The sequence below is a fragment of the Nicotiana tabacum genome, chromosome 7, assembly GCF_000715075.1.
Source record: "Nicotiana tabacum cultivar K326 chromosome 7, ASM71507v2, whole genome shotgun sequence".
Lineage (NCBI taxonomy): Eukaryota > Viridiplantae > Streptophyta > Magnoliopsida > Solanales > Solanaceae > Nicotiana > Nicotiana tabacum.
This window is the reverse complement of record NC_134086.1, coordinates 42,308,681-42,380,769: the sequence shown is the minus strand read 5'-3', so window position 1 is coordinate 42,380,769 and position 72,089 is coordinate 42,308,681. Positions and strand designations below refer to the sequence as shown.

The 72,089-nt window shown below is 37.4% G+C and overlaps 3 protein-coding genes across 5 annotated transcripts in view; 2 read left to right on the top strand and 1 right to left on the bottom strand.

The window, feature by feature from the left end:
- Positions 1-42,323: 42,323 nt before the first annotated feature.
- On the top strand, positions 42,324-44,427 carry LOC107778712 (uncharacterized). The gene is made up of 3 exons (XM_016599000.2): positions 42,324-42,958; positions 43,605-43,714; positions 44,177-44,427. The coding sequence occupies exons 1-3, from the start codon at positions 42,529-42,531 to the stop codon at positions 44,222-44,224; spliced, it is 588 nt and encodes a 195-aa protein (XP_016454486.1). The 5' UTR covers positions 42,324-42,528; the 3' UTR covers positions 44,225-44,427.
- A 2,547-nt stretch (positions 44,428-46,974) lies between these two features.
- Positions 46,975-60,232, bottom strand: LOC107778729 (lipase). Of its 3 annotated transcripts, none has more exons than XM_016599026.2 (11): positions 59,864-60,232; positions 59,671-59,740; positions 52,367-52,452; positions 51,920-51,985; positions 51,714-51,761; positions 51,563-51,630; positions 49,773-49,851; positions 49,531-49,692; positions 49,102-49,296; positions 48,396-48,484; positions 46,975-47,445 (listed from the first exon to the last, which is right to left on the bottom strand). In XM_016599026.2, the coding sequence occupies exons 2-11, from the start codon at positions 59,735-59,737 to the stop codon at positions 47,232-47,234; spliced, it is 1,074 nt and encodes a 357-aa protein (XP_016454512.1). In that variant the 5' UTR covers positions 59,738-59,740; positions 59,864-60,232; the 3' UTR covers positions 46,975-47,231. The 3 variants fall into 3 exon arrangements, with proteins under 3 accessions (XP_016454512.1, XP_016454520.1, XP_075113265.1); XM_016599034.2 differs by having other exon boundaries at positions 49,779-49,851; positions 59,864-60,226; XM_075257164.1 differs by lacking the exon at positions 52,367-52,452 and having other exon boundaries at positions 59,714-59,740; positions 59,864-60,231.
- An 8,346-nt stretch (positions 60,233-68,578) lies between these two features.
- The window catches only part of LOC107762995 (putative chromatin-remodeling complex ATPase chain), a 10,835-nt gene continuing 7,324 nt past the window's right edge, over positions 68,579-72,089 (top strand). The window contains exons 1-4 of the mRNA XM_075257165.1: positions 68,579-68,957; positions 69,611-69,736; positions 69,835-69,941; positions 71,616-71,719. Of these exons, the coding sequence (XP_075113266.1) occupies positions 68,766-68,957; positions 69,611-69,736; positions 69,835-69,941; positions 71,616-71,719 (529 nt within the window). The 5' untranslated portion in view covers positions 68,579-68,765. The remainder of the gene's footprint in view (positions 68,958-69,610; positions 69,737-69,834; positions 69,942-71,615; positions 71,720-72,089) is intronic.

Here is a 72,089-nt window from a genome sequence, read left to right as displayed (position 1 = left end):
CCATCACCTTGCGTTCACGTAGAACAAAAACTCCACTGCTCAATTTTCCTCTTTCGCGAACGCGAGTTCCTTTTCACGAATGCATAGCTTCAGCTGCCAGAGCCTTCGCAAACGCGACTCCTTATCCGCAAACGCGATGAGTAAACTCCTGAGGTCCTAGCTGCACCATCTTCTCTACGCGAACCGGATGCTATTCACGCGTTCGTGATACACTGAAGTCCAAACCTTCGCAAATGCGTCCCTAGACTCGCGAACGTGAAGAGCATTTTCTTATTCTGCCCAAACTCTTTTTCGCGAATGTGGGCTTATCTTCGCAAACGCAAAGAACAAATCTTCTGCAACAAAACACTAGCAAAATCTGCCATCTTCTTAAGCTATCAAAAAGGACCCACCAGCAGCTCCAGCCGGAGTCCAGTCCCTGATATGCCTACTGCTACTACTCCAGCTCTCTAGGAGACCTTTGCGCAGTTCATGAGCATATACACTACTCTAGCACAGGCAGGGTTGATTCCCCTTATTGCAGCTACATCTTAGTCCAGGGGAAGAGTACAGACTCCACCACCTGCACTCCAGAGTAGAGGGTTCAGGTTGATCGGATCCTTAAGGTTATACCGATACTGCCTGTAGCCCTAGTTCAGCCCGAGGATAGGGCAGCAGCTTCAGAGGATGAGCAGTGGAGGCTTGAGAGGTTCAAGAAGTACAAGCCTCCTACATTCAGTGGTCTAGCATCAGATGATGATCTGGTATTTCTAGAGGAGTGCTAATGTATCCTCCACACTATGGGTATATCAGGATCGAGTGGGGTTTCTTTCACTGCCTTCAATCTTCGAAGAGCAGCCTAGCAGAGGTGGCGTACTTTTGAGTTGGACAGTCTGGCTGAGGCAGCTTCCCTTATATGGACCCAGTTTTCAGATATGTTCTTGAGGGAGTTTGATCCTTAGAGCCTCAGGGACGCATGGCGCACAGAGTTTGAGCATTTGCGCCAGGGTACTATGACTGTTTCGGAGTACGCTGTCTACTTCATTGACTTGGCTAGACATGCACCGAACTTGGTTTCTACAGTTCGTGAGAGAGTTCGCTTGTTTATTGAGGGACTCATTCCCAGCATCAGGTCTAGCATGGCCTGGGAGTTGGAGATAGATGTTACTTATCAGCATGTGGTGAGCATTGCTAGGAGAGTAGAGGGTATGTTTGCTCGGGATAGAGAGGAGAGAGAGGACAAGAGGTCTCGAGAGTCGAGCCATTATTCTAGTGCTCGTGCTCCAACTGCAGTTCATCATGGTAGGGGTTATATGAGTCGCCCTGTTCATTCAGCTCTTCCAGCAGCCAGTGGTATTCCAGCTCCTTCTAAACCTCAGGAGCCTTATTATGAACCTCCGGTTTCTAGCGCGCCTCCAGCGCGGGGTGTTTTTAGAGGTCAGTCCAGCAGACCAAGTGATCGATGCCAACCCTACACCACTACAAAGTGGCGAGAGCGGTCGAAGTAGTTTTTACCCGAGATGGTCGGAATTAAATCCACAGGGAGCTAGAATTGGGAATTGGATTCCTATCTAAATTTGAAATATGTAGTGCTCTTAATCACACTTCCAATCATAATTGTTGTTTGTTACTTCTACTTTTATACTAAAGAGCTACTAAATTAAACTAAGAATGATTGCTTGTAAGGTTTCCTAAATAGTTAAAGAGGCACTAGGGAAGTGACTTTCTTCTAGGTGAATACTTGATGGGATCTAAAACCTAAGGCAAAAATGTTATGTTGGGGATTGTGATATAGCCAATGCACGGAATTACTCACTCTATACCTCTCGGTAGCTTGAGTGACTTTGCCCTAATTGACTTTCTCAAGACCAATTGGGTGTCCAAATTGTGCAAGCAATATAGGCTCAAGTCAGGTATTACTATCTCTAGGTTTAACCCTTTAATTGGGGCTATCAATCTCTTAATTACACCCCAATTCCTTGTTGGGCTGATTTTCCTAGACTCAAGCTCTCTTTTTCAAAACGATCCCAAGTAAAATAGGCACAAATTAGTGTTTGCAACCACTAATTCAACATGGAAAACATACATCAGCCCAAATATCAACTACCCATAAACATCTAAGCCTTAAATCAAAAGACTCATCAAATACCCATACTAGGGTTGAGCCACAACCCTAGCTAATGGGTCTAGCTACTCATAATAATGGAAGAAAACAAAGAAATAGATGAAGAATAACCCATATGATTTGATTACAAACTAAGATAAAGAAAATTCAGTGTTAATCTAGCTACAAATTACTCAAAATGGAACTAAAATGCCGTTCACGTGCTCTGGTCTCTAACAAATTACAAAAGATACCCTAAAAATGTGAAAAGAAAGTAGTTATACTAGGCCAAATTTTCTGGACAAAAACACCCCTGACGAGGTACTGCAATCCGCATAAAATACATCGCGGACCGTGATGAGTCTTCTTGGCTTGATTATTCATTCTCTGAATCTACCCACCATGGGCCACATAAAATGCACCGGCCGCGGTGGCTTCAACTGCGGTCCTTACAAAAAGGACCACGGACCGCATTGGCTTCTATCTTCAAACTCCCAACTCTCTGAACCCCCCTCTTCGCGGACCGCACAAAATGGATTGCGGTCGTGAAGAGTCTACTACGACCGCAAGAAATCCTCCGCCGACCGCACTAGTTGAAGGCCCCAAAAGTGCAACTCTCTGAACTTTTCCACCGCGGACCATACTAAATATCTGCGGCCACGGTGGGTCCTTTGCGGCTGCAGTGGATTTTATGTTGCAGCAGTGCCTTGACTTGTTCTTGGTACTTGTGCATGTTTTACTCCTTTTTGAGCTAATTTTGACTACTTGTCACTTTTTTTACCAAACCCTGCAAACAAGTACAACATGTAAGCCTTTGAGACTATTTTGTATACATTTTTACTCAAAACTCAAGTAAAAAGGAGTGTAAAATGAACTAGAACCCCTAGTTATCAACTCTCCCAAACTTAAGCTTTTGTTTGTCCTCAAGCAAACAAAATAAGACCTACCTCCTTAAGGATAAAACCAAGAAAATTCAGCTGACCTAAAGTGACATCATCTAGCATCAATTGGGACTAACAATTGCCCTCAAATTAAATGAATCATTAACAACATTCAACTTTTTAAACATCATGATTTTAGTACGACACAAGAGCATCAAGAATTGACTCAACCCATCAAGGAAACTCTTTCTACTACTCTGGTCATTGTGGAACCCAAACTCATACATCCTCAAATCTCCCTAAGCAAACCTCAATTTTAGACTGTAACACTCAAAACAAGCATAGTGGAAACACACTCATCTCTCTCAAAGAAAAGTTACAAGTCCGCCTGCAAGTACCATAAGCTTGCCCCTTATGTAAGTCACCACTAATGTAAGCTTCATTCAACTCAAGATCATATAGGACTTTTGTGGAGATATAGTGAAGGCTTTTGGTTCAGGGTAGGAAATATTTGGTCTAAGTAGGTTCCATCTTCCCTTAAGCACTTCATTTCTTCATTTTGGCATGCATTCTCTTAACTATTTGAGTCATTTACTCCTTTCTTAGGGGTTAGAGAGACACATTGTCACTCTTTCTTATTTTTTTCAAACCTTTTTCTCCTTTCAAAACTTTTCACACCTTTCATCTCTTTTCTTTTATTGAAACCCTCCATTTCTTTTACATTGTTCATTCTTTTTGACTTTTTGATTTTCTTTCTTTTTTCATTGCCTTTCCTTTTCTTCATTTTGTACCTTTTACCACTTTGTTGCATTCCTCGTCTCTCCCCCCAAACTTATGCTTTTGCCTTGTGCTAAGAAAAGATCGGGTGCCAAGAGAGGTATTTTTAGAACGGGTAAAGGCTTGTATCATGGTTTTTGCATGAAAAAGGAGTGTCAAACCTAGTAAAAATACTCTTCTTGAGAAATGCAACAACACTCCGGGCCTCATTGTTGGGAAAAGTCATGGCTTCAACCCACTTTGAAACATAGTCAACTGCCACTAGAATGCATGTGTTCCCACACGAGCTAACAAATGGGCCCATGAAATCAATTCCCCACGCATCAAAAATATCAACTTCAAAATCTCATCTTTCTTCGAAATTCCACCCGCTCTTTGACATTCGTTGCATCTCTTCACAAGTTCACTTGCATCTTTGTACAAAGTTGGCCAGAAAAAACCCACAACTAAGAACTTTTGAAGCCGTCCTCGCCCCGCCATGGTGGCCACCATAGGGAGAGGAATGACAAGCCTCTAAGATACTCAATTGCTCCTCCTCCGGGACACACCTTCGGATCACACCATTTGTGCAGATGTTGAACAAGTACGGCTCATCCCAATAGAAGTCCAAACTATCCTGTTTGAGCTTCTTCCTTTGGTTATAAGAGAGCTCACCCGAGATTATACCAGTCACAAGGTAATTAGCAACGTCCGTAAACCATGGCATACCATTCACCAACACAGAAAGGAGTTGCGCATCGGGAAATGAACCATTGATCTCTAGGCCATCATGAGGCCTCCCCTTCTCCTCCAAGCGGGACAAGTGGTCCGCCACTTGATTTTCACTACCCTTCCGGTCCACAATCTCCAAAAAACTCTTGAAGTAACAAGACCCATCGCATCAGCCTAGCCTTGGAATCCTTCTTCGTCATCAAGTACTGGAGTGTGGAATGATCGATATGAACTATGACTTTGGAACCCATGATACGGCCAAAATTTCTCCATTGCGAACACAATAGCCAAAAGCTCTTTCTCGGTCACCGTGTAGTTCACTTGAGAATCATTCATTGTCTTGCTCGCATAATACACCGGATGAAACATTTTGTTCACTCTTTGACCCAAGACCACCCCAACTACAACATCACTCGCTTTACACATAAGCTCGAAAGGCAAGCTCCAATTGGGTGCGGTAATAATAGGAGTGGTGGTCAATTTGTGCTTGAGAAGTTCAAAAGCTTGCATACATCCCTCATTGAACACGAACTTGGCATATTTTTCCAATAACTTGCACAAGGATTCACTACCTTTGAAAAGTCTTTGATAAATCTCCGGTAGAACCCCGCATGCCCAAGAAAACTTCTAACTCCCTTGACAGAAGTAGGGGGAGGGATCCTTGAAATCACTTCAATTTTTGCTTTGTCCACCTCTATACCACGCTTTGAAATTTTATGGCCAAGGACTATGCCCTCCTCAACCATGAAATGGCATTTCTCCCAATTAAGAACAAGATTGGTTTCTTCACAACGGGCCAACACTCTATCAAGATTTTTCAAACATTCATCAAACGAGTCACCCACAATACTGAAGTCGTCCACGAACACCTCCAAAATATCTTCCACCATATCGGTGAAAATGGCCATCATACACCGTTGGAATGTAGCCGGTGCATTACACAACCCAAACGGCATCCTAGAAAAGGCAAAGGTACCATATAGACAAGTGAATGTGGTCTTCTCCTGATCTTCCGGAGTAATCAAAATTTGTTTGTACCCAGAATACCCATCCAAGAAATAGTAGAAGGCACGCCCAACAAATCGATCTAGCATCTGATCAAGAAAAAGCAATGGAAAGTGATCTTTGCGGGCCACTTTATTCAACTTACGGTAGTCCATGCACACCCTCCACCCGGTGACAGTCCTGGTAGGAATCAACTCATTCTGCGCATTGGTAACCATGGTCATACCACCCTTCTTCGGCACACATTGCACCAACCAAGTCCAAGAGCTATCATAGATAGGGTACACAACCCTGACATCCAACCACTTGATCACCTCCTTGTTCACAACTTCTTGCATTGCCTCGTTCAACCTCCTTTGATGTTCCAAGGAGGGCTTTGCATCATATTCCAGAATAATCTTGTGCATACAGAATGCGGGGCTTATCCCTCGAATATTAGGTAAGGTCCATCCAATTGCCTTCTTACGCTTTTGGAGCACCGTCTATGTGTCATCAACCTACATGTTAGTAAGACAAGAGGAAAGAATAACTAGCAAAGTTGAACTAGGTCCTAAAAATTCATACTTGAGGTGTGGAGGTAGCAGCTTCAACTCCAACACCAGAGGTTCCTCGATTCAGGGCTTTATTGGTGGAGTCTTCCTACTCTCAATATCCAAAGAGAGTTTCCTAGGCTCATAAGAGTAAGAGCCTATTCCATGTAAAGCATTGACACACTCCACTCGTCCTTCATCCTCATTTACATCAAGATTCAACAATACCGCTTCAAGAGGGTCCTCCACATTGATCACTGCACTAGTATCATCAACTATCACTGTCGTAACAAGATCCACAAAAGAGCACACTTCAGAACTGTTGGTCTGCTTCATGGATTTGCACACATAAAAGGCCACTTTCTCATCACCCACCATGAAGGTGAGTTCCCCTGCTTCCACATCAACTAAGGCCTTCCCAGTAACAAGGAAAGGTCTACCCAATATGATCGGAACCTCATAATCTACCTCACAATCCAAGTCACAAAATTAGCTGGCAAGATAAATTTGTCCACCCGGACAAGTACATCATCAATTATTCTATTCATCATTCTATCTGCCATTTGCAATCTCATGGAAGTCGGCCTCGGTTGCCCAATACGCAAAGTCTTAAAAATTGAGTAGGCCATCAAGTTGATACTTGCCCCCAAATCACATAGAGCTTTAGCAAAGTCTGCACTCCCAATGGTGCAAGGAATGGTGAAAGTACCGGGATCTTCTAGCTTCAGAGCCATTGAGTGCACTATTGCACTAACTTGGTGGGTCACCTTGATAGTCTCACAATCCATGGATCTTTTCTTTGTCACCAAGTCTTTCATGAATTTAGCATAACCCGGCATTTGCTCTAGAGCCTCCATCAAAGGTACATTAATGGATAAGCTCTTCATCATATCAATGAACTTCTTAAACAGATTCTCATTTTTCTGCTTCGCAAGCCTTTGAGGATAAGGTGGAGGAGGCTTTGGCAAGGGAGCCTTGGCTTTAGGCACAACTGTTTCGGGCATGTCTATTACATGTTCCCTAGATGAGTTCACGTCATTCTGAGTTTCCACCTAGGCCTCTTGGATATCAATCCTCACTTACTCATTCACATTCTCATCAATCACATTTTCAACCACCAAAGGGATCTCATCTTCTTGCAACTCAACTTCATCACTCAACATTTCTTTTTGTTTGGAGGCATTCACATCACTGCCTTGTCCACTTCTTGTAGTTACCGCCATTACATGCCCAGAATTGTTCCTACCCTTCGGGTTGACTATCGTATCACTAGGTAGAGCTCTCTTAGGGCGAGTATTCAAGGATTTTGAGATTAGGCCTAATTGGACCTCCAAGTTTCTGCTTGAAATATTATGTGAAGCCAACTGAGCATCAGAGTCCGCATTCTTTTTCATCATCTATTCAAACATCATTTCAATTCTCCCCATTTCATTGTTGGAAGAACTAGGACCTTGGGATGGAAATGAGGGTGGATTGTTCGGTTGCTGATACATTGGGGGCCTTTGAAGCCTTTCCAACAACCCTGATTGTTGTTTCCACCCCAGTTGTTGTTGTTGCCATTCCAATTACCCTAATTGTTTTGATTATTGTTCTGGTTGCCCCAATTAGAATTTTGGTTGTTGTTCCCCCAATTACTATTCACTTGTTGTTGTTGTTGATTGCCCCAATTGCCTTGGGGTCTCCATTGTTGTTGGTTGGAAGAATTGCCCCTTTGGCCCTGATAATTGTTCACATATTGCACTTCTTCATTCTGCTCATCATAACCATCATCTTGGAATCCACCATTATCATTGTCATATTGATTCGAACTCTCTTGGTTTTGTTGATCTCTTTGTCTTCTTTTGTTCACTATCATGTTGATACCCTTCATAGAATTTACTTGTCGTGGATTTTGAACCTGGTGTAACTGTGACTTTGCTAGTTCGTTCATTGTTGTTGTAGCTCTGCTATTGCCTGCCCATGATCATGGAGCTTTTTATGCAAGTGAATGGTCGTGGGGACCCTGTGGCACATTGTCTCTACTTTGCCAAGCGGAGGACATGTCAGCCATCTTATCAAGAATGTCACAAGCCTCATCATAAGACAACTTCATGAAATTACCCCCAGCAAGTTGGTTCACTATGTACTGATTTGTTGTGTTAATGCCCCAGTAGAATGTCTGTTGTATCATTGCCTCAATCATATCATTGTTGGGACATTCCTTTACCATGGTTTGGTATCTCTCCCATATCTCATGTAATGGTTCGTTGGGCTCCTGCTTGAAAGCTAAGATCTCATCCCTCAATGCTGTCATATGTCCCGACGAGAAAAACTTCGCAATGAATTTATCCGCCAACTCATCCCAAGTAGTGATGGAATGGTTGGGAAGCTGTTCAAGCCAATCCAATGCCTTCCCTCTAAGTGAGAAAGGGAATAATCCCAATCGAAGTGCATCCTCTGACACATTAGTTTGCTTGCTCCCCCAACAGGTATCCACGAAACCCTTGAGATGTTTGTAAGCGTTCTGATGGGGAGCACTCGTGAAATACCCTCACTGCTCCAACAATGTCAGTATCATATTTGTAATTTGAAAATTGCCTGCCCGGATCTGGGATGGGACAATTGCACTAGCATATCCTTGGTTGGGAAGCACTCGAGGAGTCACTTTTGGAGGTGGCGGGGGAGGGTTTGGAACATTATCATTGGCCTGGTCTCCTTTGTCCTTGAGGTACAGTAGGAACCTCATCATCAATATTGTCATCTACCTTCTCCCCCGGCGGAAGATCTCCAAGAGGTGCATTGTTTGCTGCCATTTTGTACCTGAATTTGCGACACACACAAATTAGTAACACAGAAGGAAAGAAGAAAAATACACAAAACTATTTAGATAGATAGCCAAAACCATTAGCTCCCCGGCAACGGCACCAAAAAGTGATCGATACTAACCCTACACCACTACAAAGTGTCGAGAGCGGTCGAAGCAGCTTTTACTCGAGATGGTCGGGATCAAATCCATAGGGAGCAAGAAATGATCTAAACTAGAAATGTGTAGTTCTCTTAATTATACTTCCAATCATAATTGTTGTTTGTTACTTCTACTTTTATACTAAAGAGCTACTAAATTAAACTAAGAATGATTGCTTGTAAGGTTTTCTAAATAGTTAAAGAGGCACTAGGGAAGTAACTTTCTCCTAGGTGAATACTTGACGGGATCTAAAGCCTAAGGAAAAGATGTTATGTTAGGGATTGTGATATAGCCAATGCACGGAATTACTCACTCTATACCTCTCAGTAGCTTGAGTGACTTTGCCCTAATTGACTTTCTCAAGACCAATTGGGTGTCCAAATTGTGCAAGCAATATAGGCTCAAATCAGGTATTACTATCTCTAGGTTTAACCCTTTAATTGGGGCTATCAATCTCTTGATTACACCCAAATTCCTTGTTGGGCTGATTTTCCTAGACTCAAGCTCTCTTTTTCAAGAAGAACCCAAGTCAAATAGGCACAAATTAGTGTTTGCAACCACTAATTCAACATGGAAAACACACATCAGCCTAAATATCAACTACCCATAAACATCTAAGCCTTAAATCAAAAGACCCATCAAATACCCACACTAGAGTTGAGCCACAACCCTAGCTAATGGGTCTAGCTACTCATAATAATGGACGAAAACAAAGAAATAGATGAAAAATAACCCATATGATTTGATTACAAACTAAGATAAAGAAGATTCAGTGTTAATCTAGCTACAAATTACTCAAAATGGAACTAAAATGCCATTCACGTGCTCTGGTCTCCAACAGATTACAAAAGATACCCTAAAAATGTGAAAAGAAAGTATTTATACTAGGCCAAATTTTCTGGACAAAAATACCCCTGACAAGGTACTGCGGTCCGCATAAAATGCATCGCGGACCGCGATGAGGCTTCTCGGCTTGATTATTCATTCTCTTAATCTAGCCACCATGGGCCGCATAAAATGCATCGCGGCTGCGGTGGCTTCAACTGCGATCCGCACAAAAAGGACCACAGACCGCATTGGCTTCTATCTTCAAACTCCCAACTTTCTGAACACCCCTCTCTACGGACCGAACAAAATGGATTGCGGCCGCGAAGAGGCTACTGCGACCGCAAGAAATCCTCCGCAGACTGCACTAGTTGAAGGCCCCAAAAGTGCAACTCTCTGAACTTTTCCACCACGGACCGCACTAAATGGTCTGCGGCTGCGGTGGGTCCTTTGCGACTGCAGTGGATTTTATGCTGCAGTAGTGCCTTGACTTGTTCTTGGTACTTGTACATGTTTCACTCTTTTTTGATATAGTTTTGACTACTTGTTACTTTTTTTACCAAACCCTGCAAACAAGTACAACATGTAAGCCTTTGGGACTATTTTGTATATATTTTTACTCAAAACTCAAGTAAAAAAGAGTGTAAAATGAACTAGAACCCCTAGTTATCAACTGGCCTGAGCCAGTCACAGTCGCCACATTCTCCCAGAGCTTGTTTTGAGTGTGGCAACACATGCCATATGGTGAGGGATTGCCCTAGACTTAGTAGGGGTGTACCTCCACAGCCTTCTCAGCCACAGCGTGCTCCACCAGGTCCTTGGCTATGATTACAGCACCAGCTGCCACCCTACCCGCTCTATAAGCCCGAGGTGGAGGTCGGGGTAGTAGGGGTCATCCTAGATGGAGAGGTCAGTCCAGATACTATGCCCTTCCTACCTGTATTAAGGTTGTTGCCTCCGATTCTATCATCACAGGTATTGTTTCGGTCTGTCATAGGGATGCATCGGTTCTATTCGATCCAGGCTCCACTTATTCTTATGTGTCCTCTTATTTTGCCCCACATTTGGGCGTATCTCGGGATTCCTTGAGTTCTCCTATTTATGTTTCTACTCCCATGGGAGATTCTCTTGTTGTGGACCACGTTTATCGGTCATGTTTGATTGCTCTTAATGGTTTTGAGACCAGAGCCAATTTATTACTGCTCAGCATGGTAGATTTTGATGTTATCTTGGGCATGGACTGGTTGTCGCCCCATTATGCTATTCTTGATTGTTATGTCAAAACTGTGGTGCTAGCTATGTTAGGTGTACCCCGAGTAAAGTGGAGGGGTACTTCATATCACACTACCAGTAGAGTTATTTCGTTTCTTAAGGCTTAGCGAATGGTTAAGAACGGGCGCGTATCTAGCCTATGTGAGAGATGTTAGTATTGATACCCCTACAGTTGATTCAGTCCCAGTAGTGAGGGATTTTCCTGATGTGTTTCCAGCTGATCTTCCGGGTATGCCACCCGATAGAGATATTGATTTCGGCATTGATTTGTTGTCGGGCACTCAGCCCATTTCTATTCCTCCTTAATGTATGGCCCCTCCTGAGTTGAAGGATCAGTTATAGGAATTGATTTATAAGGGCTTTATTCGGCCCGACATATCACCTTGGGGTGCTCCTGTCTTGTTTATGAAGAAAAAGGATGGTTCTATGTGTATGTGCATTGATTATCGCTAGTTTAACAAAGTTATAGTGAAGAATCGGTATCCTTTGCCTCATATTGATGACCTGTTTGACCAGTTACAGAGTGCATGAGTGTTTTCTAAGATTGACTTGCGTTCAGGTTATCATCAGTTGAAGATTCGGGAGCCAGATATCCCGAAGACTGCTTTCAGGACTCGGTATGGTCATTACGAGTTCCTTGTTATGTCATTTGGGCTGACCAATGCCCCAGCAGAATTATGCATTTGATGCACAGCGTGTTCCAGCCATATCTTGACTCGTTCATCATTGTCTTTATTGATGATATTCTGGTATACTCCCGGAGTCGGGAAGATCATGAGCAGCACCTGAGGATAGTGCTTCAGACTTTGAGAGAAAAGAAATTATATGCAAAGTTCTCGAAATGTGAGTTCTAGTTGGATTCCGTGGCATTCTTAGGTCATGTGGTATCGAGTGAAGGGATCAAGGTGGGTTCGAAGGAAGTGGAAGCAGTGTAGAGTTGGCCCAGACCAACCTCGGCTACAGAGATCCGTAGTTTTCTTGGCTTGGAGGGTTACTACCGTCGATTTGTTGAAGGATTTTCATCTATTGCAGCACCTATGACCAGGCTGACCCAGAAGGGTGCTCCGTTTGGGTGGACGGAACAGTGTAAGGCGAGCTTTCAGAAGCTCAAGACAGCTTTGACTACAGCCCCAGTATTGATATTACCTACAGGTTCGGAGTCTTATACAGTCTATTGTGATGCCTCAAGGATTGGCCTTGGGGCGGTATTGATGCAGGACGGTAGAGTGATTGCCTACGCGTCCCGACAGCTGAAAGTGCATGAGAAGAATTATCCTGTCCAAGATCTCGAGTTAGCTGCTATTGTTCACGCCTTAAAGATTTGGCGCCATTATTTATACAGTGTTCCTTGTGAGATCTACACTTATCACCAGAGTTTGCAGCATCTGTTCAAGTAGAAGGACCTTAATTTGTGTCAGAGGAGGTGGTTAGAGCTGCTTAAGGATTATGATATCACTATATTGTACCATCCGAGAAAGGCCAATATAGTGGCTGATGCCTTGAGTCGTCGGGCAAAGAGTTTGGGAGTTTGGCTTATCTACCAGCAGTAAAGGGGCCCATGGCGATGGATGTTCAGGCCCTTGCCAGCCAGTTTGTGAGGTTGGATAGTTCGATGCCCAGTCGGGTCCTAGCTTGTGTGGTTTCGTGGTCTTCCTTATTTGATCGTATCAGAGAGCATTCGTATGATGACCCATATTTGCTTGTCCTCAAAGACAAGGTTTTGCATGGCGATGCCAGAGATGTGACCATTGGCGATGAGGGGGTATTGAGGATGCAGGGCCGGATATGTGTACCCAATATTGATAGGCTTCGAGAGTTGATTCTAGAGGAGGCCCACCATTCGTGGTATCCATCCATCCGGGTACCGCGAAGATGTACCAGGATTTGAGGCAGCACTATTGGTGGAGGAGGATGAAGAAAGATATAGTTAGGTTTGTAGCTCGGTGCCTCAATTGCCAGCAGATGAAGTATGAGCATCAGAGACCAGGTGGTTTGCTTCAGCAGATAGAGATTCCGGAGTGGAAGTGGGAGCGGATCACCATGGACTTCGTAGTTGGACTCCCACGGACTTCGAGGAAGTTCGATGCTATTTGGGTGATTGTGGATCGACTGACCAAGTCCGCGCACTTCATTCCTATGTGTAATACCTACTCTTAAGAGCGGTTGGCTGAGATTTATATCCGGGAGATTGTTCGACTGCATGGTATTCCAGTTTCCATTATTTTATATAGAGGTACTCAGTTCACATCACGGTTCTGGAGGTCCGTACAGCATGAGTTGGGTACTCAGGTGGAGTTGAGCACAGCATTTCACCCCCAGACAGACGGACAGTCCGAGCGCACTATTCAGATTCTTGAGGATATGCTCTGTGCGTGTGTGATGGAGTTTGGAGGTTCTTGGGATCAGTTCTTGCCACTGGCAGAGTTTGCCTACAACAACAGTTATCAGTCCAGCATTCAGATGGTACCGTATGAGGCTTTGTATGGTAGGTGGTGTAGATCTCCGTTAGGTTGGTTCGAACCTAGCGAGGCTAGATTGGGGACAGACTTGGTTCAGGATGCCTTGGAGAAGGTTCAGGTGATTCAAGATAGGCTCCGCACAGCCCAGTCCAGACAGAAGAGTTATGCAGATCGGAAGGTTCGTGATGTTTCCTATATGGTTGGAGAGCGGGTCTTGCTTCAGGTTTCGCCTATGAAAGGCGTTATGAGATTTGGGAAGAAGGGGAAATTGAGTCCGAGGTTTATTGGTCCTTTTGAGGTATTGTGACGTGTTGGGGAGGTCGCTTATGAGCTTGCCTTACCTCCCGGCTTGGCAGGAGTTCATCCAATATTTCATGTTTCGATGCTCCGAAGGTATCACGGTGATTCGTCGCACGTGTTGGATTTCAGTTCAATCCAGTTGGATAATCTATCTTATGTTGAGGAGCCAATGGCAATATTGGATGGATAGGTTCGAAAGTTGAGGTCAAAGAACATTGCATCAGTAAAGGTTCAGTGGCGGGGTCAGGCGATCGAGGAGGCAACTTGGGAGACCGAGCAGGATATGTGCAGTCGTTATCCTCATCTTTTCACCACTTCAGGTATGTCTCTATGCTTGTTCAAGGACGAACGAATGTTTTAAGAGGGGAAGGATGTAACGACTCGGCCGGTCGTTTTGAGAATTAACGCCCTGATCCACTATTAACTGCTTTCTCCGTGTTTATTTCTGCTATTATGATTTGCCGGGAATATTTGTTTTGAGTTTCGGAGTGTTTGGGACACTTAGTCCCCAAATGAGAGTTTAAGATTTAAAATTTAGACCGTAGTTGGAATGGTGTGAAGACAGCCTTGGAATAGAATTCCGTCGATTCTGTTAGCTCCGTTGGGTGATTTCAAGCTTAGGGCCGTGTTTGTATTGTGTTTTGGAGGTCCGTAGATTATTTAGGCTTGAAATGCCGAAAGTTGAATTTTTGAAGTTTCCGAATCGATAGTGAGATTTTGATATCGGGGTCTTAATTCGATTCCGAAAGTTGGAATAGTTTCGTAGTGTTGAATGTGACTTGTGTGCAAAACTTGGGGTCAATCGGACATGGTTTAGTTGGTTTCGGCGTCGGTTGTAGAAGTCTTGAGATTTCAAGTTCATTAGGCTTGGATTGGAGAGTGAATCTTGGTTTTAACGTTGTTTGATGTGATTCGAGGGTTGGATTAAGTTTGTATGATGTTTTAGGGTTGGTTGGCATGTTTGGTTGAGGTCCCAGGGGCCTCGGGTGAGTTTTGGATGCTTAACGGAAGTGAATTTGGATTTAGGCAAATTCTGAAGTTGTTGAACCTGTTGTTTTCGAACCTGCGGGTCTTAGACCGCAGGTGTGGTGCTGCAGAAGCGGCTGAGGGTACCGCAGAAGAGAGATTTGGTCTTTTTCTTCAGGGACCGCAGACGCAGAACCGCAAATGTGGCCTGGTGATCACAAATGCGGCCCCAACCCAGATAAGTTATTTTCGCACCTGCGAAGCTTTTTACGCAGGTGCGGGACCGCAGGTGCATCCCCTTGACCGCAGATGCGGTAATCGCTGGGCAGAAATATGAAATTTCAAGGGTTTGACTTCATGACTTCTAAAATCGAATTGGATCTTGGTGGAGGGCGATTTCTGAAGAGATTTTGAAGGAGAAAGATTGGGTAACAAATGCTATCTCTAATTTGATTTTAATACACTAATCCATTGTTATTTTCCTCATTTAATCTAAGAATTTGAGTGTAAGGATGGGGATTTGGGGGAAGGCTCCCCAACCAAGTTTTGGGGTTTTGATTGGGTTTTAGATGTCGGAATTGAGTGATTTTTGGACGAGTGGTCTCGTGTGTGAATGGGTGTTCTAAATTGGTAACTTTTACCTGATTCTGAGATGTGGGCCCGGGGAGGATTTTTTGGCGTTCTTCCTAATTTCTTGTTGTAGCTTTGAATTCATTAGTAAATTAGTTGCTTGTAGTTTTATTTACGTTATGTAATTGATTTGATTAGTTTTGGGCCACTCAGAGTTGGATACTCGTGGCAAGAGCACGATATCGGATTGATTTTGAGCTGGTTTGAGGTAAGTGGCTTGCCTAACCTTGTGGGGGGAACTCCCCTTAGGATTTTGGTATTGTTGTTATATGAATGTTGTGTACTTGAGGTGACGAGTGCGTACATGTGCTAATTGTTGAAAACCCTCGTTTTCATTAAGTAAATGTCTATGTTTTCTTTTAACTGAGCATCACTAGTATATGAAGCCTCATATTTAGCTTAGGAAAGCATGCTTATGTGACTTAACTGCCTTACCTGCTTTAACTGCTTACTTGGATTTGTGCAGCATGTTTAGATTATAAATTCCCTGTTTTTTTTTTTCTGATACAAACTTGAATAGAAATGGTAGAATTCTTTCTTGAGACTGTTGTGTATTTACTTTGGAACTATGGATCGGTATTCCGGGAGATCCCCCTACATGTTTATTTTGGGACTACGGATTGGTATTCTGGGAGATCCCCCTGCATATTTACGATTTGGACTACGGGACGATATCCCGGGAGATCCTCCGCACCTTTACTTTTGGGACTACGGGACGCTATCCTGGGAGATCCCCTGTTGCTATCTCTGTGTATTGAGTTTGTTTCTTTCTGTGATTTCTTCCTTATTGACTGTTAGCGCTTAATTATATTGTCTTATTTCATATTATTTACCTTGTTATATATATAACCAGTAGGGCCCTGACCTGATCTCGTCACTACTCGACCGAGGTTAGGCTCGACACTTACTGGGCACCGTTGTGGTGTACTCATGCCCTTTCCTGTACATATTTTTCATGTGCAGATCCAGGTTCTTTTGCTCAGCCATTCTATCCGTGAGGCGAGGCGATTCAGAGACCTCAAGGTATATCTGCCGCGTCCACAGACCTAGAAGCCCCTCTTTATTCTCCCTTCAATGATAGGCTTTTCCCTGTATTTCCTTTGTTATTAGACTTCTGAAGTTTGAAACCTTATGCAATTTGCGGAAAAGGGAATTTAAAAGTACAAACTAGTCATCTAACAAACTTAAAACGAATCATCCTGGCAAATCACAATAGCAAAAATAAACACGGGAGAAGCAGTTAATAGGGGATCGGGCTTTAACTCTCAAAACGACCGGTCGGATCATTGCATCCTCCCCCTCTTAAAACATTCGTTCATTCTCAAACGAGCATAGAGACATACCTGACGTGGTGAAAAGATGAGGGTAACGGCTATGCATATCCTTCTCGGTCTCTCAAGTTGCCTCCTTGACCGGCTGAACCCGCCACTGAACCTTTACTGATGCACTGTTCTTTGACCTCAGTTTTCGAACCTGCCTGTCCAATATAGCCACTGGCTCCTCAACATACGATAGATCCTTGTCCAACTGGACTAAACTGAAATCTAACATGTGATACGGGTCGTCGTGATATCTCCGGAGCATTAAAATATAAAATATCGGATGAACTCCTACTAGGTTCGGAGGTAAGGCAAGCTTATAAGTAACCTCCCCAACACATCGAAACACCTCAAAGGGACCAATAAACCTTGGGCTCAACTTGCCCCTCTTTTCGAATCTCATAACGCCCTTCATAGGCTAAACCCGAAGCAAGACCCGCTCTCCAACCATAAATGAAACATCGCGAACCTTCCGATCCGCATAACTCTTCTGTCTGGACTGGGCTGTGCGAAGTCTATCCTGAATCACCTTAACCTTCTCTAAGGCGTCCTGAACCAAGTTTGTGCCCAATAATCTAGCCCCGCTCGGCTCGAACCATCCTACTAGGGACCTACACCACCTACCATACAGAGCCTCATACAGTGCCATCTGAATGCTGGACTGGTAATTGTTATTGTAGGAAAACTCCACAAGTGGAAAAATTGATCCCAAGAACCTCTAAACTCCATCATACACACACGGAGCATATCCTCAAGAATCTGAATAGTACGCTCAGACTGCCCGTCTGTCTGAGGGTAAAATGTTATGCTCAACTCCACCCGAGTCCCAGCTCCTACTGTATGGCTCTCCAGAACTGTGATGTATACTGCGTGCCCCGGTCAGAGATGATAGATACCGGCACGCCATGAAGTCTGACAATCTCCCGGATATAAACTCGAGCCAGCTGCTCAAAAGAATGGGTAGTCATCACAGGAATGAAGTGGGCTGACTTGGTTAGTCTATCTACAATCACCCAAACTGCATCAAACTTCCGCAGAGCCCATGGGAGCCTAACAACGAGATCCATAGTGATCCACTCCCACTTCCACTCCGGAATCTCTAACTTCTGAAGCAATCCACCCGGCCGCTGGTGCTCATACTTCACCTGCTGGCAATTTAGGCATCGAGCAACATATTCCATTATATCCTTCATCATTCTATGCCACCAATAGTGCTACCTAAAGTCTTGATACATCTTCGAGGCACCTGAATAAATAGAGTACTGCGAGCTATGAGCCTCCTAAAGGATCAACTCACGCAAGTCATCCACATTAGGCGCACATAGTTTGCCATGCATCCTCAATGCACCATCATACCCAATAGTAACCTCCTTAGTATCACTATGATGAACCGTGTCCTTAAGAATAAGCAGATGGGGGTCATCATACTAACGCTCCCTGATACGATCATAAAGAAAAGATCGAGAGACCACACAATCCAATACTCGACTAGGCTTAGAAATATCCAATCTCATAAACTGGCTGGCTAAGGCCTAAACATCCATTGCCATGGGCCTCTCTGCTGCTGGTAGATAAGCCAAACTCTCCAACCAGTGACTCAAAGCATCGGCCACCACATTGGCCTTTCGCGGGTGGTACAAAATGGTGATATCATAATCCTTAAGTAGCTCTAACCACCTTCTCTGACGCAAATTAAGATCCTTCTGCTTGAACAGATACTGCAAACTCCAGTGATCAGTATAGATCTCACAAGGGACACCGTACAAGTACTGCCTCCAAATCTTCAAGGCATAAACAATGGCAACTAACTCAAGATCGTGGACAAAATAGTTCTTTTCATACACCTTCAACTGCCTGGACACGTAGGCAATCACCCTACGGTCCTGCATCAACACCGTGCCGAGGACAACTCGCGACGCATCACAATAAACTATATAAGACCCCGAACCTGAAGGCAATACCAATACTGGGGCCGTAGTCAAAGTTGTCTTAAGCTTCTGAAAGCTCTCCTTACACTCTTACGTCCACCTGAACGGAGCACCCTTATGGGTCAGTCTGGTCATAGGCGCTGCTAGGAAACTCCTAATCTCGATAGATGAGGATGGCCTAGGCCAACTCTGCACTGCTTCCACTTTCTTTGGATCTACCTTGATCCCTTCACTCGATACTACATGTCCCAAGAATGCCACGGAATCTAACCAGAACTCACATTTTGAGAACTTTGCATATAATTTCTTCTCTCTCAAAGTCTGAAGCACAGTCCTCAGGTGTCGCTCATGATCTTCCCGACTCCAGGAGTACACTAGAATGTCATCAATAAAAACAATGATGAATGAGTCAAGATAAGGCCGAAATACATTGTGCATCAAATGCATAAATGTTGTTGAGGCACTGGTCAGCCCAAATGACATAACAAGGAACTTGTAATGACCTTACCGAGTCCTCAAATAAGTCTTCGGGATATCTGGCTCCCGAATCTTCAACTGATGATAACCTGAACACAAGTCAATCTTGGAAAACACTCGAGCACCCTGTAACTGATCAAATAGGTCATCAATACGAGGCAAAGGATACCGGTTCTTCACTGTAACTTTGTTCAACTGACAATAATCAATGCACATACGCATAGAACCATCCTTTTTCTTCACAAATAAGACAGGAGCACCCCAAGGTGACACACTAGGCCGAATGAAACACTTATCAAGCAATTCCTATAACTGTTCCTTCAACTCCTTCAACTTAGGAGGGGCCATACGGTAAAGAGGAATAGAGATTGGCTGAGTGACCGGCAACAAATAAATGCCAAAATTGATATCTCTATCAGGTGGCATGCCCGGAAGATCAGCTGGAAACACATCAGGGAAATCCCTCACTACTGGGACTGAATAAACTGTAGGGCTATCAATACTGACATCCCTCATATAGGCTAGATACGCGTCACACCCCTTCTCAACCATTCGCTGAGCTTTAAGAAATGAAATAACCCTGCTAGGAGTGTAATCTAAGTGATGTTCTAAACGCCAATACCACACAAGAGGGGGGATGATTTGTGTGGTACCCAATTTTCGCTCTAGAAGAACCTGGTTCTTCTAGATGTTCTAACTACTACAGTTTGCGGAATAAAAAGTACATAAAATAAAGAACACAGAGATTTTTACGTGGAAAATACCTGGCTCAAAAGGTGAAAAAACCACGACCTACTACTCAGTAGGATTTTCCCAAACTTCCACTAAAAACACTGAGCCAAAACGGCATTTACAAAAACTCTTTGTAAACCTAAGGATTAACTCTAATCCCTTGTAGCACACAGCCTCAACTGTTGTGACAACTTCAAGTTAGCTTATAACTTGAACACTCAAAGTACCTAATACAATTGCTTCTATGAAAGCTGAAAGGTACAACTTTAAACCATCTACTACAATTGAACTAGAATAAAAAAAACATAGTGGAACTGGTTCTTCTATCTCGTTCAAGTAGCTTCAGGAGTGCACACTCAAATCTCACATAAATTTCTTGCAAAATTGTCTTGCTCTTTTGGTTTCAATTTAGTTTAACTTCTGCGTTTGTGAAATACCTATAAAAGAGAACAATCGTTGTCATTTAATAGGTTAGAAATCAGAGTTTGATTGGGACTCAATTTCTGATCTTCAATCGTAGTTGAGTCCTTGAAGTATCAACACTCTCTTTATCCAGATTGTGTTATTTTCATATAAGGGGACTTTCTCCCCTTATCCAATATGCAACTTTTTCGATCAGATCAGGAGATATTGCTGCTTGATTAGTAGGACTTATCTCCTTCACGTGCATCTCACATGTGTAGGTTGATCATGACAGTGCTTCACAAGATGGACCTAGTCCATGACTGAGTTCATTTGTAATTCTTCAAAACTTCACCTGTTCTTGGGCAAACACTAAGGTACCCCTCCACTCTAATCATAGTAAACCTAGCATAGTCGGTGTCATGGTTTTGGCGTGACAATCAAGAATAGCATAATGGGGCGACAACTACATGCCCAAGATAATATCAAAATCTACCCTGCTAAGCAATAATAAATCGGCTCTGGTCTCAAACCCATTAAGGATGATCAAACACAACCAATACACGTGGTTCACAACAAGAGAATCTCCCACGGGAGTAGACACATAAACAGGGAACTCAAAGAATCCCGAGATATGCCCAAATACGGGGCAAAATAAGAAGGCACATAAAAATAAGTGGAGCCTGGATCGAATAGAACTGATGCATCTCTATGACAGACCGGAACAATACCTGTAATGATAGAATCAGAAGTAACAGCCTCAGTGCGAGCAGGAAGGGCATAGTATCTGGCCTGACCTCCACCTTTAGGGTGACCTCTACCACCCCGACCTCCACCTTGGGCTGGCTGAGCAGGTGGGGTGGCAGCTGGTGCTGTAATCATAGCCTGAGAACCTGGTGGAGCACGTTGTGGCTGAGAAGTCTGTAGAGGTGCACCCCTCCTAAATCTGGGGAGATCCCTCACCATATGGCGAGTGTCGCCATACTCAAAACAAGCTCTGGGAGGATGTGGCAGTTATGACTGGCTCGGGCCAGGTCTGCTGGACTGACCACTAATGGCACCTCGTGTAGGAGGCACACTAGATACTGGAGGTGCATAATAAGGCTCCTGAGGTCTAGGCGGAGTTGGAATACCACTGTCTGCTGGAAGAGCTGAATGAACGGGGCGACTCACATAACCCCTACCATGATGAACTACAGCTAGGGCACGGGCACCAGAATAATAGCCCGACTCTCGAGACCTCTTGGCCTCTCTCTCCTCCCTATCCCGAGCAAGCATGCCCTCTACTCTCCTAGCAATACTCACCACTTGCTGATACAAGATGTCCATCTCAAGCTCCCGGACCATGCTAGTCCTGATACTGGGAATGAGACCCTCAATAAACCGGTGAACCCTTTCTCAAACTGTAGAAATCAAAGTCGGTGCATGTCTAGCCAAGTCACTAAAGTGGACTGCATACTCTAAAACAATTATAGTACCCTGGCGCAACTGCTCAAACTCTGCGGGCCAAACGTCCCTAAGGCTCTGAGGGACATACTCTCTCAAAAACCTATCAGAGAACTAAGTCCATAAAAGAGAAGCTGCCTCAACTGGACTGTCTAACTCATAGGTACGCCACCACAAATAGGCCGCCCCTCGAAGCTGAAAGGCAGTGAAAGAAACCCCACTCGACTCTTCTATGCCCATAGTGCGGAGGATAGGTGGCACTCCTCCAGAAATCCCTGAGTATCCTCTGAGGCTAGACCACTAAATGTAGGAGGCTTGTACTTCTTGTACCTCTCAAGCCTCCGTTGCTCCTCCTCTGAAGTTGTTGCCCTACCCTCGGGTTGAATTGGGGCTACAGGCGGTACCGGTATAACCTCTAGGATCTGATCAACCTGAACCCATTGCTCTTGAGTGCGGGCGGCAAGAGTCTGTGCTCCTCCCCCGTCCTGAGATGTGGCTGCAGTAAGGGGAATCAACCCTGCCTGAGCTAAAGTGATGTACATGCTCATAAACTGTGCAAGGGTCTCTTGAAGAGCTGGAGTTGTAGTAGTAGGCGTATCAGGTGCTTATGCTCCGATTGGAGCTACTGGTGGCTCCTCTGCCATATCTCGTGCGGGTGCTCTGGCTACACTGCATTCACGTCCTCGGCCTCTACCCCGGCCCTGGCCTCGGGCAGCTCTAGCAGGGGCGCGGGTGCCTAGTCATCTCCTGTAGCACGTGTGCTCAACATCTGTGAGAGAATAGAAGATAGAAGTTTAGAATTTCGAAGTCAATAATCTCACACGACAAGGAATCAAATGAAGTAGAATTTTTCTAACAGTTCCATAGCCTCCCGAAGATAAGTACGGACATCTCTGTACCGATCCACAAGACTCTAATAAACCGACTTGTGACTCACGACTCCTATGAACCTAGAGCTCTGATACCAACTTGTCACGACCTAGTTCTTCCACTATAAACTATCGTGACGGTACCTAGTCTCTACGACTAGGTAAGCCTAACATTTTGCGGAAATAAAGACGAGCTATCAAATAATAAGTAGATTTAAACAAGGAAGTGAGATGTCGCTCGTCATGTACATTAACACTTTAAAGATAAGTACAATAACTCTCCCAAAATCCGGAATGTCATAAGTCACAAGCTACAGAAGTAAATAGTGCTCCTAAACTCCGGAAACTATCAACGAAGAAAATACAAGAAAGTCTTTAAATTAAGGAAGAGCGGAGAGGGAATCCTTGGTTTGTGGACGCGGCAGATATACCTTAAAGTCTCTCGATGCAGAAACCACACAGCTAGACTCGAGGCTGTTAGCTAGTACCTAGATCTGCACACGGAAAACATGTGTAGGAAAGGGCATGAGTACACCACAGCGGTACCCAGCAAGTGTCAAGCCTAACCTCGGTCGAGTAGTGACGAGATCAGGTCAAGGCCCTACTGGTTTAAATATAATAAAATTTAACAGAAAGAAATATCGTAGTGAAGAAGTAAATACTGAAATTTTAACCAGAAAATAAGCACAGAAGAAGAACAGCTCAGAACACAGTAATAGTAATAGGGGATCTCCCGGGATACCGTCCCGTAATCCCAAACGTAAATATGCAAGGGGATCTCCCAGAATACTGTTCCGTAGTCCCAAAGTAAATATGCAATGCTGGGGGATCTCCCAGAATATTGTTCCGTAGTCCCAAAGTAAATATGCAGTACAAGGGGATGTCCCGAAATACCGTTCCGTAGTCCCAAAGTAAATATGCAGCTCAATCATTACAAACAATAGTTATATCAAGGAAATTCTACAGTTTAGACTAAGTTTACATCAAGGAAATAGGAAATTTTCACTAGAACATACTGCACAGAGTTCAAATAGACAGTTTAAACACATAGGCATGCTTTTCTAATCTAACAAGGTAATTACATATGCTAGGGTAGTTCAAATAAGGAAAAATAGGTTAAGACTTAGTGAAAGCAAAGTTTTGCAATAAATAGCCCGTGTACGTACTTGTCACTTCACGTACACGGAGCTCATATATCAAACAGTACCAAAATCCTAAGGGGAGTTCCCCCACACAAGGTTAGGCAAGCCACTTACCTCGAACTAAGCTCAAACCAATCCAAAATCACGCTCTTGCCACGAGTATCCAACTCCGAGTGGCCCAAATCTAATCAAATCAATTACATAACGTAAATATAACTACAAACAACTAATTTAGCTAATGAAATCGAAGCTAAGGCAAGAAAATAGAAAAACGCCCAAAAATCCTCCCCGGGCCCACATCTCGGAATTGGGTAAAAGTTACAAATTATGAACACCCATTCACTCACAAATCTAACCATACCAAATTCACTCAAATCTGATACCAAAATCTCAAAAAAAATCCCAAAATTCGGCCTAAGAACTTTTCTCAAATTTTCCCAATTTTTCAACCCAAATCCGAAATTAAATGATGAATTCATGTTTAGATTAATTGGATATAACCAAAAAAGGAGTTAGGAATCATTACCAACAAACTTCCTCCGAAAATCTCTCCAAATTTCGCCTTCTACCGAGCTCTCAATCAAATTTTGAAGTTATGTACCCAAACCCTCGTTTTGAACTTTAAAATCTGCCCAGTTACATCCTTCATTGCGAACGCGACCACCACCTCGCGTTCGCGTAGAACAAAAACTCCACTACTCAATTTTCCTCTTTCGCGAACGCGAGTTCCATTTCGCAAACGCGTTGCTTTAGCTGCCAGAGCCTTCGCAAACGTGACTCCTCATCCGCGGATGCGATGAGTAAACTCCTGAGGTCCCAGCTGCTCCATATTCTCTACGCAAACGCGATGCCATTCACGCGTTCGCGATACACTGAAGTCCAAACCTTCGCGAACGCGTCCCCAGACTCGCGAACGCAAAGAGAATTTTCTTCTCCTGCCTAAACTCTTCTTCTAGAACGCGGGCTTATCTTCGTGAATGCGAAGAACAAATACCAGCAAAATCTGCCATCTTCTTAAGTCAAAAAATGATCCGCTGAGCATCCGAAACTCACCCGAGGGCCCCGGGACCTCAACAAAACATACCAACCAATCCTATAACATCATATGAACTTAGTCAATCCTCAAATCACACCAAACAACACTAAAATCACGAATCACCCTCCAATCCAAACTTAATGAACTTGAAACTTCAAAATTCTACAACTGATGTCGAAACCAACCAAATCATGTCCGATTGACCCCAAATTTTGCACACAAGTCATATTCAATACTATGGACCTATTCCAACTTTCGGAATTGGATTACGACTTCGATATCAAAAATTCCACTATCGGCCCGAAACTCCAAAAATTCAACTTTTGCCATTTCAAGCCTAAATGAGCTACATACCTCAAAAACACAATCCGGACATGCCTCTAAGCCCAAAATCACTTAATGGAGCTAACGTAATTGACGGAATTTCATTCTAGATCCATATTCATACTGTTCCAACTACGGTCCAAGTTCTAAGGCTTAAGCTCTCATTTAGGGACTAAGTATCTCAAAACAATCAAAAACTCAAAACGAATCATCCCGGCAAATCACAATAGCATAAATAAACATGAGGAAAGCAGTTAATAGGGGATTGGGGCTCTATCTCTCAAAATGACCGGCAGGGTGATTACAGGCATGAGATGTCGTTGCCCGGTATTATGGAGGTTGAATTTTTTGATATGTGGGGAATTGATTTTATGGGTACGTTTCCCTCCTCCAGTAGGTGTAAGTACATTTTGGTGGTCGTTGACTATGTGTCGAAGTGGGGGGAGGCCATTGCTCTTCTTACCAATGATGCCAAGGTTATGGCCAACTCTGTGAAAAACCATATCTTTACAAGGTTTGGCACCCTGAGAGTGATGATAAGTGATGGGGGCACCCATTTCTGTAACAAGCTATTGGACAATATCTTAGAGAAATATGGGGTCAGACATAAGGTTGCAATTGCTTACCATCCTCAGACTAGTGAACAAGTTAAAGTCTCAAATAGAGAGATAAAGCAGATTCTGGAGAAGATGGTTAGTACAAGTAGGAAAGATTGGGCTGCAAAGCTTGATGATTCTCAATGGGCATACCGGACCGCCTACAAAACTCCAATCGGAACCTCCCCTTACAAGCTAGTTTATGGGAAGGCATGCCATTTACCGGTGGAACTTAAGCACAAGGCCTAGTGGGCGATAAAGAAGCTGAACTTTGATGCAGAATTAGCGGGTAGAAAATGGTTGATGCAATTGAACAAGCTTGATGAGTTTCGCTTGCATGCATATGAGAATTCCAAGTTATATAAAGAAAAAACCAAGAACCGGCATGATAAGTATATCCATCATCGCGAGTTCGAATCGGGCCAATTGGTTCTCTTGTTCAATTCGAGGTTGAGACTCTTTCGGGGGAAGCTCAAATCGAGATGGTTGGGCCCGTTTGAGGTAGTGAGAGTCACTTCACATGGTGCAATTGAGCTGCGCATCTTAGATGGCGAGAGAACATTCTTAGTGAACGGACAAAGAGTAAAGCACTATTATGGAAGTGGCTTTGATCGTCAAAAGTCGAAGGTGTTACTTGCCAATGATTAGACGAGATTCTGTGTCGTGTTGCGACGTTAAATTAGGCGCTTGTTGGGAGACAACCCAGCTTTAATTCTTTCTTTTATTTTTATTTTTATGATATTATTTTTGTAGTGTTTGTTTTAATTTGCAGGATTATAAGCATAGGAAGCAAGGCCAGTGGAAGAGTGTAAAAGCGAGCTAGATGGTGAGAACTAAGTGTCGGGTGCCCACACAAAGGACCATATCTGGGTGAAGTCTGAGTACCTCGTGAGCTGCTATTGCTTCGACCTTTGGCCTCTCAGGGAGTTTCTTGTCCACCCTTGTTATTGTTTTGCTTTATTGGTGCACTGGGGACACTGCACTCTTTTAAGTGTGGGGTGGGAGAATTTCTCTAGATGATTAGTTATGTGTTAGATAAACGTTAGCTTCTTATTTTTGTTTTCGTAGTTGTGTGGTATAGCTCCTAAAAAAATAGAAAAACTGGACTTTTCTCAATGATGGATCTCATTCGCCAGGTTTCTTAAGGGATTTAAATCGAAAGAAAAAAGACAAAAAGATTTTCTTTTGTTAGGTAGTGTAATAATTTTCCCTTGGTTTTTCTTTGTGCCACGGTTCTTTACCAAGGGTTTTGTTTGAACCAGGTGTAGCTAGTTTTATTTTTTTAGGAGTAGGAGCCATTGTGCTATGTTTTGAATTGAACCAATATCTCTTGACTTTGTTATGCCTTGAGAATAGTGAGTATTTTGGATGTGACGCTTTGACTCTTGTAGAAGTATCTTAAATTGTATGATCTTAACTTTGCTTAATTACTTTCACTAGAGTGTCTTGATGAGTTACGGAGTGTGTTATGTGCCATGTGTGTGTGAGGTTTGTGTGTTGTTCTGTGCTTTGCATTTGATGTCTAGAACTTGCCCTGTGTGTTTGCAAAGCGAAATAATAGTTTTGTTCAGTCTTGGAAGTGATATAGGCGTGTCTTTGTTGAGCCATATATATATTTTACCTGCCTAATTGTTATGTATCGTAGTTAACCCCTTTGAGCTTGTAATCCTATTTCTTTGGCAACCACATTACAAGTCTTACTCATTTATTTGAATTAACCATCTATTTGAACCTTTTCACCTCTCATGAGCACTTGAATTGTTATGAACTTTGTAAACATTAAAGTGTGGGGTGATTGATTTGGCTTTTGAGTGGAATTAATGAGACAAGGAGAAAGGCGCACTGTTTTGAAAAAAAATAAGGCTCACTTGAATAAAAAGAAAAAAAAATAGTTGTATTGTTGTATGAAAAATATTTCTTGATAGTGTTGGCTCTTGATGTAATTGTGCTTAAAGAAGTGTTAGTAACTTGTATTTGTAAACTAATTCTGGAAAAACAAAACAGAATAATATATAAACAGAAAATGTAAAGAAACAAAAATCAATTCGAGCCCACTGAATTCACAGTGTTTCCTTAAGGAATTTAATTCCCTCCTAGTACCTAAGTTTATGGATTATTTTCTCCTAGGATAGAATGAATTACACACTGGTGTAGTGGTATTTCAAACCCCAGTGTTTCAGCGAACACAAAGTTCGGTAGCAAATCACACTTTATGCAGAAGAAGGAGTAGAAACTCAAAAAATCGTATGGAAATTCTGAGAGAATAAACATGTATTTATAGCCAAAGTTGGGCTGAAATCTGAAGAGGTGCAACTCTTCAAAATGGCTGTTTCTGCAAAATGGCCACAGCATAAATGTCATAACATAAATGGCTATTTACTCAACAATAAAGAGGAAAAATAAAGAGGGAAAATTGAAGAAGGGTAGTTTAATTTTCAGTTACACAACTGAAAAACGGATTGGATTTAATATTAATATTTATTTTAATATTAATATTCTGTTATTAAAACAAATATTTAATAACATTTCTATTAATATTTTACTATTAACAAATAAATTTGGTCCAAAAAAATTAATCGATCATTTGACTGAATCCGAATACGAATCCAAATCCAAAGCCGAAGCCGAGCGAGCGACAATGATAACGGCGCGAGGATTGCCTTCTTCTCAACTCTTTAAGAGCTAGAAGAAGAGCAATTGTTTATATACCCATAAAAAATCTCTTCCTCTTCCAATATGGGACAATGTCCCTTTGCCAAGGGGGGAAACTTAAAATTTTCATTTTCTTCCATTTCCCATTCACCCTATTTTAAGCCTCATTATTCTTAAAATCCCCAACAATCCCCCACATGAATGGGGAATGGCTATATCACAGAAATATGCATGGAAATCTGTGTGATTCGCAAGCAAGGATTAATTGCATCTGGATAAGTAGGTTTCCCTTTGAACTTCCGTATTGAACTTATGTCGGATATACTCAGTCAATTAGTAGATTTGATAAACTGTCGAACTTTGGTGTATACCTAGACAACCATAAGTCACACAACCAACCCTTAACCGTCTTTGGTTCTCATTGTTGTGTTCGTTTCAGCCATGAACACTGCCTGGTTTCATAAGTGCGTAGAGAACTGGCCTTACAAAGTTCTCCTTGAAGTGGCTAACACTTCACACTTACATAGGTGATTGCTAAACGTGTCATCCCGTAGATACACTATTTGATATACCCCGTATAAATTTAGAAATCATTAAAAAGCCTTAATTCTTTATCATTGGTACTGAACATTGTCTCATCACGAGAATGGACCAAAAATTTAGTTGATAATGTTGAACCGTCATTAATGACTTTGTTTGATCTCCTTGAACCTAGATCTTGGGATCTCCAGTCTTCTAGGTAGAGTTACCGCCACTATGACTTACTCTCGGCCATAGTCCCATTCCCCTTGATGATTTCTCAACTACCTCTCTAGTTAATGTAAGTGGATCCGACACATTATCACTTGACTTTACATAGTCAATCGTGATAATTCCTCTAGAGAGTAATTGCCTAACGGTTTTATGTCTTCGTCGTATATGATGAGATTTACCGTTATACATAACGCTCTCAGCCCTTCCAATTGCTGCTTGACTATCGCAATGTATGCATATTGGTGCCAACGGTTTGGGCCAAAATGGAATATCTTCCAAGAAATTCTGGAGCCATTCAGCTTCTTCACCGGCTTTATCTAAGGCGATGAACTCAGCCGCTATTGTAGAGCGGTCAATACAAGTTTGTTTGGACGACTTCCAAGATATCGCTCCTCCACCAATAGTGAATACATATCCACTTGTAGACTTCGAATCAGCTGAACCGGTGATTCAATTTGCATCACAGTATCCCTCAATCACCGCAGGATATTTACTGTAGTGCAAAGCAAAGCCCTGGATATGTTCTAAATATCCCAAAACTCGTTTCATTTCCATCCAATGAGATTGACCTGGATTGCTCGTGTATCGACTCAATTTACTTATAGCACAAGCTATATTTGGTCGTGTACAATTCATGATGTACATTAAGTATCCCAACACACGAACATAATCCAATTGTGATATGCTTTGTTCTTTGCTAATGCAAGATTCACGTCAATTGGAGTCTTTGCAACTTTAAAGCCCAAGTGCTTGAATTTTTCAAGTACTGTCTTAATATAATGATATTGTGACAATTCCAGACCTTGAGAAGTCTTATGGATCTTAATTCCCAGAATTAAATCAGCAACTCCCAAGACTTTCATATCAAACTTGCCAGTTAGCATACGCTTAGTCGCATTTATGTTGGCAATGGCATTGCTCATTATCAGCATATCATCCACATATAAGCAAACAATGACTATGTGATTTGGAACATTTTTAATGTACACACATTTATCACATTAATTTATCTTAAAACCATTTGATAACTTTATTTGTTCAAATTTCGCATACCATTGTTTGGGTGCTTGTTTTAGTCCGTAAAAGGACTTAACAAGTCTACATACCTTCTTTTCTTTACCTGAAACCACAAACCCTTCAGGTTATTCCATGTAGATTTCTTCCTCCAACTCTCCATTTAAGAAGGCCGTCTTAGCATCCATTTGATGAATTTCAAGACCATAAACTGCAGCTAATGCTACTAACATCCGTATGGACGTAATTCTTGTAACTGGAGAGTATGTATCAAAATAGTCAAGACATTCTCGTTGTCTATACCCTTTGACCATAAGTCTTGCCTTATATTTGTCAATAGTACCATCATCTTTCATTTTTCTCTTAAAGATCCATTTAGAACTCAACGGTTTATTTCTAGGAGGAAGATCAACCAATTCACATGTATGGTTGTTCAATATAGATTCTATTTCACTATTGACTGCCTCTTTCCAAAATAATGATTCCGAAGAAGACATAGCTTCTTTAAATGTTTGAGGCTCATTCTCCAATAAGAAAGTCACAAAATCTGGTCCAAATGAAGTAGACGTTCTTTGACGTTTACTACGTCTTGGATCCTACTGATTAAATGTACTTTCTTTTGTTTCTTCTCGAGGTCGTTTAGATCCTTCACCAATCGACTCACATTCCTTTTTATACGGATATATATTTTCAAAGAACTTAGCATTATCTGATTCTATAACCGTATTATTATGAATGTCGGGATTTTCTGATTTCTGAACCAGAAATCGATGTGCTTTACTATCGGTCGCATATCCTATGAAAACACAATCAACGGTCTTCGGTCCTATTTTTACCCTTTTGGGTTTAGGAACTTGCACTTTTGCCAAACACCCCCCACACTTTAAAATAATTCAAGTTGAGCTTCCTTTATTTCCATTTTTCATATGGAATGGATTGTGTTTTGCTATAGGGTACTCGATTTAATATTCGGTTAGCCGTAAGAATGGCTTCCCTCCACAAGTTCTGTGGAAAACCAGAACTTATCAACAACGCGTTCATCATCTTCTTTAATGAACGATTCTTTCTTTCCACAATCCCATTGGATTAGGGTGTTTAAGGGGTTGTTGTTTGATGAATAATTCTATATTCTAAACGTATTTGTTCAAAATGATATTCATATTCACCACTCCTATCACTTCTTATCATTTTGATTTTCTTGTTAAGTTGTATTTCAACTTCATTTTTGTATTGCTTGAATGCGTCTATTGCTTCATCTTTACTATTAAGTAAATAAACATAGCAATATCGAGTACTATCATCAATAAAAGTTATGAAATACTTCTTTCCACCATGAGATGGTATTGACTTCATGTCGCAAATATCTGTATGAATTAAGTCTAAAGGATTTGAATTCCTTTCAACTGACTTATAAGGATGTTTAACATACTTAGATTCCACACATATTTGTCATTTTGATTTATCGCATTCAAATTTAGGCAATACTTCCAAGTTAATCATTTTCCACAATGTTTTATAATTAACATGACCCAAACGTATATGTCATAATTCATTTGACTCAAGTAAGTAAGACGAAGCTGAAATTTTATTATTATTCTCAACAACCATTACATTTAGCTTGAAAAGGCCCTCGGTGAGGTAACCTTTTCCTACAAACATCTCGTTCTTACTTATTACAACCTTATCGGATACAAATACACATTTAAAACCATTCTTAACAAGAAGTCCAGCAGAGACTAAATTCTTCCTAATCTCGGGAACATGAAGGACGTTGTTCAAAGCCACCACTTTGCCGGAAGTCATTTTGAATCTTCCCACATCCTTCAATCTTGGCCTTTGCAGCATTCCCATAGAAAGTGTCTCATCGGGTCCAATAAGTGCATAAATAGCAAAAGCTTCTCTAACAGCACAAACATGGTGAGTGGCTCCAAAATCAATCCACCACTCTTTAGGATTGCCCACCAAGTTGCATTCGGAAAGCATGGCACACAAGTCATCAACATCATCATGCTTTTCAACCATGTTTGCTTGACCCTTCTTCTTGTCTTTCTTCGGAGCATGGCACTCTGTAGATTTGTGCCCAGCTTTCCCACAGTTGTAGCAATTTCCGTTGAACCGCTTCTTGCTTGGGTTGCTTTTTGGTCCAGAAACATGCTTCCTCTTTCTCTTATTTTGAGATGTATCCTCAACAATGTTTGCTCCCATTATTGTTGAGTTTCCATGGCCTCTCTTTTCAGCAGCTTTGTTGTCCTCTTCGATTCTCAACCGAACAATGAGATCTTCAAGGGACATCTCCTTGTGTTTGTGTTTCAAGTAGTTTTTGAAGTCCTTCCACAAATGAGGCAACTTCTCAATCATTATTGCTACTTGGAACGCTTCATTGATGACAAGACCTTCAATGAAAATTCTGTTAGTAAAAATAATAAAATTAATACTACCAGCACTAGTATTAATTCTACTTATACCTTCAGCAAGGAGATCGTGAATAATCACTTGCAATTCCTGGACTTGGGTAATAACAGACTTGCTATCTACCATTTTGTAGTCCAAAAACTTTGCAGCAACGAACTTCTTCAACCCGGCATCTTCAATTTTGTATTTCTTTTCAAACGCAATCCACAATTTTTTTGACGTTTCCACGCCACTGTAGACATTATACAAAGCATCCTCCAGCCCGCTTAGAATATAATTCTTACACAAAAAATCTGAATGTTTCCACGCCTCAATCACGAGAAAGCGTTCAGTCTCTGGAGTTTCATCGGACACCACAGGAACATCTTCCTTGATGAACTTCTGGAGACTTAGAGTAGTCAAGTAGAAGAACATCTTTTGCTGCCAGCGCTTGAAATCAATCCCGAAAATTTTTTTGGGTTTCTCTGTCGGTGCCAATCTTGCCGGTGTTGTTCGACTCATTGAGGCATTGGCAATTACCATCGGAACAACTTGGTTTCCGTTGTCATTCGTCATTTCTATAAAAGAATGACACAAACATTAAAATCACGTAGATTTTAATCTCCAATAGAGTACAAAACCACAAAGGTTTTGTTCTCCAAAAATAGTGAGTATAAAACAAATACAGAAAATATATAAAATTACTTAAGCTTGTTAGTAACCTGTATTTGTAAATTAATTCTGGAAAAACAAAACAGAATAATATATAAACAGAAAATGTAAAGAAACAAAATCAATTCGAGCCCACTGAATTTACAGCGTTTCCTTAATGAATTTAATCCCCTCCTAGTACCCAAGGTTATGGACTATTTCCTCCCAGGATAGAACGAATTACACACTAGTGTAGTGGTACTTCAAACCCTAGTGTTTCAGCGAACACAAAGTTCGGTAGCAAATCACACTTATTATTGCTTTGTTTGATGTTAAAAGTATGCAGAAGAAGGAGGAGAAACTCAAAAAGTCATATGGAAATTCTGAGAGAATAGACTTGTATTTATAGCCAAAGTTGGGCTGAAATCTGAAAAGGTGCAACTCTTCAGAATGGATGTTTCTGCAAAACAGCCACAGCATAAATGGCTATTTACTCAACAATAAAGAGGAAAAATAAAGAGGAAAAATTGAAGAGGGTAGTTTAATTTTCAGTTACACAACTGAAAAATGGATTGGATTTAACATTTCAGTGAATATTTTACTATTAACAAATAAATTTGGTCCAAAAAATTAATCAATCAATTGATCATTTGACCAAATCCGAAGCCGAAGCCGAGCCGAGCGAGTGACGACGACGGCGCGAGGCTTGCCTTGTTCTCAACTCTTTAAGAGCTAGAGAAGAGCAATTGCTTATATACCCATAAAAATCTCTTCCTTTTCCAATATGGGGACAACGTCCCTTTGCCAGGGGGAAAACTTAAATTTTCACTTAAAATTTTCATTTTCCTTCATTTCTCATTCACCTTATTTTAAGCCTCATTATTCCTAAAATCCCCAACAAGAAGTAGGGAGTTAATGTTCATTGATGTGAAGGTGGAGTTATGGTTTGATATAAGTATGAGGTTTTAAATGTTAAAGTGTATGTATTAAAGTGCTTGGAGCTTATATCTAAATTTATCCTACTTGTCCTGCAACCTACATTACAACCAATTAAAGTCCTACTTGATCTTAGACTGAATGAGCTCGATTAGTAGAGTAGTACACTACGGACAAGCCTATGGTGTATCTTTTGAGGCATATGAATGTTATTTCTGAGAGTGAGTGAATTCTTTCTATCTTGAGTTCCTAATTGTTCTTAAATTTAATTGTGTGTGGAATTACTCTCTTTTGTTGTGTGAGGATACTCAATTCATGAAGGAAAGATAATGTCATTGACCTTTATGTTAGAGTAAGTGAGTGAGTTGTGAATAATGTGTGGTACTTGTGAGTCAAATCTTGAGGTGAAGATTTACACTCTTGTGCTTAGTCTATTTTAAATAAACTTGATGTGATGAGTTAGGAGAATTGTTTCAAAAGGTCATGTCTGTATAAAGTGTAGTTTGATTGCTCGAGGACGAGCAATGGTTTAAGTGTGGGGTGTTGATGATAGGCTATAATTACATATTTTTGTCACTTATCGCACTCTAATTTACTGGACTTTAATTAAGTTTGAGCTTTAATCGCTAGTGTTTAGCACTAAATGTGTGTTTTATGCCATGTAGGAGTGATTTCGATCTATGTAGATATTATGGAATTCAAGCTATTCTGGAGCTTTGAAGTCTGAGTAAAATCCCCAGGATTAAGTTGGGATCGTGTTCGGGGATCAACGGATGAAAATGCACTTTAAGAACGAATGAAGAATCGAGCAGGTATACTGCGCATTGTCCAGTAAAAGGAACATTTTCGCTCAGAAATCAGTTTGGGCTCCACAATATATCGTTGGAAAGCTATTTAAAAGGTCTATAACTTTCATGTTTTACATTTTGCCAAATTTTCACAGTCGCGCCGCGTGGGGCGGCGCGGCTGCCTATTTTGCTCCTGCCTCGAAATTGCAAGGTTCCTGATAAACCCCACCACCACAGCGCGTGGAGCGTCGCCCCATGAGGTGCGCCTGTGTAATTTTTACAGAGACGGAATCCTATTTCGCGTCGAAAAAGGTGTTTTCGTCTGGGCCCGACCCAACTTGGTATAAATACATGTAAAAACGTTATTTTTGAGACTTTTGACACATCTTAGACCTAGAGAGACTATTTTGGAAGGGAGAAGACGTTTGGAGCATTCTTTGGAGGAGAAATTCATCGAGTTCTTCATTCCTTCATCTTTTCTTTGTAATTTGTTTGTGCGAAATACTTGGAAAATTATTGCTATGAGCATGAGTGGCTAAGCACTCTACTTTCTAGGGTTGTGGTTGACATGATTATTAACGTTTATTAATTACATCTCTGTTAATTCGGATTATCATCTTGTGGTTGTTTCTTTAATTCTAGTTTTAACTTGTGAATTGTTGTAGCTAGCAATTCGCCCTACTATCTATGATATGCTCGGGAAAGCCGTATTTAGATTAGAGTAGAATTAAGGAGAGCTTGTTCTGAACTCGTGGCTCGGGGAAAGATTTCGCGGTTAGGATAGGAATATACCTAACAGTCTTGCTTAGTTGAATGACGTATTATATTCGTTCATGATAGATGCAATGCCATAGGAATATAGGGTTGATATATTATGGATAGACGGATAGTATTATGGGAATATACTATTCATATAAACGATCTCGTCAACTAGCAACCATAGATAATTCTTATTAACGAGTGTGATTGTTGAACTTAATAGGATTGTTAAACCAACCACAACCCTGGAATCTTCATATCCTCTGAATTAAAGTCTCATCATACCCATTTGCATTCTTGTTAAATTAGTTGTTACTTGTTTAATTTCCGCAATATTAGACTAATAGAAGAACATCGCTCTTGATTATCTTGGACAATTAATTGATTTTAGTTTGCTTAGTCAACGATCAATCTAAGTCTCTATGGGAATGATATCCGATTTTTTAGTCACTTTATTACTTGACGATCACGTATAACCTGAACGATGAACAATAAATAACCTATAAATCCTAAATTTAAGAGTGGACTCGTAAACTCATATTGCTAATTACACTTCAAGCCTTCAGCATAACAATACTTTTCACTTTCTTAACTCTAAACTTGCAACTGAAATAACAACAACCAATAGCTAATTTTTCAAATTATGAGCAATAAATATGTTCATATATATATATATATATACGTGAATTATTTAAAAGCATATTCTTATATATATATATATATATTTAAAAGCATATTCTTAGATATTGTAAATCGTATGCACTCTGAAACCAGTGACAACGAATACTATATTTGTCTCAAGTTAAAAGTAAAGACTATCATGCCATTACTAGTATGATATTAGCAAATAGTCACTTCTAACCCCTGCTATTAGAATTTGATCAGTATTTAAAAAGTTATTAGCATTTAGCCACTTCTTTCAGTAGAAAGAAATTTTGGACAATAATATCTTCAACTAAAACACCAAAAAACTCTAGTAATCGTTGTTGGATTTCAAAGCTTTGACAAATAAAATGCCTGTATACAGTGCTGGAGTTTTTACTTATAGGAAAATCTTCGAATTTTAACACAGTATACTGGAGTTTTACCTTTAGAAGGTTTGAATTCCAGTAATTGCTGTATCTTAAGTAAGGATATTTTGTCTAAATTTTATTTCGCATTAAAAAGTGGCTATTTTTATATTACGTTTTAAAATATAGCTAAACTCTAATAGTCGGCTCAAAAAATGGCGACGCCTACCAATTTTCTCCCATTGTTATCATACCTACCTGCAATAAGCAATTGTACTTTTTGCTTTTGAAGCCCCATAAACGAACTACTGCAGCCCAGTCCATTAAAAGAAAGAACTTGTTCTTCCGACATATATATATATATATATATATATATATATATATATATATATATATATATATATATATTAAAGCAAAAAAGTTTGTCTTCTCATTTAGCCAAGTGGCAAGCTAATATAAAGCCACTTGGCAATTTAGAAAAATATTTGTTATAGTATTTAATTTAAATTGAAAGATAGAATATTTCTTTAATTTAAATAGAAAGATAGTAAATAAGATTCTTTTGAATCTAAATGGAAAGAAAGTTAAACTTGAATTGATTGTTTAGCTAATTAGGAAAGCTAATCAACACATAAATGTTCCAATTCAAATGAGAGGTTGAATGAGTGAGGCGAATTGTTCTAAATAATAAGAAAGAGCTTTTTGTAAACTTTTCACAACAAAAACAACAGAAAAAATAAAAAAGTGTGTGTTACTAGAAATAAAACTAAAAAATCTAGGTTTGAACCCATAATCATAATTACCGAATTGTTGGATTAAAACTTAACTTTCGTAACTAGCTTGGTTGATCAATAACGTTCACTTCTCCTTGTGCCCTAAGACATTAATTCAATAAATTTAAGTATAACAAATATGAAATTAAAATTTATATTATATTAGTAGTGATAAAAGAAGAGTGAAAATATAAATTGAAGCATCAACTTGTATGGTGATTAATAAAAGAAAATTTGCTTTAATGATAGCGTACTTTCTTCACCAATCAGTACTTTCTTCACCAATCAGTAAACTCAATGTTCAAATCAATCTAAAGGAATAATGTGCATTTGTGGCTAAGCTAAATATTATTTTAAATATGACCAACTACCCTATCTTAACAAATAAAGTTTTGACCACATAAAAGTTGAATTGAAAGACAATTTAGGATAATATTTATAATAATTTTTAATTTAATTTAAAATTAAAAGGTAATTTTTTTAGTTTAAATGGAAAGGCAGTAAATAAGATTATTTTGAACCTGAATGGAAAGAAAGAATAATAGTATTATAACGATACAACCAATTACCCTATCTTAACTAATAAGTTTTTTACCACAAGAAAATATTGAGCTGAAAGATAAAAACAACACCCTTATCTTAGCTCATTATAAAGATAAATATGGAGGTATTATCAACACATAATGCGAGTACCACTACGTACTCCATTCAGCTAAAATATAAAATAAAGATAATAAATAAATGATACTCAAAAATATTATTGATAAATTTAAATATTAATTTGAGCAATAGAATAAAAAATAGTGAATATAATTTTTATTACAAGAAAAAGAAAAACTAAATTCATCTACTAATGGGAGTTTTGGGCAATGATATGAACAATTCTAAGTTATGGATAATGCAATAACATGAACAAGGAATCAAAAAAGAAGAAAAATATGTAAATAAATAATAATCTCAGTAGCAGATGTATATTGAATGACAAGATTTATTTGATCTTTGAGAAGAGAAACGTTTCTAAAATAATAATGAGATAAGTCACATTATATGAATAAGATATACGTATTTAAAACCATTATAACCGATAAAACTAAAAAAATATAGACATTTGACATAATTTCAAGAAATAAATTAAAAATATTTAAATATAATTTAAATTCTTATATAGTATTTTAAATGGAAATTTAATGTCACACTTCCACATAAATGAAATAATTATATAAAATTTCATAGTAGAGGGAATAATATAGAAGGGGAGGGGGGAGGCTATAAAGATAATGTGAGTAAATTGATATTTTGAATTAATTTAAAAAAAATCTATATCTCTTACTCAATTAGCATTTTAGTTTTAAAAATCAAGATGTGTGATGTATGTAGTTTGGAGTCGAATACTTTTAAAATGACTCTCAAAAAGAGAATTGTCACATAAATACAGTTCGATTCAATCAATTTTAAAGCAACTCCAATAATGTTGGAAGGGAGTTATTCAATCATAATTTTACACAAGAATAGAGGAACTGATGACATACATTTTCGTGGGGATAATGTTTTAAACTATAAAGCAACTCAGATATCGGCTGAACTAAATGTCAATTATGTTGCCTTATGGTGAAATTAATTATCCAGCATTTTATAATTTATTTTATATCTCAATTATTTGGAAGCAATTCATACACTTTTTCTATTTTATTTTTCTATTAGTGCTAGCAGTTGCTATGCTAAATTAGATAAGAAGGGAGGATGGATTCTTCTCTAATGGCTCAGGTATAGACTATGACTTTTTAGCCCGTTGTTGATATTTATGTTCTCTCAAATGTATGAGCCAATTGATTGAGCAACTAATGGGGTCGGTATATATGTGTCACTTAGAATGAAGTAGATTTAGATAGAGTAAACATATACAGGAATATAATTGCACTATTTGGGATTACTATTTATACAAAATAAAATGAATTACAAAAATGGTAAGGTAAAATTCATTTAATTAAGAATTACCTGTAAGAAGTCATCTTCTTTTAGTACATGTGCATGGTACATTTAAAGTATTTTAACATTTATTTAATTATAATATGTTAATCTTAACTATATCCCAAAAGTATCATTTAAATTGTTAAAAATAAAGTGGCTTTAATTGTGTGGTTAAAATTGAGGTGACATTAAAATTCTTGAGCAAATTACGATCCTACTATTTTATATGTTGGTTACTCCCAAAAACTAGAATATATTGGTTGTCAATAAATCATCATGTGTGTATATATTAATTTGTCCATTGTGAAATTTTAGGCCGGTAGAAGTTGATGTTGATGTGAGAAATTATTATGTTGAGATAATAATATAATATATTTTATAATTTAAATTAAGATATTACTAAATGTATTTTATTAGTTGTTACTCCATATAGTATTATTTCATTCAGTTTCATTTTGATGAGATAGTTTGAATTTAGTTGTTACTGATACACTGTCTTTTTCCTTATTCTTGTGCCGAAGGTCTATCGGAAACAGCCTCTATACTCCCCGGAGTAGGGGCAGGTACACACTACCCTCCCTAGACCATACTTGTGGGATCTCATTGGGTTGTTGTTGTCTGACTTTGCACAAAATTTAGGAATGAAAAAAAAAACTTTTAAGTGTGGTCCTAAAAGCTTTGTGAGGTCGTGATAGTTGTATGGGTGTAAGAGCTTCTCATTACGGGTAAAATGAGTAAAATAAAAAATCTAAAGTTAAATTATTTTCAAATATAGAAATATGTCATTCTTTTGGAATAGACTAATAAGAAAAATACTTTATGTAAATTGCAAGGAAAGGAGTATTTATTTTTGAATCATATTGTATTTTTATTTGTTTGTATCACTAACTATACATAGGATTATAATATTTAAGTTTATGCCAATAGGTATTCATATAATTTATTCTTTTTAATTTATAGAATATAACAGGATCATAATATTATCCGCACATCGTGCGGGTACTAATACTAGTTTTATAATAACAATACAAAGCATCACTTCTTGTACGAATTAAGAAAAAAGATAGGTTGTGTGATTTGTTTATTCTAAATGCACTAAGATGCTTTTTGAAAAATCTAATATTTATACCGGCTGTAATTTTTTTTTTTCAAAAAAAAAAGGATTAAAAAAGGTATAGTCCTCAAATGTCGACAAGAAGATAATCTAATGCAAGTGTTGCTTAATTAATTTCTCATCGATGCAATAATCAGTTCTATTTATATGTTAATCTTTAGGAAACTATTGATGGTACATTGAGTTGAACGATTATCTTAAAGCTTAATTTTTGTTGGAATTAACTTCACATTTAATACTACCTCTTTGACAAAAAAAAAGTCCCTTAAACTCATTTTACTTTCAATCATAAATCTTTTCAAAAAAAATCTAAATAACGCATGTTTCTTGTAGCTTTAGTTTCTATATGCTGTCGTATTCAAAATCTCTCCTTTTTTATATTTGGTTTAGAGTCTTGAACTTCAAATATATTTAACTGGTCCCATCTTCCGGTGGTTTCCCTAAATTATGTTGTTTGTTTACGTAAAATGTAGCCATTTAAAAGTAGAATGTATACTTTACCCCTTAATGAATTGATTTGTAGGCATATAAATATTTATGGTTTATTTTAGACCACAAGTTTTAAAAGTCTTTCTTATTTTTTACTAACTCGAATACTGCCAGATAAATTGAAAAGAAAGGAGTATGATATTTTAGTATCATCCAAGAGTTATTCGATGATTATATGATTATTTAATTTAGTTACATATATTTTTATTATAAGGGTACTTACATTGAGATAAGATGATAACTACAATTTTGTTAAAATGTATACAAACAAATCAGATCATAAATATTTGATATGATTAATATTCTTTAATAAAGTCCGCGCATCGCACGGGTAGTAATACTAGTTGATTATTTAAAAGAAGAAACAGACAGCTAAAAGTATAGTTTTAACATGTGACTATCGTATCATAGGAAATATAAAGGAACAGAAAGAAAATGACAAAGTAAACGACCCTAAATTATATATATAGGAAATGCAGTAGAGATTTGAGTTTGACTGCTGGTTTATAGAGAAGAAAAGGTTTTTTAAAATTTAAAAAAAAAAGGCCAACAATAAACAATATAATTGTTGAGCGGATATTTCAATTTTAATATCATAAAACTAAACTTTTATGTCCACCTTCAGACGGCCGGCAACATGCCAAAATCCCTTTCTTTGTTGCATGCATTGGATTGTTGCATGAAAAGGTAGGAGCAATAGCTTTATAATATTGTACTCCTAGATAATTATTTAAACATTTTTTCACCTCTTTTCTTTTGATTTTTCTTACTTAATATTTCCTTCTTTTTTGGGGGGGTTGGGGGGGGGGGAGGGGAGCAATTAATTCTGCCGCTTATTTTATGTTTAGGGGAGTCCAAGAAAGTCCTTTTTGCAGGCTTAACAAAACAAGGTAATTAATTAATATCCATAATTTTATTAAACTAATAAATCGGGAAAGGGGTAAAATATAAAAACGAAAAGAAGAACTATTATTTTCTTCTCAAATCCGTTTTTTTTAAAAGCATAATCGAAAAGTTAGGCAAAAGTCCATGTAACCAATTAGAAGGACACGTAGTGAAAGTTTGTTATTCCTTTGCAATTTCAATGCCAATTGAATTTAATCTTAGTTTAGTTATAATTTAAACTTTTTAATAATAAACTAAAAATATGTATATATAGTAACTTGCGTGTGAATAAATTTAAATCATGATTTTGCTTCTTATAATTAGCCATAGTAGTAAATTTGGCGAGAGAATATACCTTTGGACATCTTTTTTTTTTTAATAACTAAAAAATAAAAACCAAAAAAATAGTTCAGCAAATTCTCAACCTTAAAAAGCCAACGGAAAAAACGGCTCCTCAGTCAATTATATTAGAAACCTCGAGGCCCCCGCCAAAGAAAAACCAAAAGGGTGAAAGAAAACAGAGAGCTAATAATATTCTCCATCAAATCTTCCTCTCTATTTCTCTCTATCTTTTCTTTTTTCCCTGAATCCAATCAAGGGAAAAACAGAAATAATCAACACCCCCTTTTCCTCCATTTTTCTTCTGCAAATTAAACTCCTCCAATTCTTTCTTTGGAAAAAAAAAACAAAGATGGGTTGTGGGGAATCAAAGCATGCAGTTGCAACAGAAAACACCACCATTCCAAAGAACAAGAGATCATTGAGTTCTAAATCCAACTCCACAAAGGCTGAATCCCAAGAAAATGTCAAGATAATTGAAAATGGAGAATCTGGGGTTGCAGAAACTGTAAAAACAGCTGAAAAAGTGGAGGCTGCAGATGTAATTGCACCAAAAGTTGTGGCTAAGGAAGAAGCCAAGGTGGAAATGGAAAAAGTGAAAGAGGAGTTGAAAACAGAAGGGGTTGTTGTTGAAAAGAAAGAAGAAAAAGTTGTTGTACAATCTCAACCTGAGGAGAAGAAGAAAATTGGAAATGAAAAAACAACCCCTGCTGTTGTTGCTGCTGCTGATGTCGTAGAGAAGAAAGAATCAGCTGAAGAGATCAAAGCAGAAGAGAAAACCGGTATGTTAATTGTCACCTTGTAGTTTTATGTGATCTGTAGGAAAAAAAGAAACTTTTTTTGCTTCCAAAATTCAAGAAATTCATTTTATGATTTTAAATTGTTTCCTATGGTTTAAAGTTGGAGCAACGTCAAAGTTGTCTCCCGCTAATCTATAAGGCACGAGTTCGAGCCGTGGAACCAGTCATTAATACTTGCATTAGGGTATGTTCTCTATATCACACTCCTTGGGTGTGTCCATTCCCTATACCATGTGTGAACACAGGATGCCTTGTACATCGGGTTGCCATTTCACAAATATTTCGTATTTACATAGGGTTTGGCAAAGGACTGCAATTCAATGATGTGATTTAGACCGGATAGGTCATACGAAGACAATTTTACCGTTGCTTCAAGACTCTCTTTCTGCACTTTAGTTTCATTATAGTAAGATTTTATTGATTAACCCTAAAGAATAAGATTTTTTATTGGTGTTAAGATTAAGGCAGTATAGGTTTTGCAGGCCTACATAGCATAGCAAAATTGTGCTTTACCTCAACAAGGGGAAGACAATGGATTATGTTTGACTAAAAATTGAACTTGTTTATCTCCTTTCTTTCTTTTATTCCCCCTTGTTGATGTTAACATGCACATCTTTTTAACTCATAGAGGAGACCATTAAGCCAACTGAAGAAGAGAAAGAGAAGGAAGAAGTTACTACTACTGCTTCTGAGGCCAAAGATGCTGCTAAACCAGAGACAGAGGAAAAGCCAAAAGAGGTATGAGAATTCTCAGATTCCCATTATTGAACCATAAAAATGTTAGAACTCCTTAACAACAACAACAACAACAACCCAGTGGGATCCTACAAGTGGGGTCTGGGGAGGGCAGTGCATACGCATACCTTACTCCTACTCCGGAGGAGTAGAAAGGCTGTTTCCGATAGACCCTCGGCTAAAGAAGATGAAAAGAGACAGTGGCACAGTAATATCATAGGAAGCAAGAAAGAAAGAAAGAAAAATAGCATCAGCAACGTAATAACCAGAAAATAAAGAGAAAGCAATAACAATAAGCAATAACAATGGCACAATACTAAACCCCTTAACAAATATTTCAGAAATAAAGTTCTTGTGCTAACAAAATTTTGTTCTTCAAAATGTCTTATTCCCATATTCATAATGTTAGCAGTTGGCCAGTTGTTGATTGAAAAAATTCTTCTTTTTTTTTTTTGGATTTTGCAGGAGAATGCAACTGAAGCATCAGCAACTACAGATTCGAAAACAGATTGAGAATGCAGAGATGGGAGTATCAAAAAGGGCTGTTTACTAGTTTAATCCTTGATTTTTAAAGCCTGTTCTAATTTCCAGTATTCAGTACACATATTTGTTCTGTTTTCGGATTGGCTGATATACTACTCTGTTCTTCTTGTCCCTTTTCACCAAAATCTACTTCTATTCGGTATTATGATTGGAATTTCTTTAATTTGTTGTTAGAGCTTGTGACTGCAAATGGCTGATCATTCCCATACTTTTTTTCTTGAGTTATTAATACGTTGGGAAAAACTCATAATTTTGTTCTGTTTGGTCTCCTTGACATTATCAAGAAGAACCATCAACCCTTTATAAAATTAAATATTGTTTCCTTCATTCCTTTTTATATAATTCTTATTTATCTGAATATGAAATTTAAGATGTTAATATGATCTATAGATCATGTGAGTGCCGGTCAAGGAACTGAAGTTTGTTTGATATAGAAAAATACCACGTCAATTATTATTAAAATTTAGATACTTTAATGAATTTAAATTCTAGAAGCTAAAAGGTATATAAAAATGGAACAAGCTAACATTTTTTGAGGCATAAAAAAAATGACCCAAAAAAAATGTCATATACATGAAGTTGTATCGACTTATTTAAAATAGGAAATTTTACACCCTATAGAAAAGCTTAGTACCCTATTTATTTTAAATAAATACCATTTTAAAATATTACATCATATAGATACCTTTTATCCTTTATAGCAAAATATCTAATTATAGTTACATTCTACATTTAAGGTACCATATATGCTAAATAATATTTTTCTCTCTCCGTTTTAGTCTTTTCTCTCACATAATCACAGTAAATCTTACTAACCACGTTCTCTCTCTTTTTACATACATTTTACTCTCTTCTCCCACAAACCCACGATTCATACCTCTTCTCCCACCCAAATTCTCTAGGTCTCCGCCATTATCACTCCCCATTTCTTTTTTCTCTAAAATCACTGTTTTAGAGCCGATACAAGTGCTTAGGGTAAGTTTAATTCTTAGATTTTATCCAAGGTTTTATTGATTTCTCTTTTCTCCCAGTAAAGCTGTAAAGATCCTCAATGGAATACGACGGCACCGGAGGCGGTTTTACCTCCAGCAGCGACGGCGACGATGCCTCTGAAACTCACCGGAAAAAGTCGTTTCTATCGGCACACAATGCACCAAATTCAAAGGCTTGAAGCGTAAGATACCGCTAACTTCAGAAACACAATATGTGTCAATATGTCCAGCAGTGGCCTTTAAACATTTGGATAAGAAGATAAACAATAAATTGGGGCTGACAATAAAACTTTCGTATAGCTAGGTTCGAAATCTGCTATCGACGAGACGACATTAGGGTTACTCTTGAACAAACATGACGGAGTTTGGGGCTGAGCAACTTGAAGAGTCTATTACCTTTTTTTCATTGTATTTCAATGTATCTCGATGTATTCGATGTATTTCAATGTATCTCGATGTATTCGATGTATTTCATTGTATTCATTGTCTTTTTTTATTATATTTTAATGTATCCTGTTGTATTCCATGTATTTCATTGTATTCACTGTCTCGCTATATTTCATGAATGTATTCATATGTTTTTTCAATTAATATAATTTATGTATTCAGATGTATTATATAATTTCTCTAAAGATTGCTATGTTTTTGGGGTATTTTTCGGTTGAGAATCTTTTTTATAACTGAAAATACAAAATTTGTGCGTTATAATTGAGTTTGTTGAGTTATATTAGGAGTCTATTATATTAATTGATTCACTTTCCGTTTTAAAAATAGTGTAATCCCTTATTTCACGCCGTGAATACAGTTGAATATAATAACCTGTCCAGCTGTAATCCCATGTTTTACTCCATGAATACAGTCGAATACACTCGAATACAACAATTGATTAGCTGGACTTCCCTGATTCACGCCTATTTTTGCTATTGTATTCATGAATACAATAGCTTAAATACATCAAATACATCTTATAACCACACAAAAGGTATCTATAATCCGTAATATAGCAAATAATATTTATAGATGGCTAATTACTACTAAAAGATAGTGCTTTATGAAAATTTCTTTAAAATATTGCTGGCTAAACTCTCCCATCCCTTGTCCCCGCCCAGAGAAAGAAACTAAACCGTAGGAATAGATAAAATAGGTGTTTTAGACTCGGGCATTCCAACTAGGGGTGGCAAACGGGTCGGGTCGATATGGGGCGGGTAAAAACGGGTAATAAAAAATCGTACATCCGACCCGACCCATATTTAACACGAATAAAAAACGGGTTAACCGACAAATAATATAGGTAACCATATTGTCCATGGCTTTTTGAATATGATCATTTTTCGAAGAATTTCTAATCTCTCAAACTTGAGGAATCCCTAATTTGAGATTTTATAAATGTAAAATTTAAACCCTTCAGTTATCCATTTTCTAAATTGATAATATGATTCTTATTTATATTTGACCCGTTTTTAAAAAGTTCATTATCCAACTCATTATTTAATAGATAATATCGACAATTAAATATTTTCTTTTAACCATTTTGGCACCATTAATTCCAACCGCCAAATCTTGAAATAGATGCTCAAATAAAAAAACACGGCACTCCCTTAAGCAAACAAAATAAGAGCCACGAGCTTTAGGAATTGGAGAGCATCATTCGCCTATACCACAACTTTCAGTGATTGGAAATTCAATTTTGCCTTTTCCTAAGGAGCAGATAGCTGCTTCAAAGAATTAACAGAATATATTATCATAATATGATTGGTAAATACTTAAATCTCTTTTTATTTACATGGATGAGCTGTACAAAATAATAAAAACAAAGATTAAAAAAAGTTAACGAAAAGGAATTATATACATGACGTCCTCCCCAGCCAAGGATAAAACTGCACAATTAGCCTTGCTATACAATTTCCACTTTAAGCCTTAAGTTGGGAAACTCTGCTTCAACTCTCCCAGATTTTAGGGAGTCGGCTGGTAATCCCAGTGAAACTCTATACTGATCTCCCTTCCTCCCTAGACTCAACATTCATTCTCAAAACAGAAGAAGATATATCTCTGGAGAAGATGACATTTCCGTCGCTGTCTAATGTGCGGTACGCCGCTAGGCCATCATCCATCACGATTCTGCATCCCGCTGATACATCACATGCTAATTTTACACCATAATATCTTAAATGATCCGAAATACTGTTACCACTCACCGACCTACATAGATTTATCAAGTTAGAAAGCGACCAATAGATCTAGAAAAACTCATTATCAAGTTAGAAAGAGACCAATAGATCTAGAAAAACTCAGGCAGTCATCTATTACTGTGAAGATGATCAAGGAGGGGAAGCCGCACAATGGCGGAGCCACCTTTGTCCAAGTGGTGGCAAATTGACACCCCTTTGCCAGAATTACCTGTGTAACTAGGTAAAACTTCTTTTAATGGATATATATCATAATGTTCCACCCCCTTGGCTTCTTTGAGTGTTTACTTTTTTATATTTTGACTCCCCTTAGTGAAAATCCTGACTACGCCACTGCAGTCGTTAGGTGTTCCTTGTCATAATATTCTTTGATCTCAACTTACCAGCAAGTTATAGATTCCTTTCATTATGACGTGGTTCATCAGTAAAATCACCACTACCATGTCATGTTCCATTTGAAGTTCTTTGGATAAACTTCAAAACAAAGAAACCACTTCTACTCAATTTTCTGCAGAGTGACTTGTCTCCTATCGAATATCAGTGTGTTCTATGGTTTCACTTGCTTGATTTGTTATCAACAAAAGAAGAGCGAGAGAGACTCTTCTCTCGCATCATCACAGTTTGGTGCGCTTGAGTACAGCTTTAAAACAAATCTTTTTAAATTTAGTGTTTAAGGTAACTTTCCTCTTTTTTCCAGAATTATTTTTCTTCTTTGATAAGTGAAATTCGTGTGATCTATTGGCATTTTTTACATGATGCTACATGATGCTTTATAGAGCGCAAGAGGGGTTTATTTTTATTGGGTAAGAGGGATTCAAGTGTGCCCTTAACTGGTTATGATTTGCCATAAACATTTTTCCACCGTTCAGATCGTAGTTTTACTTAATCTAACCAACATGCAAATCAATTTGAAGAAATCCTGTGCAAATATTTCTGCTGAGCACATGAAAGAGAAACTTTTACCTGCTGCAAGAAGGGTCCTCCCCGGAATTATCACAGACCTTTTCAACTGTATAAACTAGACTTCCAAAGCCAAGATCATAAAGCCAGACCTGCAATTTGAAGATCTCACAAGGTCAAAATATGCAACCAGAAACCAGGACAGCAAGAGGCACATGACTTGGATTTGTCTAAACTCTAAACATACTTTGAATGCTCTCAATGAGAAAGACTATCACCATGAGGCTTTATCGCAGCAAACATATTAATACAGAAATTGCAACTAAAAAAATATAGTCATTGACGCCCTTCCATTTTTAATAAACTCATTGATACCCTAATTTCAACGTACTCTAGTAGAGTATGAGATAAGTGAATAAAATAACCAATGGATAGAAAAATGATACTCCCTCCATTCTGTATTGTGTGACAATATTGAGTGAACACGGAATTAAATTTATTATCTGTAAGGATGGAAGTAGTAAAATGGTTGCTGAAAGTTGGTTAATGGAGAAATGATCACATCAGCATGTAAATTTGATAGCTAAATGAATTAAATTCTTGACAATAGAATTTTTAGAAAAGCCTGCAGCACTGAACTCGAGGCATTCTATGTAAAAGAACATAGCTGCCTCGTGCCTTGCAACCTTTGTGCACCTAATGACATTGTTAGACTTATGCAGTTCAAAAGCAAGCAGTAGAGGTATTGAGTTGCAGCAAAAGAACTTGCCTCTCTAGGGAAATGACGATAAGTTTTCTGAGGGAAATAGCGATAGTAAGGGGGCAAATGAGGCACAATGTCATGACCATTTGTAACACGAATTGTATTGGGCACCCGTTTACTATAGTAGGACGCAAAAGCAGCATTGCCAATTCGTGGTTGTCCAAAAGTCATAACCGAAATATTCTGGCATCCAAGATGAACCTGAATGAGAAGATAAATCCATTAACTGCAAGTTATAGATAATTTCTTGCATTATATCAAGAAGTCCACAAGAAACATGTAATATTCCTACTTTTGTTGAGAAAAATGCATGTGTCAGTTGGTAATGATACGCAAGATCAATGATATTTAAGAATGAATCTCTCTCTTTAAATGGCAAGTCAAAACAGGTAGACAATGATTTTTACAAAATAGCGGCTAGTCTTTAGTGCATACCCTGAGATCCAGGGCACAGAAAGCAGCCATAGCCCCTCCCATTGAGTGCCCGGTCACTATAATTTGAATATCTCCATACAACTCTTTCGCTCTTTTGACAGCATTTAAAACTCCTGGGCGGATCGTCGTGTTGTGATAAGAAGAATAAAACCCATGATGCACCTGCAAGAGGCAGAGATGACTGATATGCAGAAAAGAAGGTTAAAAGACAAGAAAGGCAGAGAAGAGATTTGATGCCGTACACGCACCATTGCACCTTCCATTCCTGGATAATCGATATCAAGCTGCTTCCAGTACAGATCTTCAATCCAATTCTGTAGGCTGCAACCAAAAAGTCCACACTTGAACTTCAGCATCAAATATTGTTGAATCACAGAGCCAGAGACCATATACTCATATAGTAAGTTAGATAACCCATATGACATCACAACCGTGAGCAGATTGATCAGAGGTTATTGGATTTTAAATGTGGTCAAATTGAACAACAAACAAAGGTAAGGTCTTAACTTAACATTTCACAACTTAGACCTGAAGGCTCTACTCAGCTTTATTGACTCCCCTTTATTGTATTGTCCCACAAAGAAAGTAATAGAGTTCTGTAGTTTTCACAACATGAAGATCCAATCAGCTTCAGTAGTTCCTAATCATAGTCTATGATGGCAAAGGCTCCATTCACTCTTCTCAACAAAGTTTTGAAGCCAAAATCAGAACCAGCCATACAGTAATTACACTAGACAAGCACACAAGTACCTTAGCCCCTGAAAATTCTAATCAACTAGTCTTATTAGAAACCATCACTTCGCTGCTCAAAGCGAGGAACTGGTGTGAGCTTGATTCACTTCATGAAAGAAGCCATATGCTCTACAGAAGCGTGCACTTCAAACAAAGGCAAGTGAAGTGATCTCAACAAGAAGCAGTTGGCTCTTTGAATCTCAACTTTCATTCGCTTCATGCAGAAGCCATATGCTTTAAAGAAGTGTGCACTTCAAGAAGTGACACGTAAAGTGATCTCAACAAGAAGCGGTCGGCTCTTTGAATCTCAACTTTGAAAAGTTGGATTAAGATCAACATTATTGGATATTGGATGCTGAAATTAGTTATGATGAGGTGCCTAAAGTGAAAGAACAATACCCATTATTGACATTTTCTTCTTCTACTAATAAGAATGTCTCCAAAAATTTGAAATAAATAGAGACAGGCTGAAAAAACCTAGAAAAAGGGGCAATTTTAGGTTGTTTGGCTCATGTTTTGCTTGTATGCAAAATTTCACATAATTTTGGGCTTCTCCCAACATGCACACATGATGAAGTTTGCTAAAATGAGTTTCCACAAATAAATTACCAAACATCTTGCTAAAATAAGCTTCACCGACTAAATTATCCCTTCTAACCACCTTTTTTCCTTTTTCATTCGAGAAACAACCCTCTGAGGTGCATATGTCAGGCATGCCAACAATTGTAAATCTCACAGGCAATCCCCGCATCTGACTGCTTGAGGAACTTAGGCTTCACCGTGTTAGGCTGTTAGCACATCTAACGTTGATTTGGACTATTCAAGTTGAAAGTAGACTTAAGAGAAATAGTTCATGTCAAATCAATGATCAACTAAAACTTTTAAGCTTATCCAAATCAAAGCAAATCCACAACATTGTAGAAGGTGGATTAGATCTAGATCTCATTTTCAACAAATAAATACGCTAGGAATACTAATAGCCAACTTGCATCCAGACCGATAACCAGCAAACTACGTAGCAAGCAGAACTTACTTCCTTTTTATAAGATACATAGTAGTACAACTTTAAAGGATTTCTGCCGCCTCAATCATGAAGTTCTTGCTGGCCTTCACTTTTTTCACAGGATTTAGTAAGTAGAAAATCATTATTTCTTTCAAAAGAGCATTTTCCCACGAAGGTGTCCATCTTGACGATAATTGGACTACATAACCACGAAACTACACCTTTTGCTTCCCCATATATCATATTTAACATTGCACAACAATGACAACAAAGTACAGGGACAATAAAAAACAAAACCTGCTTTCCTGAGTGCCTCTGAATGCAACAACAACGGCATTAAGATCCTGTGCCACCCCGACATATGCCTGCAACAGGTGGATACATATTAGATCACAAATTACAGCCTCTTATTAGGAGCACGCTTGATTCTGCATAATGTAATACACACCTGCAGGCATCGTTGAACATCAACAATGAGCTCTATAATTTGAAAGCCCTGCTCAGGAAAAATAGAAATATATCATCGAAGCAACTTAATAATGAAGTTATGAAAGCTTGAATAAAACCAATCATATATGAAAAGCATGGCATGGTATTTACGCACAGCTTTTCTTTAACATGAGGAATGAGCGGATGATAATCCAAATGGATTACCTTAGTTAAATCATTACATCTTGAACATGTCCAGGTAAATAATTCCGTCAAATCTGATACATAGACCTGCAAAGAAAAAGGATATTTTTGGGTCATAGTCTAGTTGATAATTATCACAGAAAAGTCAACAATGTACTGTAGTTACTGCGTCAAATGAGCAACCTGAATTGGAAAATGTCGTTCACTAACTGCAAATTAAGAGTGCAGAAAACAAAGGACAGGATTTCTAGAGACACGGAAGTTAAAGCTACAGAAAAAGCATTTAAAGATCCTAATAAAATACTTACTTCAATTGCATTCTCAACTCAAATAATGAAGCCTCCAAGGTCCTAAATACAGACCTTTTATACTGTTTTACAAGAATAAAGCCATTTTTCGGCCCCAAAACTACAACAGATTCAGATAGATTTGGAACAAATCCTAACGAGGTATGTAATCAGAACTTACAGCAGAAGCATATTCCACTAATATGGTGGCAAGAGTATGATTGTAAATAGCTGCGTGATGCTTGTTCTTGGCCCTCACTTTGAATTCTACAGCCAAAATAACTGTAAGCTATCTAGAGATTTGTTAACGGTAGTCAAGCAAGTCCACAATCAGTTTACCACGACAATCATAAAGAGCACAATGTAAATAGAGAAATACCTTCAAAACATACAGCAGTAAAATAACTTTTAGAATAACTTGGTAACCTACCAAGTCTAGATCAGTTTGCAATGGCAGTCATTTTAGATATAAGCAAAAACTAAAATCCAACCTCTAAAGATATAGCAGAGCTATCAGTGTTTGTACAATCCTCTGAAGCAGCGCACCGTGCCTACCTCAATCTTTTTCTTTTTCCTACTCTCTCTATTTCAAAATGTCCTAGTTTGACTTGCACAGAGATTAAAGAAAGTTAAATTTTAAATTGGTTAACTTTGTAGGCTGATATATTGAATCTTTTGTTTTCTTAGGATGCTGTAGAAATAGTCAAAAACAAATTAATAAAATTTAGTCTTGTTTTACCTTTTGAAATATAAGTGTTTCGAGGTAAAAACTGTTGTAAAAATGTTGTTTCTCTAAAGTTTTCTCAAAATTGTTGTGAAGTACTTTGAGATACTATCAATAGAAATATCTTCTTCCACGGGCAAAACTTCAAAACAAAAAAAAAAAACCACGGCTATCCTTAACACGTTTTTCTTTTGCACTAATAAAAGAAAGTAGACATTACTTTGGCATGAACTAAAATTAAAAACTAAATATTCAAATGGAAAATAGAGGGAGTAAGACCCTTTAGCATAAGCTACATCAAAGTTATCCTCATAAGGCCTCATGCAGTGAGCATTGCAAGTTTGTGTTGTCAAAGGCGCACTTAAAGCGTGCTTAAGCCCTGAAGCGAGACGCAAAACATGTTGAGTGCTTCGCCTCGCTTAGTGGACGCTTAGTAATGCCATCAAGGCTCTAAGGCATACTTTTCCTTGCCAATGAGCGTAATCACGAAAATGGGACACTAAAAATTGATATTTTACTTATTGTAATTTCTTTTCAATTCTATTGTACATATATTTGTTATTCATGCTTATATTATTAGTCTAGGACTACACATGTGTATTTTTTCTCCATTTGCACTTTCTTCAATAAAGCTCACGCTTTTTTTGCGTTTTGCGCTTAAAGCCCTAATGGACCTTAGAGTTTTTTGTGTTTTTCGCCTTTGATAACACTAATGCTAGTAAGACCTAATGCCTAAGGTACCATTATCTATCAGCTATTACAAAAACCACTAAGAACTTCACCTGAAGCTTAATATACAAAAAACATAAGCTTGACTTAACTCTAACACAAAATTTCGCATGCTCCTGCACGATGAAAGATGACATCTTCTTTTCTTTATGCACGATTACATAAAATTGGATTGCAAAATCAATCCAAGAAAATCTAATACACTTAACACCTACAAAAGTAACAATCAAATAGATGGTAGTAACTCATAATTATTGCACTGCATAATTACCTCTATCAGTTAAAAGTTAAATTTAGCCACCCTCAAGTGGATTGCAAAATTTATATTTTATACTCCCTCCGTTTCAATTTATGTGAACCTATTTCCTTTTTAGTCCGTGCCAAAAAGAATGACCTCTTTCCCTATTTGGAAACAATTTACCTTTATGCAATAATTTATAGCCACACAAAATATATGTGCCTTATTTTACACCACAAGTTCAAAAGTCTTCTCTCTTTTCTTAAACTCCGTGCTCAGTCAAATGGGTTCACATAAATTGAAACGGAGGGAGTACTAAAACTTAACACAGACCAAACTAAAATTCAATCAATAATATTAACTCAAAGTTATTGCAGATAATGATTTACCTCTACTAGTTATTTTTAAAAAAAACAATTAAGCATAGAAAAATAGCCAACTTTAATTGTGTAAAGGAGCTCAATTTGTGTGTACAAGTCCATTAACTATCACATTTTGTCTGCTTGTATTTACCTCGAGTTAGATAGAGTTTAACCATAGTTAATCTTTAGCCTCAGTTGTTAGTAGTCGGTTAAGTTGCCAGTTGTAATTAGTTGTCACTTAGTTAGCTATAACCGTATGTGTATATATACTTGTAATACATCATTTTGTTGAATTAGCTGAATAAGAAAACCTGCTCTGACTTCTCTTTGTCTTCAGTTCATCTTCAATTTCCCTCGATGGATAACAAAATTCATTTCTGCTCATCTTCAATTCAACTCAGATTAGAGAAATTAACATGGTATCAGAGCCTTCGTACAAATGATTATAGGGATTTTTTCATGCAATTGAAGAAAAAATCGAGAGAATCGATTTCGAATCTGGCATCGTAACCCTAATTTTACACCTTTTGGTGCAATTTCATGGTTGTTTCTGACGATACAACCAATTCCGGTACCGGAACGACAATCGCCACTAGCGGAATGGTCGGAGGAACAATGATACTCGACCATAGCCACCCGCTATATCTTCACCCTTCAGATGGACCTATGTCTGTGGGGATTTTGTTAACTGGAATGGAGAACTATACTCTATGGAATCGAGCGATGAAGGTGGCCTTATTAGGAAAAAACAAATTATGTTTGGTTGACGGATCCACATCTAAAGCAGATTTTGGACCAACTCTTGCTCATCAATGGGATCGTTGTAACGCGATCGTGACTTCGTGGCTTATGAGCAATGTAAGCCAACATCTGTTGACGGGTGTTCTGCCAATGCTCAAACTGTCTGGGCACAACTTAAGGAACGCTTTGACAAGGTAAATGCCTCAAGACTCTATTACTTGCACAAGGAAATTTTTACCTCTACACAAGGTGTTTCTTCTGTCTCTGTATATTTTACAAAGTTGACTGACCTTTGGGCGGAGTATGATTCGATACTACCTCCTCCACCAGCAAAGCATTATGTTGAACAACTGGAGTGTCAGCGTTTGTTACAGTTCCTAATGGGATTAAATGACAGCTTTGAACAAGCCCGAAGTCAAATCCTAATGATGCCTAATGTACCATCGATTAATCAAGCTAATGCAATGGTACTTCAAGATGAAAGTAGGCGACAAATTTCTGGAACTTTGGCACCACTGGACATATAGAGCCAACTGCTATGTTTACTGCACAATCAGGGGGAAAGCAGAAAAGGAACTACACTTTAGAATGTGATTTCTGTCATATGAAAGGGCACACAAGAGACGCTTGTTACAAACTAATGAAGTGTGATTATTGTCTCAAGAAGGGACATTTGAAAGAGAACTGTTACAAATTGTTGGGGTATCCGCCAGATTTCAAAACAAAAAGAAAGGCCAACTCTACAGTCTTTGGAAGTGACATCAATGGATCAACTACTTCTTTTCTTGGTGGACAACAGGGGCAAGGATATGTTGTTGCACCTACCTTTTCCCAGTCTCAATTCAATCAGATTCTACAACTACTGAGCAAGGCCACTTTAACAGAAAACGCCCCTAGTGTACACATGGCAGGTAATTTAGTATTTGGTCATGAATCATTTGTTAAATGGATCATTGATACTGGAGCAACTAACCATACGACTGGTGATAAATCTCTGTTGAACAATGTTGTACCAGTAGCTGATCAAGGGAAAGTCCAGCTACCAAATGGAGATTCGACTCTAGTGTCTCATGTAGGAGATTGTCAGCTTTCTGAAGGTGATTCTATTCAGAAAGTCTTATAAGTCCCAACATTTCAGTTCAATTTATTGTCAGTTTCAAAGGTGACAAGAGATTTGAATTGCTTTGTTTCTTTCCTCCCTGGATTCTGCATTTTTCAGGATCTTTGGTCTGGGAAGGTCAAGGGGATTGGTAAAGAGGAAGGTGGATTATATCTACTAGTAGCAGAAAAAGGAAAAACATCAGATAGAGGTCATACCTCACTAGCTGTACAACACTTGGAGGATGCTGAGATTTGGCACAAACGATTGGGACATGTTCCAATGCCAGTTATTAGAAAGATTTCTATGTTCAAGAATAAAAATAGTTTTGTCTTAGATCATTGTGATGTATGCCCTTTGGCTAGGCAAACTAGAGTGCCATTTCCTATTAGTACTAGCAGAGAAACTGGTGTGTTTCATTTAGTCCACATTGATGTATGGGGTCCTTACAAAATAACCACTCATAATGGAATGAAATACTTCCTTACATTGGTTGATGACTATTCACGAATGACTTGGATTTTTCTTATGCAACTCAAATCTGATGTTGTTATGTTACTGAAAAAATTTATTACTTTGGTCTCCACTCAGTTTGGTAAAAAGATAAAGACTTTTAGATCAGACAATGGGTCTGAATTTTCCAACTGTAACTGCAGAGAACTGTTTACTTCTCATGGAATCGTGCAGCAAAGTTCATGCCCTTACACTCCACAGCAGAATGGAGTGGTTGAAAGAAGGCATCGACACATCTTAGAGACAGCTCGAGCTATTAGATTTCGGGGGGGCTACCCATCAAATTCTGGGGTGAGTGTATCTTGGCTGTTGTTTATGTGATCAACAGGGTTCCTTCTACCATCTTGGGTGGTTTGTCTCCATTTGAAGTCTTCTATGGGAAACCTCCTTGTATCAGCCATATGAAAGTTGTGGGCTGCCTCTGCTTTGCTACACACCTGCCCAAGCAAGATAAGTTTGCACCTAGGGCCATCAAATCTGTCATGATGGGTTATGCTGCATATCAAAAGGGATATCTCCTTTATGATTTAGAGAACAGATGTTTTTTTATCAGCAGAGATGTGAAGTTTTTTGAATATATATTTCCCTTCAAACTCTTCCCAGCAGAGCGTCACTCCCCTACTGCTTTTCCTCAGTTTATTGATGCTGCAGACTGTCCATTGGTTATTTCGACTCATGAGGTGGTCTCTGCAACTCCACTGGGCTCAATGACTGAGTCATTGCAACCTCCTGTTTTGGATCAATCTGTTGAGTTGACTTCCTCTCAGCAAGATCATTGCTTGGGGGATCTTGGTGAGCCTGTTATCCCATCATCTGCTCCCCTTGCTTCATCTGTCCAAGAGTCTGCTTGTAGAAGATCAACAAGGGAAAGCAAGCCACCTATTTGGCTCAAAGATTTCATCAGACCAGACAAAAGGAAGGACACTGCCAACACCTGCTTGTATCCACTCTCTGAGGTGATGGGCTATGACTCACTATCCTCAAGCTATCAGAGCATCACTATCCTCAAGCTATCAGAGTTTTCTGTCTCACTTCTCAGTGGATGTGGAACCTAGATCTTATTCTGAAGCCATTAAGGACTCCACATGGGTAGATGCCATGCAAGCAGAAATTCAGGCTTTAGAGGAGAACAAAACCTGGGTGCTCATCCCTTTGCCCTCGGGGAAGAAACCCATTGAATGTAAATGGGTGTACAAGATAAAATACAAAGCCTCTGGTGAGGTGAAGAGGTTCAAAGCTCGGCTTGTCGCCAAGGGTTATAATCAAAAGGAGAGCATCGATTACCAAGAGACTTTTTCCCCTGTCGTAAAGATGGTCACAGTACGAACAGTGATAGCTATAGCAGCTGCACAGCACTGGCATATTCAGCAAATGGATGTTTACAATGCGTTTTTGCATGGGGACCTAGAAGAAGAGGTTTACATGACCCTTCCTCAAGGCTTCACTCATTCTGTCGATGGGCACCCTGTGTGCAGGCTGCTTAAATCACTCTATAGACTCAAACAGGCCTCTAGGCAGTGGAACATCAAGCTTTCCACAGCCCTTCTTGCCTCAGGTTTCCCACAAAGTTCCTTGGACTATTCTTTGTTCACCAGAAGAGTAGGAGTACACATGGTGGTTGTCTTAATATACGTTGATGATTTACTGATAACTGGTGATGATTTGTCCTTAATACAGGAGACTAAGCACACTTTGCAAAGCAAATTCAAAATTAAGGATTTGGGGGATCTCAGGTACTTTCTTGGCATCGAGTTTGCAAGAAGTCATGAAGGTATACTCATGCATCAACGCAAGTATGCGTTGGAGTTAATCTCTGACTTAGGTTTGTCAGGTGCCAAGCCTTTTGGAGCACCTCTGGAAATACATTCCAAGTTCACTTCTGCTGAGTTTGATCATCATGTTGGTACTCCGTCCACAATTGATCCTGTTCTGGCTGATCCCGGGCAATACCAACGGCTCATTGGGAGGCTATTATATTTGACGGTGACTCGGCCTGATATTGCCTTTGCAGTTCAGAGCCTTAGCCAATTTATGCATGCTCCTAAGGAGTCTCACATGGAAGCTGCTTTGCGAGTTGTTCGATATTTGCGGTTGGAACCTGGTTTGGGTGTTTTGATGTCTTCAACTGGCTCCAATGAACTTACTGCTTATTGCGATACTGACTGGGCTTCTTGCCCCAACACGAGGAAGTCCATCACTGGTTACATGGTGAAGTATGGCGAATCTCTCATCTCTTGGAAGTCCAAAAAGCAAAACACCATCTCCAGGAGTTCTGCCGAGGCTGAGTATCGCAGTTTAGCCTCCACTGTAGCAGAATTGACATGGCTCCTTGGTCTGTTCAAAGAGCTTGGGGTCACCCTTCAGTTGCCTGTTGCAATGCACTGTGCTAGTAAGGCCGCAATACAAATTGCTGTTAATCCTGTCTTTCATGACCGGACCAAACACATCGACATCAACTGTCACTTTATCCGAGAGAAGGTTCTTCAGGGCCTTGTTCTTCCTGTTTATCTGTCCTCTGTTGAACAACCAGCTGGCCTACCTCTTAACTAAAGGGTTGAGCAAGCTTCAACACACTTACTTGGTTTCCAAGCTAGGGATGAAGAACATCTTCATATCCCCTAGCTTGAGGGGGGGTGTAAAGGAGCTCAATATGTGTGTACAAGTCCACTAACTATCACACTTTGTCTGCTTGTATTTAACTCGAGTTAGATAGAGTTTAACCATGGTTAGTCTTTAGCCTCAGCTGTTAGTAGTCGGTTAAGTTGCCAGTTGTAATTAGCTGTCACTTAGTTAGCTATAACCGTATGTGTATATATACTTGTAATACATCATTTTGGTGAATTAGCTGAATAAGAAAACCTTCTCTGACTTCTCTTTGTCTTCAGTTCATCTTCAATTTCCCTCGATGGATAACTAAATTCATTTCTGCTCATCTTCAATTCAGCTCAGATTAGAGAAATTAACAAATTGGATGGCAAAACAATCCAAGAAAAACATGCTCCACTTAGCACCTATGAAACTAAAAAAATCTAGTCAAAGTAGTCATTCATAATTACAATAATATGAAAATCATGATTACCCCTACTAGTCGAAAAGGCAATTAAGCATAGGAAAATAGCGACCTTTAACCAAGTTTTGCCATCCATGCCCTGTATGACAACAATCAAAACAAAACTTTAGACTCAAATTAATAGTGTTAAAACCCACAAGTAAAGTACATACAAATCAGGATATAATTAACATAAAATTCAAATAAACACCACTTAGTTCACCTTGAAACTTCTAGAAGCTCAATTGGAAGCTCCGCATAGAACAAATTGTATTATTTTCTTTTTCTATCTTACGATCACCGGCGACGGCGATGATTTGCAAGGTCCACCGGCGATAAATGCAGAATGGTCCAAGCTTTTAGGCAGGAAAAAAGGTGAATTGGGTTTGACTATAATTGCAATTATTTATGCTCAACGTGAATTTTTCTGCGGCTTCTATTTAGAGGTTGCCTTAGAGAGGGAAACGCGGTGATGCGGTGGCGTATAGAAGCAGATTGTGACTCAGATACAGGCCGGTTTTGACAACTGCCGGTAACTGATTAGGATTGAGTTGAGTTGCTATTTTATTGTCTTATTTTGCTGGTATATTGTGCATATTCCCCCTCTTGTAGAAAATTATATTATAATCGAATTAATTGTTTTTTGTTTACTAACTTGTTGAATCTTTTTGATATAATAGAAAGAGGAGTTCAAAAATTATTTTAGGTCATTGATCAGATTTTATGTGTGACATTCTAATTTATATAATCCTCTAATATAAATTCTTGACTCCACCGCTCGTAATGTGTCAATCTTCACCCTTTTGTTAATTATGGTATATTACTTCTAAATAATTACTAAAAATTTAAAAATGTCATCATATAGTACCTATCACAATATTATCTCCCTTTCCACTATTCCTCTTTTCGATAGTTTGTCTTGTTTTGTTTACTTCTGGCTTCTTTTTGGTGGTCAATTATGATATGGGTTATTTCACTCTTTTATATTTGGGGGGAAAATATAAATCGGCAATAGTTGAGAAAAAATTCAAAAACTTATATTTTACATACATGGCAATTAAATAATTATATTACCAAGCACTTAGTCCCGTTAAAATAGAGATGGTAGTTAATAATTCTTAAATTCAAGCAAAAATAAAAGGAAAGATGATGACTTTCATCCAAAACTAAACACTCTTTCAAATTTCGCGTCTGAAATAGGCATACTAATTAATGATACACAAATCCTACGAATCCACAAATGAATTACTGAACTTTCATGAATTACTACAATAAGAAAGTGATGGCTACTCTTCTTGAATTAAAATATACATTCACCCAACGTGTTCTCTTTAATAATATTGTTATTAGTTTTTAAGTTATACCCCACTAATAGTTATTTAACTTATATAATGTTGTTCATTTATTTCAATAAAACGTTAATTTAACATTACTTATAGATTTTAAAATTTCCAATTCTTTTTTTCCCGTATATTTATTTTGTATATATACGCATACATCATATAAAACGTGTAATGAATATACATACATATGATGCACATAATGTATATTAATATTATACACATCATATAATACTAGTATATGTATATTATATAATATTATTCTATTTTCAATGTATCTTGTTCTTTCATTCAAGATTTCATTATTTTCACTTCTTAAATTGTTTAAAATACTCGTATATTATAAGTTAATTTTTGAATATTAATATTTCAAAATCTCCCTTCTTATTTCAACGAAAAAGTATATGCATACAAATATAAATCATGTATAATTAATAATATGGTATAATATTAAAATAAATCATGTATATTTATCGTAAACACCCTTATATTCTGAAAAATATAAAATACACATATATAGTGGAAATATATAAGGTATATTTGTGGTATAATGTACATTATAGATTATTTACACGTTTGGTATAATTAAAAAAATCTTAAATGATATCTTGCTTCAGTTAAAGTATGTATCATTATTATACAAATGGTATAATGATGGTATTCCGTATATTTACGTTTTTTTTGTTTTTCTGTGTATATCTAACAAAGATATGTTAATGGTATATATGTGATAAGCTTTCATGGTTTGATGGTATATACAATTTTAAGTTGTACTATTTTTAGATGCAAAATCAAATCACAGGAAAATGCAAAAAGTTGGATCCAACAAATTGACATATTAATAAAAATGACATTTAGAGACATAGAAACGCATCTGGTTTCAGGAACTTGAAAATCCCTGTGAACGGAGGCTACAACTCCTTCTTTCTTCTTCAACAACTACTCTTTGTATCATACTGCATTGTAAGCACACCATGGTGGAGAAAAAAGGGATGAAGACGCAGGTTATTTTGGATGCGAAGCAAACCATGACAACTACAACGCGACATTGGCGAAGAAGTGCTCCTTTTAGGGGTGTGGCGGAGTTGTTGAAGGGCAACAGTCAGCTGACTGTTGTGCAGAGGTGGAGGTTCATGGTGGAGAGGTGACTATGAAGCTTTTGGGTACGATGGAGAAGAAGGAGAGTCAATGGTAGAGTGGCTGCTAGGATTTTGAAATGAAAAAAGTAATACTATTATATTATGAACTACTGAAATTGAAAAAGGATCACTAAACCTAATTATGACGAAATAGAATATGTTAAGTTTTTTTGTATATAGAGATATGAAATTTAGTTATTTTCATGAGATAACAAATATAATTATTTCCGTTAGAATTAGAGCATAAATGATTGCAACTTTTATTATAGTACTTTTCGAACAGAAAACTATATAATGGGTATTTACTTGGTTTTTAATACACTATTTTCTTATTTAAATTGTATTTTGGATACATAAATATAGGAGTATTTGATTTCTTTTAATTTCATCAGATAGTGAGATTTCAACTTTCCTAAAATTCTCTTCTCAAATTAAAGAAAAACTAAAAAAAAAGTAAAGAAAAGAAACAATAAATAAATAAATTAAATAAGTGCCAATCCAAGTTGCAATGTTCATCCATTAGTTATGTAATTTTCCCCCATCCTTTATTATTTTTCAAATACTTTCTTTCAGGTTCTTTTTCTTCACTTCTTTTTTTATCCTTAATCTTCCTCTCAAGTTTTAATTCTATAAATAGTCTCATATTCCATAAAAGTCAGGTGCATTACTTCTCTATCCTCTAATATTTTTTCTTTCCAACCTTTTTCTCCCTATGTCATTTTTCTCCTCTAAACTCTATTTTTTCTCCTCTTTCTTGTTGTTGCTTAGCAAAATTTCTTAATATTGATCGTGAGATTAGATACAAATTATTCAAGTTTTTGAAAGTAAAATTTACATATTTAAAAATTACATTAAAAAATATTATAAGTCATAATAATTTATAATTCAAAATACTTATAAAATATCTAAGAAGAATATGGTCAAAAGATCAACCTTGTAGACTTCCTAAATAGTAATGTTCTCACATAAACTGAATTATGGCGTAGAATTTTAGGCAAATACATAGAAAACAATAAATATATTAGTCACACAACTTAAAAGTAATGCAAGTATTAATGCTATTACGACACCAATTTAAAGTCATTGTAGAAAAATTGATCAAATATGCTTGCTATATGAAGAAGCAAAAGTTTTAGGGGCCGGAGGTGCATATACACATTAACTATGACGCTATTATATTTGTCTGAAACTATGACGCTATTAAAATTGTCCGAATTTGCTGGTGAACAGAGGATCTAAACAACAAAAAATAATACGAAGGACAAGAAAAGCATCTTTCACACGTAATAAAAGAAGACAAACTCATATTGAGAAATGACAAATTTATCATCCGAATTAGAGATAATGCAAGGACTTAATCAGCCAAACCAATATTTTCAGACTGCAGAGGCTTGGGTAGCATTTTAGATTGCGTGCAACAACTTAAAAGAACATGAAGAGCGATGGAGATTAATAGGTACTGATTTTGTGGAAAATTACATAAATATTATTAAAGAATATGATGCAATCATAAAATAAAAATTATAAGTAAAAATATAAATTTCTAAAGATGATGAATATTGATCCTATAACAATCTCTTGTGTCTTTTTTGTAAAGAGTATTGCTTTGTTATGAAATCATAAACTCATAATTATTGGTTATGTTTATTGCTTAGCTGCTAGACGGAATTGTATGCTTCAGTTGTGATTTATTGTGAAGGCAATTAGAAGAATATTGTACTCTTAAATTTCTAATAATTTTTTGGTAAGAAATTATAATTATGTTACATAGTTTATACCTGAACATCGCGAGTAAATTTTTGGTTAACATCATGATAGAAATCAGATCCATGCCCTTTTTAAACAGTAGTAGAATAATACTTTAAGACTTAAAAATTATATTGACTTGTTTGGTTATAAACATAGAAGCATGTACAACGTAAATATTAGAACATTTACATTACAGTTATGCTAATAAACTACTTAGGGAATGACTTTTAATGTAAATAAAGGGTAAAGTGGCATAAAAAGTAAAAACTTACCTAACATATGCTTGAAGTTTGGGTTATGAACACCCAAAAATATTGGCTTAGTGAGAAGAAGAAGAATCAATTGAAGGAGCTTTTAAAGGACCCTTCAATGAAAAAACAAAATTATGCCCTAAAAGAATTCCTTCTTTAACTTAAACCTATATTTAGATAGTTCAAGTAAAAAAAATATTTTATACATGGTAAAATTTTAATTGCTCTAAAGTTTTAAATACTACGATTTCATATCTAGTCCAAATAAAGAAAACTTTAATAACTAAAATTTTAATTAATTTTTATGTCCTAAATATTAGAAAAATAATTAATGACTAATTTTTCTCTAGTAATTTAATTTATTATAAAAATTATTAAAATTAGTGTTAATATTCATTTTTACTTCTCAAATAAAGATATTTTGTTTTGAAATCTTTTAGACCTTTTTTGCCTTGTATTGTAGATCAATGAATTTATAAAATATAAGGTACTGTTAAAAATAAAAGAAATAGATATTAGAGCTCTTAAAAGGAGGCATACACTCCTTTTTAACCCAGCATTTCGGGTTTCTAACTTATAACTCAACAATAATATAGACAAATTCTTGCGTTTAGTTATTTACCCATTCAATCTAAAGTAAATTTTAATTGATTTTAAAAGTTTAAATATTAATATTTCTTGGTTTTAATAAAGAAAGAGTTAATAATGAAAACTTTAGTTGATTTCAAATTCCTATATATTATGAAAATAACTAAATAACTATTTTCAGTAATTTTTTTAAGGTAAACGGATGAACGACATTTCGCCAAAGGACGTCGTGCTTTTGATATATTTTTAAAAGATAAAAAATATAATTTATTTTTAGATATTTGTGTTTGTATAATTATTAGTGTTTTTGACTCTTATCAACTACTTTTCTCTCTTATATTCTTAAATGTTTTCTTATTTAATTATTGTATTTATTGAGTGTAGTTTTTAAATATTATACTAAAAGGTTGATAAATGGAAAAATATTGTTTTAGTAGAAAAGTAGTTTAACTATAACATGGAAATATATTAGGCTTACAATTGAAAGCATTCTTCGATAGATCAACATTCATATGCTCAAGTGTTTTAAATTGAGACCATTTGATCGTTTATTCGTGAAACTGGTTGTATTTATTTATAGTTTTGTTACATACTCTAAAAGAAAACAAATTCTATAATATAAATATAAACTGATTTTTAAATTTTATAAATTAGGACTTTTTACACAACTAAATAAGGAAAGATTTATAAGTCAACCATACATTAATTTTCATGTCCTAAATATTAGGAAAATGACTAAAATGACGATTTTGTACAATGTAAACTTTATTTTAAAGGGTAAAAAAGGCCTTTGTGCTTTTAATATAATACTAGTTTCAGGGTACGCGCGTTGCGCGTGTATCCTAACGTGTGTACCTTATCTTAATAAGTTAAAATTTTAAAATATCACATAAATGTTATATTTAAAATTTGTGTCTGAGATATGTATAAGGTAGAAGTTAACGAAAAAATTTAAATTTTTTAAAATGATGATTGTTGATCCTATTTAGGTAACTCAATAATGTAAGAAAATTATCCTTGCATAAGTCGATCAATTGTCTTAATCAATATATTTAACTTAAAATTTATTTTAGTTTTATAATTTTATTACTTAATTTCTGAGGTTATCATGCTCCTTTTTATTATTAGTACACATATCCTTGAAGATTGAGGTTTTTTTTTTTCTTGAAAAACTATATATTCATATGTTAATTATAGAAGATATAAAATAGGATCAACTAACCGACAAATCTTTCTTATTTTTTCACCGAACGCCCAAAATTAAGATACTGACAAATTTTTTTTACCTGTTAAAAATATATTTTATACTGGACAAAATTATCATTTAACTATTTTTTTAGTATTTAAATTTGTATGTCAACTATAATCTTTTTATTAGATCTTTCATTATTTGAACTATACATAAAATCCTAATATGCAAGACTTTAGAATTAACTAAGATTAGCTTTTATAAATTTGTTCTAATATGTAGACTTTAGCTTTAGTTATAACGAACCAAGTATGTTTTAGCTCAACAAAAAGCTAAATATGTTCGTATGATTACGGTAAGACCGTAAGGCTTACCATAATCAAGTAAACTTTATATTGAATTCAAATATTATCATTAGATAATATTAACAAAATAAATCGATGTTACAATTATGAAACTTATATAGCGAAATAAAATTTACACCACATACATTCTAAGATCATTTATTTGAGAAAAATAATTTAATTAAGTATGTGATCAATTACTGTTGAAAATAGAACATGGTGTGAAACATCAATGTAATATCGACCTAGCACTTCAACTCAGATTGCTTGTGGACAACACATGACCAATATATTAATTTAGTTTAGGGGTTCCTTTCCTTTCTATTGTTTACGTATTTTATCATGACAACAACATTTACATTATTTTATCATGACAACAACATTTACATTATTTTATCATGGCCACATTTTTAATATACCTTAAAAAATTTTGCGTACAACTTATCAAAAAGAGTTGCCAAAAAATTATCAATTAGCTCGAATAATAAACATGAGGATAAACGAATAAACACATCAATATGAAATTTGAGAGATTATTAATCTTTCACATATAAATATACTTCTAGCAGCATTAGCCTAATTTAATGCTAGTGGTTATTAGACGAACAATGAATGAGATCTTAAAAGTTATTCCGCACATTAGAAATGGCTCTTATTTATTTCATCTATGTTATATGTTTTCTCTAACAAACAATGTAAGAACGCATCAAATAGATAATATTCAACTAATAAAGCTGACCAGAAGCATGTCGGAAAGGAATCACAAATTTCCAAAAAAAAAAAACGGCAATATCATATAACTAAATTGGAGATAAAATAATTTTAGTTGAACACGAGTATAACTTGAATATACCAATAGTTTAGAAAATATATTTATACTATTAGGTCATCCAACAAAAATCTACAAATAATCATTCATAAAAAAAGTAAGATCTATAATGGATTTTTCTTTAAGCTTATCAATCTTAAGCTGTCTAGAAAGCCTTAGCTCATTACACAATTTCAATCCTTCTTGTGTACAAACTCCTATAAGCTTACCATAGGTATAATATTATACAGAATCTCACCGCAACTACCAAAAAAAGTAAGATCTATAATCTGCTATAAAACTTAAAGATGAATATTACACTTACAATATAAGTTAAAACTCTTACAGTAAAATTTTTGGGATTGCGTCTTGCATAATGATTATTCAACATGAGTTCTTCTTAATTTTTAAATCTTTGTACATAGAGATCTAGGATAACTTTTTCTATGTGAGTAGAATTAAGGTTGAATGATTTTCAGTTTCGTTTCTTTTCCTAGGTACAAATTAACACTCACTTAATGCATATATTGGAATTATGATTCTACATGAAGTGTCGTTAGAGTGACACGACGGAATGTACTAACATACAATCTATGGATATAAAAATTATCAAAAACTAAAAGTGGTGCATAACTACATATCCCTAACATTAAAGTAGTACCAACTACCAACTAAAGTTGTACGCAAGTAAGAAACATACTAATACATTTTTCTTTCAAAGCAATGACACACAAAGCGCGATTGAGCTCTCAAGAATATAGAAACATAAAAAAATTATAAAAACATAGATCCACTAAAACCATGAGGTATACCAATAGGTAACATAAATCCTTGAAAATCCACATGAATCGCAACAAACAAAGAATGCATAATCAAATTTATAAACTAAAATGTCAAATATCCCAAGTTAGTTTGATATTAAGTGGAGAATCAGACCTGGTTAAAGTTGGTAAAGCAACATAATTGAGAGTCTAATCTGATAAGCAATAGATTTATGAGTTGTGGCAGAACTCAACTTTTCTTTCATTCTTAGAATTCTTTTATTGATGGTTTTCTAACCTATAGTAGGATTTTATTAAGATTCATTAATAAATCAAGCAAAGAAAACGTATTAGTTTAGAGTTATGTTAAGTAAGGAAACTTTGTATAATATAAAATCTTAATTGTTTTTAAGTCCAAAAATTTAGGAAAAATTTGATTTGATTTTAAAGTCATAAATATTATTAAAATACTCAAATGACTATCTTGTCCAGTATGAACTCTCTTTTTAAAGGATAAAAAAGGCGAATGACATTTCGTTAAGAGCCTTCGTGCTTTTAATATAGTATAGATAAATAGATATAGATATAGATATAGATACAAATTACACTCGTTATAAATTTTTAATAAAGGGCTTGAGCACAATAGTCAATAGGCCCAAAAGAGGTTGTGATCCAACCCAAATCAGGTGACTCGGCCCAAACAAATACCGGACCCCAGTCCAAAGGCGGGAAATCACATTTCACCAATAAGTGGCGGGAAGGTCGCTTCACAAAAGAAAATATAAATATTCTGAAAAGGTTCCAATTTTGTTGGTCTAAGCGGGTTCACTATAAATACTGAAAACGTATTAGACCGTTTTCGAGTCGGTCCATACTATAGTACCACTTACTTTCCTCTTAAGGTGTTTTCCTCCAGCAGAGAAAACCCTCAAACTCGCGTTTTGAAATCGGAGCAGATGGCGAAAAACTCGAGAGCGAAATCCTCGTCGGAGGAGCCATTTTCGGACGGTTCCGAGGAGGAGCAAGTCAACGATCAAGTCAACTATGAAGAAGACGAGGAGGAGCTTGAAGCCGTTGCTAGGTCCGCCGATGACTATGAAGAAGACGACGATGCTCCTGCATCCAACAGAGCCGACGACGATGACGAGGTGCGTTTATTGGCCGTTCTCTTTAGGCTTTGGTATTTTTTTTTTTGGAACTGTTATTTTGCAGATCTAAGTTTACATTAGAATTCTTCTTCGGTTTGGTGTTTTTGCTGAAATAGACGAGGAATAATGTTGTGTTACTGACGAATAATGATGTGTTACTGAGTGGATATTTTAAGTAAAGCTTCAAAGCATTAGAAAGGAATGTGAATATGCAACCATTGCAATAGAGCTGTTGTTACTGTTTTTAGCTCATTATTATTAAGTAATGCCCGATAATAATGTGCTAATGAATGGATATGTGAAATTTGAGGTGGTGTTGAAATGGCAGAAAGGAATGCAAATGTGAATTTAGAAGCTCTGGTCATTGTTACGAATTAAGGCCCAGTAACTATTCCCCAAGTTAGCAAACATCATAGACTTTCTAGTTTAGAGTTAATATTTCAAGTGAATTTCTGATGGCATAAAGGAAAAGGAAAGAACATTTCATCAAAGAAACAGAAGATCTTGTCCCTGATAAAACGTGTTGAAATAGCTCATCAATATGAATTATTCAATTTGTAGTATCTGTGAAGCTAAAGTGATGATGACTTTTAGGTGATTTAATGTAGCTTTATGAGAGTTATCTTAAGTTTGTTTTGCTACGCCACCTGTAGGAAGATGCTGCAGCTAATGAGATCTCAAAGCGTGAAAAAGCGAGGTTAAAAGAGATGCAGAGGCGTAAGAAGCAAAAGATACAGGATATGTTGGATGCACAGAATGCTGCCATAGAAGCTGATATGGTATCTTACTTAGACCAATTGCTGAGAGATCATGGGTTCTGCTCTTTTCAATTAGTTTCTTGTGAAGATGTGCCTTATGGAAATTTTATCTTTGGCAGAATAACAAGGGAAAGGGGCGTCTGAAGTATCTTTTGGAGCAAACAGAGTTGTTTGCACATTTTGCAAAAACTGACCAGTCTACTCCAGAAAAGAAGGCAAAAGGAAGGTACGTGTAATGCGGTTTTTGTATTTTTTATATGCAGGGACTTTAGTTTGAAAGCTGTCAGTGTGATTCTAGAGACCTGTTAGTAGATTTGGGATTCAGGTATTTTTGAGCCGTGCACCTTTTTAGGTGGTACAATCTGGAGGTTAATGCTTTGTGGAGAAAGGTCATCCGTGCCAAGTATGGACAAAATGGACTATGGTGCTCTAACATTGTTAATAGTTCACATGGGGTTGGGGTATGGAAGTCAATCAGACTTCACCAGAATACTCTGGCTGATAATACATCCATAAAGGTGGGTAATGGAAGGAAAACACTTTTCCGGAGTGATAACTGGTTAGGACATGGTCCTTTCAAAGATTTTTTTCCTAATTTTTTCAGCATTGCAACATCGCCTACATCCACTTTAGACAATGCCTGGGGTCATCAAGGATGGAATGTTACTTTTAGAAGGGCCTTGAATGATTGGGAATTAGAGAGGGTTGTGGATTTCTTTAATATCTTGGAACGTTTCCAAGGTCTTGGAGAAACTGAAGATAAACTCTGTTGGAACCTTTGCAGGAGTGGGAATTTTACGGTCAAATCCGCATACACTCTAATTGCCGCTTCAAACCAACAGTTAGAACAATGGCCCTGGAGGTATATATGGAAAGTAAAGGCACCGTTCAAGGTGGTATGCTTTTCATGGTTAGTTGCAAGAAAGGCTTGTCTAACCCAAGAGAACTTGAGAAGAAGAGGTTTTCAGCTATGCTCTAGATGCCTATTATGTGGTTCAGCTATAGAAACTAATAGCCACTTGTTTCTTCATTGTCCTTTTACTGACAAACTGTGGCAGCTCTTTCTTAATATTGTGGGCCTTAAATGGAGCATGCCAGCTAACACTTGTGAACTGTTGAAGTGTTGGAATTACAATGGGGATATAGTGAGACAGAAGAAATGGTGGCGATTGGTTCCTGCGTGCATATGGTGGACTGTCTGGAAGGAGAGAAATTTAAGAACTTTTGAAGACAGAAGCAATTCTTTACAGAAAATCAAGATGAAGTGTTTACTTTTGTTTCATTTCTGGTGCAAAGAAAGTTATGTTGAGGAGGCAGAATCTTTAGTAGACCTGATAGGTGCACTGTAATCCTAGGTTGACATAGCTGGTTTTTGTTCCTTGTAAATATGGCTTGGCACTGCCCTAGTGTTGTTTATTTTTAATATACTTGTTAACATTATAAAAAAAAAGGTGTTAGCGGTCAGGAAATAGAATGGGATAAAAGGAAGAAGGTTTACATATATGGATCCATTCTTGTTTGGTAGGTTTAGTCGGCAAATTGAAATCAACACATCCTAAATATTTTTGCTGTTTGAGTAACATGGTAAGGGAGATTCACTTTGTTTGTTTGGTTTTCAAGTGGCCACCTCCTCTTGAAATGGTGACTAGGGATTGTTGTCTCTACTCTTAGTACAGTTAGGGCAGGCTTACTCCCAAAAATAATAGTGGTTGTATTTTGCTTATTTTACAATTGACTGCTATATATTGTTATAGATGATTACATGATTGAACCTGATCCCTTCCAGTTGAATTGCTGTGTTATATGGAGAAGCTTGCTTCATTAATGTGATTTACTGCTTAAATTCTATATATGTACGATTGTCTTCTGTATGAATCCACTGATTAAACTTTTTCTTCAGGGGTCGTCATGCGTCAAAGATGACTGAAGAGGAAGAAGATGAAGAGTATCTCAAAGAAGAAGAGGGTGGGCTTGGAAATACACGGCTAGTGGCTCAGCCCTCTTGTAAGGACTTCCCCTGTATTTTAGCTTCTTGCTTTACACTGTATGTTTCAGCACAAGTATATTTATAGTATGAAACCTCTACCGGACTGTCTCAGAATTGCTTAGATCAGATGTAACCGGAATTGTTAATGATCTATCTGATCGAATATGTCCCTCCTTTCTAGAGATTTAAAATGTCTGGTTTAGTAATTCCCTTTATAATCCTTCTCTTTTATGATTTAGCCATATATATAGAAATCCTACTCAAGTTGAAAAAAATGTTTTTTTCAACCGTGCCTACAAACAGTACTTGTAAGAAAAGTGATTTCAATAATCTATTTGAGTACATTTTGTTTGATAAGGTTAGATAATCTCCTCAAACTTTACTTCG

Coding starts and splice junctions, on each gene's coding strand:
- LOC107778712 (XM_016599000.2), top strand. CDS start 42,529: ATGGGTTGTGGGGAATCAAAGCATGCAGTTGCAACAGAAAACACCACC. Junction 42,959..43,604: donor CAAAGCAGAAGAGAAAACCG/GTATGTTAATTG, acceptor TTTAACTCATAG/AGGAGACCATTAAGCCAACT. Junction 43,715..44,176: donor CAGAGGAAAAGCCAAAAGAG/GTATGAGAATTC, acceptor TGGATTTTGCAG/GAGAATGCAACTGAAGCATC.
- LOC107778729 (XM_016599026.2), bottom strand. CDS start 59,737: ATGGATGGCAAAACTTGGTTAAAGGTCGCTATTTTCCTATGCTTAATT. Junction 52,453..59,670: donor TGCCTTTTCGACTAGTAGGG/GTAATCATGATT, acceptor TTTTGGCTGTAG/AATTCAAAGTGAGGGCCAAG. Junction 49,852..51,562: donor AGAGGCACTCAGGAAAGCAG/GTTTTGTTTTTT, acceptor TTTTGGTTGCAG/CCTACAGAATTGGATTGAAG.